Source organism: Nicotiana tabacum, chromosome 23 (assembly GCF_000715075.1).
Source record: "Nicotiana tabacum cultivar K326 chromosome 23, ASM71507v2, whole genome shotgun sequence".
Lineage (NCBI taxonomy): Eukaryota > Viridiplantae > Streptophyta > Magnoliopsida > Solanales > Solanaceae > Nicotiana > Nicotiana tabacum.
The window spans coordinates 105361778-105433866 of NC_134102.1; the positions used below are offsets into that span (position 1 = coordinate 105361778).

The 72089-nt window shown below is 35.3% G+C and overlaps 2 protein-coding genes across 2 annotated transcripts; one reads left to right on the forward strand and one right to left on the reverse strand.

Annotated features, from left to right (window-relative positions):
• The first annotated feature begins 4751 nt into the window (after positions 1-4751).
• On the forward strand, positions 4752-44529 carry LOC107781407 (myosin-15). Its single transcript, XM_075245259.1, has 38 exons — positions 4752-5117; positions 5217-5360; positions 7144-7289; positions 7378-7534; positions 11433-11491; positions 11783-11939; positions 12200-12349; positions 12453-12589; positions 13392-13538; positions 13631-13732; positions 16051-16108; positions 16261-16362; positions 17552-17589; positions 17682-17808; positions 17902-18075; positions 18905-19036; positions 19740-19849; positions 26538-26598; positions 26722-26899; positions 28125-28330; positions 28543-28662; positions 29955-30053; positions 30155-30376; positions 31901-32040; positions 32283-32394; positions 32498-32548; positions 32637-32726; positions 33086-33256; positions 34489-34638; positions 36508-36684; positions 40444-40581; positions 42620-42690; positions 42781-42880; positions 42967-43023; positions 43109-43165; positions 43248-43328; positions 43412-43494; positions 43930-44529. The coding sequence occupies exons 1-38, from the start codon at positions 4998-5000 to the stop codon at positions 44051-44053; spliced, it is 4548 nt and encodes a 1515-aa protein (XP_075101360.1). The 5' UTR covers positions 4752-4997; the 3' UTR covers positions 44054-44529.
• A 1394-nt stretch (positions 44530-45923) lies between these two features.
• Positions 45924-47997, reverse strand: LOC107781417 (uncharacterized). Its single transcript, XM_016602120.2, has 2 exons — positions 47368-47997; positions 45924-46594 (listed from the first exon to the last, which is right to left on the reverse strand). Exons 1-2 carry the CDS (start codon positions 47694-47696, stop codon positions 46012-46014), a joined length of 912 nt encoding a protein of 303 aa, XP_016457606.1. The 5' UTR covers positions 47697-47997; the 3' UTR covers positions 45924-46011.
• Positions 47998-72089: the final 24092 nt, after the last annotated feature.

Genomic DNA, 72089 nt, shown 5'->3' on the forward strand with positions numbered 1-72089 from the left:
TTTCGTTAAACAAGTGTTACTAACTTTCTGTTTTGTTTATATATTTCAGAAAGTTTAATAATTTAATTATTTATTACAACAATACAGTTAATAACAAAATAAATTCAGCCAAACAGTTTAAAGCTTTTTTTATTTTTAATTTGACAGACTTTAAAGAAATTGTCATCTTGGACCACGTAACATTTAATTGGAGTAGTAGAGAAGCAACCACATTTTCGTACTTACACTAAAGTACAAAAATAAAATATTTACGTACTTAAACAAAATATATTTGTATTCGGTCAATAAATTTTTCCCAAGCTCTCCCGAAAAGCACTTCTTCCTCTGGGGCGGCCGGCGAGTTTCGTGGCCTAAAGGTAAATTTTATGAGGAACCTTAATTTTTTTTTAAAAAAATTATTTATTTATTTGAAATTTATTTTTCTAGCCTTTCTTAGATACAAAGTTATTAATAATTTTTTATAATCAATAACTCCTAATAAGTCTTTCTTAACTGATAATATAGCTAATCTATTTAATCTTTCTTGAGACATTATTGATCTTAGATAAGATTTTATCAATTTAATTTTAAAAATTTATTTTTGCTGAAGCGGCGGTAACAAGAGTTATTAACATTATTCCATAAGTAATATAGGCATTGGAAAAAGAATTAAATCTTTTAGTTGACCGAGTGTATCAGTTAAACTGTTATCTTCTAATTGTACTATTTTTCTTAATAATTTTAATTTCAAAAATAAATCTAAATCATCAATATCGAATTGATTATTATGCTTTAGTGATCTTAATGTTTACCGCTAAATAGAAAACCAAAATAATTTTCATATGCTTCGAATTATTCAAATCTATTTTGAAGTGAAAAAAATAGTCTTGTCTACTATGTATAAAGTAATCGACTCCAAAGGACTCTTCGAAATATTTTGAGATTTTATTATCAACACGCTCATCAAATTGTTATTTTCTATATATCATACGTTTCTTACGAAATTCGGGTTCGATATTCATTTCAAGTATAATTTTCGTGACAGAAATCATAGCAGTTGCAAATCCTTCTTCTCTATACTTGTCAAAGAAAGAAATCAAAAAAATTTCACTTCACGGAACCTTTTTTAAACTTATACATAGCATGTTAGGTATAACAAAAAATGGGACTTAAAGTATTTGCTTTACTTGCTTTATGGAAGGATCACCCTTCCTTTGAGAAAAACGACTATTTTATTTCCTAAATGAAACAGCGCATTTCTTTTTCCCCTTAAATAACTGTTGTATTTTCTGAAAGAAGAAACCAAGGGCCTTTTTTTAGTACACGCAGAACCAGTTACTCAAAAGTCGTAACAGAATATCACCAATTTCTTTAAATGGAAATAAAAACAAACTAAACCAGTAGCAAACCACTGTACGAAGATAAGAAGATAATCGGAGCGAAATAGGCAACACATACTAATAGAATTTAAAAATAAAAAAAAATACAAGATAATAAGATAACAGGAGCGAAGAAGACAACATGTAGTAATAGAAAATAAGAATAAGAAAATATAAGAATAATACTAATATTATTGGTATGGACAAGAAATGCACTCGACTACCTACTAACCCTCAACCCTAATTCTCAACCATCACAATCTCCTATCATGGGTCATGTCCTTAGTAAGTTTGAGTTACAACATGTCCTTTCTAATTACCTCTCCCAAAACTTCTTTGGCCTACCTCTACCTTTACTTAGACCCGTATATCAAGGCCTACCTCTCACACCTCATTCTTCACATGTTAAACCCATCTTAGCCTCACTTCCCACACCTTATCATTCACGGGGGCCACTCCACCTTGTCCTGTATATCTTCGTTACTAATCTCATCTCTCTTGGTACGCCTACAAATCCATCCCAACACCCTAATTCATGCTACTTTCAGTTTTTGGACATGAAATTTCTTTACTAGCCAACACTCTATATATAACTTACCTTTGAGTTTTGGTGGACTATTCTTATCACACAAAATACCGAATGCGAGCCTCCGTTTGATCCATCATACTCCAATGCAATGTGCGACATATTCATCAATATCCTTATTACATTGGATTACTCACTCAAGATACTTAAAATTTCACCTCCTGGGGATGACTTGTGAATCAAGCCACATGTCTACGTGTGCTTCATTAGTCACGTCATTTATTGCAAATCAAATATTCTATTTTGTTCCTGCTTATCGTGGGATCTTTTGACTCCAGAGTCTATATCTGAATCTGCAATCTCGCGTTAATATCGTCTCGCGTCTTGTCAATCAGTACTATATCATTTATAAATAACATACACCATAAAACTTTCTTTAGATGTGTCGCATCAGAATGTCCATTGCCAAGATAAATAAAAATGAAGTACAAAAAAATAAAATAAGAAACATATATGATGAAATAGATGAAATATAAATTAACTATTATTAGTATAAATTTGCTTCGAGAAATTGTATAATGAGTTCTCTAAACAAACATATAGCCTGTTTGGCCAACTTTCTTCAAGTATAATTTTTTTTTTTTGAAAAGTTGAAGTGTTTTGCTAGTTTTTAGAAGGAAAAAAAATGCTTTTGAGTAAGAAACAAGTTTTGGAGAAGCTGAAAAAGTAGCTTTCTCTATAAGCACTTTTTTGAAAAACACTTAGAGAATTATACAATTTGAAGCACTTTTTTATAGTTTGATCAAACATTAATTGTTGTTTATAAGTGCTTTTCAAATTAATTAGCCAAACACAAATAATTTTTTTACTAAAAGTATTTTTGTTAAAAATATTTTTAATAAAAAAATAATTCTCGAAATAAGCTGATTTTGAAAAACTTAGCCAAATAGGGTAATAATCACATAGTGGAGTATATTTTTCGGGGGAAAAACATCTTCTAATTTCATTTGAAGGAAACGTCAAATTTGAACTAGTTTTAGTGTTCTACTAGTCATCCGACAAGGCGCTCTCGTCAAACGTCACAGCTGGCTCAGTAGAGCATCTTTTGGTCCAAGAGCCGCGCCTCCCTTTACGGCCCACGATGGCAGGCTCCGTAAATTTCACCTAACTTTACGTCCCTTTTCTTAACCCCAAAACTGTCCAAATTTTGAAACTTCACCTCTCTCGTTCCCTCTGAGTCCCATTTTGTAGTGAAGTGCAGAGTTTTGCTAAATTACAAAAGAAAGACAAAAATAGGTAACGTCTACTCCTAGTTTTTTGACACGTCATCAGTTTCTTAACAAGTAAGGTTTTCATTACACTTCTCTTATTAGTTGACGTGTCACACACGAAAATATATTCCTCCACCTAATTTTTTAGCATTAATTGATGTTGAACAAATTGTTTTTATAATTATAAACTAGGAGATTAATTATTCGTTTAAAACGAAAAGGAAGACTCGTTTTCTCACAAATTTTTAAATGGGGTGTGAAGATGATTGGGAATGTCTACAAAAATGTATTTTTTTCTTCATTCCAAGTAGCAAGTGATGCTCTCTACGTGCCATTTTGACCCTTAGTGATTAACAGAAATCAAATGCAAAGACACATAACACACTGCCATTGAGAAAATGAAATTATATCAGACGTAAAAATTATAATTATTTAGTTATTCAAGCAAATAACTCTTTGACATGCTATTGTTTAATCATCTAACTCGGCAAGCACATAAATAATTAATTAGTATGGAGGATTATATATTAGCAAAGATAATTTAATTAAAACACAATAATTGAAATCGAGTTATTCGGTTTCTTAAAACTTATAATATGTAATATATATTGCGAAAAAGGGCTGAATAAACTCTTGTACTATGAGAAAAGGCTTAAATATACTCTTCGTTATACGTTAAGTCCCAATATAACCTGCTGTTATATTATTGGTTCAAATATAACATTCTTCCGTTAAGTTTGTCCAAGGTAGATATCCAATTCTATGTGTCACTTATATTTGAAGAGGTGGCATGCCACCTCAGCGCCCCTAACCTATTTTACATCTTCCTTCTATTAATTTTTTCTCATCCACCACCATTGCTACCATGAACAATATTGTATTTAAAATTTTAATCTTTTATATATATTTGTTTCTCTACTCATCACTCGCATTTGATTCAATACAATTTGAAACTTCTCGAATTTCAGATAAAGTTCTCTTTCTCGAGAAACTAGATAATCTTTTTATCTACTGCTAGTGTGCTTGATATTGGGGTGATCAATTGAAGTATTTTTTTGCAGATCCAGGTGCTCAAATCATTTACAGATTGTCTAAGTTGGCTAGCTGAAAATTCAATATTGTTCATAGTGGCGGTTATAGTGGCAATGGTAGTGGAGGGAAAGAAAATTTTAGTGGTGGAAAAATAAATAGAGGGGAGGGGTAAAATGGGTTAGGGGCACTGAGGTGGCATGCCACGTGACATCCACCTCATTAAATGTCAGTGCCACATAAGATTGGATGTCTAACTTGGACAAATTTAATAAAAGAGTAGTATATTTGAACTAATAATATTAAGACAAAGATATATTTAGAACCAAAGTATTACGAAAGATATGATTAAACCTTTCCCGTATAGTTTGAGAGAGATTATTACAAAGAAGAAGCATCTAATTCTAACGGTTAACTATCAATTTTGTAGTAAATGGAACAAAATTAAAACTTGGAACAATTCCATCCAAATTAAGAAAGTTTTCAAAAATTCTACCTCAATTTGTCTATCACGAGCTCTAAGTTCCCCAGTTAGTAAATATACTCTTAAGAAAACCCCAAGGCAACAGAAGGCCAAAAATTTGGACTGTGTCAGATGCTCCATTTTTGGTTTTAGGGCGGGAAGCTGATAAAATCAATATTTTCTTCTCTCTTGACATCGTCCCTTTTTTTTTTTTTAAACTTTCTCTCTCTAGGGTTTTTCCAATTGCTGATGCTACTTCAAATTCCAAATCCAAAAAATCCCCAAATTTTCACACAGAATAGTTGATAGTTGATATTTTATGCCGCTTTAGCTAATCCAAAATCCAAAAAATGACACTGCGAAAGGGCTCTAAAGTATGGGTCGAAGACAAAACTTCCGCTTGGGTTGCAGCCGGAGTGACTGATTTTATCGGTAAACAAGTTCAAGTAGTTACTGATTCTGGCAAGAAAGTGAGAAAACACTTCCAACTTTTAAATTTTTCTCTGTTAATTTTGGACCAATTTGTTGGTCATATGGGTTGATTGCGAAATGTTAATTAATATTTGTAGTTATTGGCTTTACCGGAGAAGTTGTACCCAAGGGATGAAGAGGCAGACCATGGAGGAGTTGATGACATGACCAAATTGACTTATTTGAATGAACCTGGTGTTTTAGACAATCTTCAGAGAAGATATGCTCTTAATGAAATTTATGTTAGTTCTCAATTTTACATTTCTTGATAATTTCTCTTTATAAATTAAGGAAAAGCTTGAATCCTTCTATTGATAGAGCTTTCATGTATAGTGTTAGTGATGCCTCTTCTAGCTTTACCTACCAGTTAAAGAAAGATGCTTTGGGCGTGGAGCAGGGTTACAAGCTGATTGTATAGTGGTTGGTTGGAGGAGGAAGGAAAACATAATGCATCATAATTTAATTTTTGGATCTTTATCTTATTTCTTGAAGTAGTGTTATTCTTACTAGTGTCTATCTGGAGTACTAAGAAAAGTAAAATAAAGCTGCTAAAATGGTTCTGCATTCGATCCACTTAGGGTTTTAGGAATAAGTCAATGAAATTCCATTATCAACCTGGGCCATATTTGCTCAATTCTTTGCTTTACTTTGGTTCTGGTAGATAAATAGTATATCTACCTTGTTCTGGATGTTACTTTGTTATTCTACTCAAATGGGTCCTCTGGCTTAATTGATACACTTTATTGAGTTTATTCACTTGTAGCAGTTGATATTTTCCCCCAGACTGCTGCAATGTGTTTGCTATATTTGCTTAAAGTATATCCTTGAAAATATTTTGGTGAGGAACGAATTGAAGCTATATCTTGTGCGCGCCTTCTAGACAGGGATAGATCTAGGATTTCAAGAAGATTGGTGCACTATTACGAATAAATAGATCCCGGATTTAAATTTCATGGGTTCAACCTTTAGGTTCTTATTGTTGAATCCATTGCACTTTAAAACTATAGGTTAAATTTTTTTCTGGTGTCTTAATAATTTTTTTTTTTGATTTGCACCGGGTGTCCGAGTCTCTTTGAGCCCCGACTAATCCCGGGGGTGCACAAGCCCTCGGCAAGGAGTTTCCCGCAAGTGCACCACGGTTAATTTAGGTTTTACCCAGTTTGATGGCCCTCAGAAATTGTTTGCACCCAGTGGGTTTCGAACTTGAGACCTTGAAAGGGAATTTTTTTCATATATATATATATATATATATATATATATATATATATATATATATATATATATATATATATATATATATCTATCTATACTATATTCAAATGTTGTGATCAGTAAAACCCATTGACTATATACTATGTCCTCCACTGCTGCTAGTTTTAATATAGAAATTTGGTTTAATTAAACAAACTTTTATAGCGACAAATGGAGAATATGGATTTCAATGTGTTGGAATTTAAACTTTTGAAAGAATAAACCAAACAAAGAAAAAAAGAAGAAAAAAGTACTTAACTAAAATGAAGAAGGGATACCAGCCTTGCCATCCCCATGGGTGGGTCCAATTCTAGAAAAAAATAGAGGAAAAAAACAAGAAGACAAACATGTGATTTTATTCCCCAAACTCACTTATAAAGGTGCACCCCGTAATTGCACCATATGACTCTTTGAGTTTGGATGCATACACTTGTATTTAAGTAATTTTCAAGATGTAACATAGTCTAGGAAGAGGAGCATGGTGAATGTGAACCCATGCCCCTCCACATAGATCCACCACTGATTATAGAATGTCTCATTGATTTTGACATATGGTGTGCTAACCAAAATTTTGAACCAAAAGCTATTGGCATATAACAATGTGCTTAAAATCAGTAGCTTTAGTTAAGAATCGTTGTTCTTGCCTGGGGGGTTTCACTAGTTGCAGTTCTTGCCTATTTTAGGTTAAATAGCCATTTTTTCATATGCTCTAACACCGTCATCCTACTTGTGCATTGTGATATAATTGATTTTCCCCCTTTTTCCCTTTAATAGACGTACACAGGAAGCATCTTAATTGCTGTCAATCCATTTACTAAACTTCCTCATCTGTACAACGTGCACATGATGGAGCAATATAAGGGAGCTCCATTCGGTGAGCTTAGCCCGCATGTGTTTGCTGTGGCTGATGCATCATACAGGTTGGGTGACTGGTCATTTGAGGATCTAGTGAGGTTTGCCAAAAGTGGACCAAATGGTGATCTATTTTTGCTCAAATTTCTTTGTTAGGGCTATGATGTCTGAGAACCAAAGCCAATCTATATTGGTTAGTGGCGAAAGTGGAGCAGGGAAAACTGAGACAACAAAATTGATAATGCAATACCTTACCTATGTTGGTGGTCGTGCTGCTGATGATGACAGAACAGTTGAACAACAGGTTCTCGAGGTAACTTGCTGGCTGTTGCTTAATGGTTTTAGAGGCAAAACATCTCATGGTGGTTCTGTCCGTAACTTTAACGAATTTCCATTATTGGGTCTAGATTGTTATATTCTCAGAAGGGTGTCTTCTCTACTTTTTGTATACTTCTTGTATGCAGGAGCTTTTTTTCTCCCTTTTGATTAATACAATTTACCTTATCAAAAAAAAAATTCTCAGAAGGGTGTCATTTGTTTTCGGCATGTCGACATAGGAATAGCATCTCCCTGGATGGGACTGATTGCTTAGTGATCTATTAGCTTCATTAGAATGTATTTTTCAATTTCTTCAACTTTTTCTTTGTTGGTGAGAGCAACTTTCTTTTAATTAGTCAGGTACGGTTATTATTTACTGCAAGCACCAAGAAAGTGCAGCTTTAGATAGGATTTGAAGTACAGATAACATGCTTCCTTATGAGCTATGATGGAAGCTAGCTACAGTTTCTTCTCCCACTTCACAAATATGACATCTATTTTATAGTAAAATTCTCCTCTTCATCAGGTTATCCTGTGTGAGTAAATTCCATTGATTGCAATCCACCCAAAGCGTGCCACCTTAGGGGATGCCGCGGTTTCACAGATTGCATTCTAAAGTCACTCCTCCATTTTTGTTGAAAATAAAGTTTTATAGCTAGATTTTGGCAGTAAAAGTACCTCTACTGTCAGTTATCCACTCTTAACATGTCTTTGCATTCACTATTCTGTCCCTTCTCCTCCAAACAAGTCTCTTCTTAGTATTATATATACCATACTTTCTCAGATCTGCATGCGCTACAGTTTCATCCAGTAGCACCACCAAGTTATTTATATTGCGGTATTTCTCTCACCTTGAATCACTCGAAAAACTTGATTTATGCCAGTTTCCATCTGTGAATTTTGTGAAAGGCTTGAATTCTGGCTAAAGGCTTAATTTATAGTTACACAGAAACCATATTCATGGGGGGTTTGTGCCACTTAAGCACTTAAATTACCAAAAATCACATACTTTGCAAAGACCACTCCCCTCCAAAGAGCACCCATCTTCTCCATTACATCTCCAATGCCATTTATATAATAAGCTTCTACATCCCGAAAGCCACTTATATAATAAACTTCTACTGAAGAATCAGATTACTTAGTCCTAACCTCTAACTTACCATCTTTTTTAGTTCTAGACACTTCTCCCATTTCATAAGGCGGAATATCTTTTCTTGGCAGTTGTGTTCCCACAGGGAAAAATCTTCCTCAACATATGCAGCTGCTTTTCCATTTCTTTTAAAAATGTAATGAAAATTTTATTAAAGAGCACTAGAGAGTGCAATGGATAAGTAGTACAAACCCAGCAGTATGTATCTTACGACACTCGCTACGTGTGAAAAGAATTAAGGAAGTTAACCATCCTGTCTACTTACATTTGCATTTTTGCACCAAAAGGTTAAGAGAGTTAAACATCTATGCTTTAAGATACACAGATTTTCTTTTTTTCCTTTATAGTATCTTTGATTTCTCTCCGTCCACACACACAAAAAAAAACATATAGCCTCTAGTGTAGTGGTCCACAACTTTTTATCATCTTTTTGTAGTCTTCTTCTATTCCATCAAAGTAGTAGGTCTTTAGGAGATTTGCACCATTTAACTTAAGCAAATTCATAGACATGTGCCGGATCTGATTTGTGATTCAGCTGTGGATGAATAAGTGCTTTGCCTAGCCTTTTCCTTCCAAAAAAAAAATGGGGTGCTTTGTCTCTTCATAATTTTCTCCAGACATTACACATCTGTTGCAAAGAGTCATACCTCTTGCACCAGAGCCTCTCTAGCTACTAACCATGAAAAGCACTCTACTTTGTAGGCTGCTTTTCCACCTTCTTTGGAAGTGGAAACAGTGACATAGCATAAGTAGGTGAGATATCAAGTACACTATTTATTAGAGTTACCTTACCTCCAAAAGATAAATAATGCTGTTTCCAAAAATCTTATTTTTTCCTCAAACTTCTCAATAACCCCTTGCAACAGTGATAAAGCTTTGCTTCGCCCCTACGGGAAGACTCAGATAGGTCCGTGAGCAGAAGGCTAATTTGTAGCACGAAACCTCTGCTAGTTGCTGCACGCTTTCCACCTCATTCATGGGATATATGTAATTTATTTCCAGGATGATGCGCAACTCTAAAACAACTTCAAAGGCTATTAGGATTATTTTCAGAAAATTTAACTATATCACATCAGCATCACGAGAACCATTGTGTCATCTTCATACAAAATGTAAGAGATACTGCCTGGATCTGAGCTATTTGCATCCTGAAACCTTTTAGCCATCCTCTCCAGCTGTTGTATCTATCGTTCTGCTCAAGACTACCCTAACCAATATGAACAAGAAGGGAGATAGAGGTTTCCTCAATTGAGTCCTCTTTATGCTTGGAAAAATTGAGTTGGCTCCTCATATATATTAGAAATGATAATAGTGGAGATGCAATATTTTATCCATCCTTTTAAATACGTTAAGAATATGAAAATGAAGCAAGATACTATGCCTTGTAAATATGAAAAATCCCGAATCCCTATAACTGTGGAATTCAGAGATTTATGGGTTGCAATGACATGCTCTTCTTTTTCTTGGGATTACTTGTAAACTTGTAAACATTATCCGTCTTCATTGGCTTGCGGGAATAATAAGTTTCATTCTCAAAATCTTCTCTTTTCTTCTTCTTTACATCTTATCAGAGTCGAGTGTGAGTCCATCCTCTGGTTTCTCATTAAAGAAACAAAACAAAACAAAACACTGAAACAGAGCCAATATTTTGCGAAGAACAGATATTGGTTCTTCAATTCGCAACTTCCAGTCGAGGTCCACTATATCCTCTCAGTAATATCGAAAGCATGTAGACATCTACCTCAATTACAAGTGTTGACCTCAGAAGAGTCTCGTGTACCTCACATGTGGAACCAGAGCCCTTTCTTTAATTGTACATGCGCTGGCATGTGCAGCGATTTCAGTAGACCACTATCACTCCATCCAGTTTGCCCTTTCATGACGCTTGTTCCTAGCCTAACACCAGTGTCTGAATCTCACTCTATTGGGTTTAACTAACTCAGCAGTTCTTAAGGATATGATATTCACTTAAAAAACCATTCAGATGTTCAAGCTTCAGATCGAGCTGCGTGGACAAAATAGATGCACAAATTTTATAATCCATTTCTTTGTCAAGACTTCTATGCATCTTAACTGCACTGGAGGTGGCATCTCCATAAACTTATTGGATGGCTGTTCAGTCCAACAGTTTGCTAAATGCACCTAGGAAAGAAAAACTAATAAGGTCAAAACATTTCACATTGTGATGAGGGATGTCATACGAGAGGAACCTGTAAATCTGCATGCAACAATGAATGTTCCTGTCATGAAGCTAATGTGGCTCAGACTGGGAGGGATAGCATCCTTCCTTTTCCAGATGTAAAGGACTAATCATCTTATTCCATTACCTTACGAAGCATCAACATTCTTCTTGCACGTGAATTGACAGCATTCTTTCTCCATCAAATCAGCAAATGACACACTAAAGCTCAATAAATAAACTGTACTGTTCTTACTGTCATTCTCATGTCATTGGAACAGTTAGTTTCTAGCCTAGTGTTTTTTCATCATCTAAATCAAGATGTAGTGCCAATTTTGTTAAGATTGCTAATGCAATTCTAATTGCTTGGAGATCATCCTCTATGGTTCTTTATCTTTTCAGTGTTTTCTATTTACTGTAGTGAGATTCTTTTTCCCTTTTTTTTCTTCTTTTTGTTAGTCAGTGAAATTCTTTCATTGATGATTGAATTTGGTTGATTTTTTTTTTTTGCAGTTAAAAAGGTTCAGATTACTAACTCTTAATCCTTTTTCATTTTTGGTCTAGTCTAACCCGTTGCTGGAGGCCTTTGGCAATGCACGCACTATTAGGAACGACAATTCAAGGTGTGTTTTTGACTACTAATGTTGGCATTGCTCACATGTATCATTTGATGCAATCAGTGATTTTCAGCGGCGAAGCTGGTTTCTTTGTCTTCTGTAAAAGCATAGTTTTCTCCTTTATATGGAATCTTTCTTTGTCTTGTCTTTCACCATTTTACAATGAAATTTGTTATTTCAAATTTGTTGGAATTGTTGAACTTGTACTTATTCATTAAAGTGATAGCAGAACATGGGGCAACCATTCTTGAGGTCAATTGAATTATGATTAATACCTCTAATCCTTGTTTCTCGCAGTCGTTTTGGCAAGTTTGTTGAGATCCAATTTGATGCAAGTGGTAGAATATCTGGTGCTGCAATTAGGACTTATCTTCTGGAGAGATCTCGCGTTGTTCAGATAACAGATCCTGAGAGGAATTATCACTGCTTTTATCAATTATGTGCATCTGGAATGGTATTTTCTTCCCTCCATGTGCTTGGTTATGACGTTTAATTCATGAAATTCTTCATGTTTTCATTTTCAAAAAAAATTCTTCATGCCAAGTGAAATGTGTGTTCTGATATTCTTTTCCTTGTGTGTATATTAACTTCTATGTGGTGACAACATTGATGTGTATGCTGTAGTTTAGGTTGTTCTAAGTGGCTAGTTGATGCGATTTTACTATCACAGTAAAAGTTTAAGGTTATTTCTTTTTTATGTTCTTACTTCTTCAGGATGCTGAGAAGTACAAGCTGGGTCATCCGAGTGATTTTCACTACTTGAACCAGAGCAAAACCTATGAGCTAGATGGAGTTAGCAATGCTGAGGAGTATATCAAGACAAGGAGAGCTATGGATATTGTTGGAATCACTCAGGAGGAACAGGTTTTGCAGCTGTGGTTTATTATCCTAATCAATATTTCTGTGTTTAGTAGCATAATTATTCTACTTCATTAATTATTGCATTGCATTGTCCTTTCAATAACAGGAAGCAATATTTCGTACCTTGGCAGCAATTCTACACATAGGAAACATAGAATTCTCTCCGGGCAAAGAACATGACTCATCAGTTATAAAAGATGAAAAGTCCAGGTTTCATCTGCTGATGGCTGCTAAGCTTTTTACGTAAGTGTTTTTTTGAAGATCTTTCTTCTTCTTTTGTTTTTCTGATTGGTGGATGATTATCATGTCCTTTGCTCTGCATAAATCAACAAGAAAATTGAACTTTTGATCATCTACTTGTATGGCTTCTTCCTTCCACGCCCCCCTTCCCCCCCCCCCCCCCCCAAAAAAAAAGGTAGGAATACTGGTCCGTCGGCTTTTGGTTCGTACAATATGTAGTGGGGACTTCGTAGTTGTTGCTGTACACTCTATATGTCTTGCTGTAACATGTAGTTCACAATTCTTTATAATGGAATATCTCATCTACAAAAGTTATTGCAATAGTTCTTCATTTGTTTCTTGCTTTTCAATGTTCTGTCTTGGCATTTTTCCTGATTTTGGCATGAAGAAAAAAATTATTCAGGAAAGTATAGCAGTTTTCATGTCGTCATATAGGATAAGACTAATTCACGTTTGTTATTATACTTTTGCTTGACATAAAATTTTCAGTCAATTTTGGTTAAAAAAAAATGTAGCTTAAGGTTTACGTGTAAAATAAAACTCAAAACTCTCAAAAGAAGCAGAGATAACCAGTGTTTTGGGTTTAATGGTATTTGTATTGCCTTGAAGTATTGCTGACTTCTGTTTATCTTTACCTTCTTTATATTTCTTGTCTTGGGAGACTTCCCAGTATCCTTATTATTTGAAACAAAATAAAAAATTCAAGATCTGTCATATTTGCTTTATAAGGATTTAGGGTGGTAATTTACCTGTTTTATTTAGCGTCTTCACAGTCCAACTGATCCCCAATTACTCCTTTTTAAAGGTGTGATGACCAGCTGTTAGTGACCACACTTTGTACAAGATCAATTCAAACTCACGAAGGCATCATCATTAAGGCTCTTGATTGTAGTGCTGCTGTTGCAGGACGTGATACGTTAGCAAAGACTGTTTATGCCCAATTATTTGATTGGTTGGTAATCTAGAATTCGTTTACAGTATCCAATAGTCAATGTTCTATTAACATTAGTTGTTTCTGTAAGAGTATTGTACCATCGCTTTCAGGTTAGTTGAAAAGATTAATAGATCTGTTGGGCAAGATCCTGATTCCCAGATACAAATTGGAGTTTTGGATATATATGGATTTGAATGCTTTAAGCAGAACAGGTTAGTTACATGTTATCTTTTTTGCCTTTTATTTTCTTTCAAAAATCATGTAATATAAGGAAGATAATAGGTTGCTATGTTTACATAAATGTGGAAAATAAAGGTTATTGGAAGTCCTTCTAGAATCAGATTTGTAAATAATAGACACCCAGAAGCAGTTGATCAATTATTTTTGGCTCAAGTCTGAATTTTTGACATTGCATCCTCTTTACTGCAGTTGTAATGGAATTTCCAGCCTTCTGTAATTGTGCAACTTCAACTTAAAATTACTCATTTGGTAAAAAAAAAAAAAAAGAATTTAAAAACTCAAGATTGTAGGCATATGCTCCTACTGGTTTTGCTAGCTGGTAAAAGGTCATGCCCTTAATTTTGGAAAAAAATGTAATGAAATATGAAAGGCAGTCTTATGTTGAGCTTGGGTGATGTTTAGCACCTAAAAGCAATGGTCTATATTTTAGATGTGAGCTCACAAGCCTTTTATTTTTGTGCTATTCATGCTTTACTGAAAGCTTAATTGAAACTTAAGAAGTATATGCTTGCTGGCAATTATTGAAATTGTTTCACAAATAATGTTTTAGAGTGGTATGAGAGTTGGCTATGAAAAATTTGTTTAATTAGTCTAGTTTTACATAAGGAGTTTTAGCCTAAACTGGAGACAAAAGGTTGAGAAATTATTGGATGTTCATAAACGGTAAAGTCTTGGAGTTATTGTGGAAATAGCTTATTGCTTTAGCCTTTGGGTATTGTCTTCCCGTTTTGGTCCACAATATAGTGGGCTGTTTGTTAAGTTGGTTCTTTTCACGAGCTAGGAGTTTGAAACAAATATTAGCCTATCATGTGCAGGCAGTATGTGCTTAAAGTAGGAATATTTTTTGTATTTTGCCTTAAAACTCAGATGGGCAAGTCCTTCCCCTTCATCTTAGACTCTATGGACTAAATGTTTGATTGACCCAAAAAAAGAGGAGAAAAAACAAATTTCTGGTGTCCTTACTAGCTTGAAAAATTGTTGGTGAAAAATCAATGCTTTTGATTATTTATCAGTATTTTTAGAATCCACAAAATCATGGTCCTATTTGAAGAATCAAGGAACCAAAGGAGAATTTTGGCTAAATGGTGTTATGAATTTTTGAAGCTGAGGGGGGAAGCCTGGGAATAAGGAACTCAGAAATTTGAGCCATAGAGGTTGAAGCGTTGACTTACTATTTGTTCTCTCTTTCACTAAGGATGAGCTTTATCCTTGCTGAGGAGTGATGAACAAGACGAGTGGTTATGGTGGGCTTGAGTATCCCTGTCGAGCATCTTTACATACTTTATGTCATTGCTTCATGCACTGGCCAGTGCCAAAGGTAAATTTGAGAGTTATCACAGGAACTTTCTATTGGATTCAACAAACGAGGATAGGAAGTTTCACTTAGCTATGAGTTTGTTACATCTCCAAAGAGGTCAGAGTGTGAAATATCTCCAAGTTTTTGACAAGGCCTAATTAGGGAAATAGTTATGAAGATTCAAGATTAAGTAGCATGCTCTATGGAGGGAGGTGGTAGCGGAAAAGTATGGAATTGTTGAAGGGAGACCGAGGATTGACTCACTGAAATAGAATTGTTTTCTACCTTCTCATTAATAGAGCCTTCTTTATCACAGAAGAAGATATGTTTGGGCAATGCTCTATGACAGTTGTTCCAACTCCAGACACTGTTCTTACTGTTGTAAGATTTTTTTCTTTTGATAAAGTAAGTAATTTTGTTAAGAATGGGATAATCCCCCCTATACAAACAGTATACGAAGAAGTAGAGCATCTACAACATAATATGATCCTCTACAAACGACACTCATCACCCAATCTTCTCTGCTGTAAGATATCAAGCAGCAACATCAATTCTATTTTTTGACACCTGTATCAAATATCATATGAAGTTATTATGAACACTGTATGCACTTCCTGACCCTGGTTTGCTATATGAACTTTGAAACACATTGTATCCAGCTAGACTTCATAAACTTGGACTTGGTGAAGATATTCAGTTAACCTATGGCTACGCTGACGCAAGTTTCTGCTCTGTCATCTTGCCAACCCAGTTAGCAATAATATTCTGATTTTCTTGATGTTATTAACTGCATCTCGTAGGCAATTCATGTTAATGTTTGAAACTCAATTTTTTATATTCCTATGCTTTGTTAATATCTTTTGCTTGGAATTTCTGGGATGCTTCTCTTAGCTTCATTTTCGAGAGGGATCTTGGTTTCCAAACATTGCAATAACTCGAAATTGGTACCTGAACAATCCAATAATTGATTTCTCGGTACTACCCCTTGTACAGCTTTGAGCAATTCTGCATCAATTTTGCAAATGAAAAGCTTCAGCAACATTTTAATGAGGTAAGTTGTACTGCTCTAGGATAAATTACCCTTCTAATAAAAGAATTAAAGATTTTATGATTCTTAATAGAAGATTGCTGTTATGGCCTTTTGATTTCACCTTTTCTTCTTTCACCTTTTACTTATTTATTTCGGTCCTGTTAAATCTCTAGCATGTATTCAAGATGGAGCAAGAAGAATATCAGAAAGAGGAAATCAATTGGAGTTACATTGAATTTATAGACAACCAAGATGTTTTGGATCTGATAGAGAAGGTTCCACGCTATTCTCCTCATGATCTATTTTACATAAAGTTTCTCAGATGTGGTTTCTTACCTATACAGTAGACTTGACTGTTAATTAGGTGATGCAATGAATGAAACAAAGTATGCAATGTGGTTGGGATCTTCAAATTGATTTGTGTAAGCTTAAGGAGCAACCTTACTGCAAGGACAAAAGAATATCTGTATAAAGTTGTCAGCTGATATTACACATTAAGTGTTCTATAGCACATATTTCATGTAGGAAAAGATTGCAAACTTGGATATGCTAAATTTCTTGGTTTTGTTATGAATTTGTGCTTACTTGAATGTCATGGTGTATATTTGTTTTATCATTCACTGAAAATTGTAAGCTATATAAGATTTTTGAAGAGATACAATCATGATATTTGTGTTCGGATCTCTCATAATATGTCATTGGGCATTTGGCATGCTGCCTAGTTTGGATGGTGCACTTTAGACATTGTAGCTTGCCAGAACCACATGTATCAATTTCTAACTGATGTATGGGCATAATTTACTTCCAAAAGGGCATAATTTACTTCTGAAAACGTGTCTTCTGCCACTAGTGCAACTTTCTTACTTTATGTTTGATTCCGGAGACCTTATATAAAGCTACCACCATGCTTTTGTCGTTGGCCAGAGCTGTCGGTTCTTAACTATTAGTTAATCCAGATGCATCAAGGTTGTTACTGGAGATGTAAATTGGTTCACCGTTAGAAGCTTTTATGGTTTATTTCCTTTTGATTTTTCTTCTATCCTATTAAAAGCCATCACTTCGTCACTTCCAGTGATGGCGCAAAAAAAGCAAGGGGTTAACGCTCCATGGGTAAAGCCATTCTCTTTAGCGAAGTGTGGGCTTCAAAGTTCAAATAATGATGTTCTAAGTGATCTTAATGAGAACTAGTATGTTCATTGAATCTCAACTTTGAGAAGTTGGATTAATGACGACATTATTATATTTTTTTAATTGCAATTTGATTATTATAGTACTAAACTCACGTGTTCGGTAGTTTCTAATTTTTCATAAATTGTACGTTGCACTTCAAGCTTTGAACTTCAAGTCCCCTGGATGTAGTCGCGTTTTTGCACTTCTCATGTTTTGTGTTTTTGCACTTTTCGCTTTCTACTTTGAAACTGGGGTTTTGTTTTGGCTTACTCAAATGTCAAATGTGTTTTGCAGAAGCCTATTGGGGTAATTGCTCTTCTGGATGAAGCTTGGTATAAAATATGTGATGTGATTTGTTCAATTTATTCTCTTTTAGGAATTTTGGGTGTAACATCTCCTTATCTTGATGTATTCACCATTGCAGCATGTTCCCAAAGTCAACGCATCAAACTTTCTCAAATAAGTTGTTCCAGAATTTTCGGGTGCATCCACGATTAGAGAAGGAGAAATTTTATGAAACAGATTTTACCATCTCCCATTATGCTGGCAAGGCATGTCAGACTAATAGGAATTTGAAAGCTCAGTTTATGTTCATGAAGAGAATGATTGCTATTTTTACTCATGTTTTAGTGCTTATTTTGTAGGTCACATATAAGACAGAAACATTCTTAGATAAAAATCGTGATTATGTCGTGGTAGAACACCGTAATCTGTTATCTTCTTCGAAGTGTCCTTTTATTGCTGGTCTCTTTCCATCCCTTGGAGAAGAATCGTCTAGGTCATCATACAAGTTCTCTTCAGTAGCTTCTCGGTTTAAGGTATGAAGCTTACTCTAATGCGGCACTGTTTACTGCCACAGCATTTAACATCACAAGCTAAGTTTACAAATTTTCTTGTCATCATTTGGTGGAAATAACACGAATCAATTGCTTGCATAGATGCATGCGTTGGATATGTTATTAGCCTAAATATTCACAATTTCTACCCCAACATGGTTGATACACTCTGGTGTCAAGTATCTCTCTTTATTTAAAATTGAGAGTAAAATTATAGTGATAGGTCGGATGGTCAATGGTGTTTCTGTAAATTTCTGGTCAGTCAAATGCTTCAGGGAAGTTATATTTAAACCTTTTAGGATTAAGGAGAGCTGAAAAAAATTGAGCATGTGTTGCTAAAGCAGAGAAATATGAACATTGTGTTGACTCCTAGTAATATTTGATAAGAATGCCTATGTTAGTGCACGTGTCTGGGGGTATACATCTTGTATATGCTTGTATTGTTGTAAACATCTACAGAAAGTGGTATTTATTTCAGTTTTGTATTATTTATGAGAAGTTGAGAACACATGCATTTACTTGTAATGTTCAATGCATACTCTGCTTTATTTAAAAAAAATTAGGGTTTGAACTTTGTTTTCCACAATTCTTTTGGTTTTGGCCTTGCGATGTGCATTACTTTCTGGTGCATTGATATGTATTAATCTCCTGCTTAAAGTCAAAGACTAAATGATTGTGTGTCAAGGTTTCTCCTAAGTTGTGCGTAAGTACCATCCTAAAGAGCAGTTGCTGCAAAAGTTTGATTAGGTATATATTATATACTTATTAGATAATGTTGTTTTATGTTGTCCTTCACATCTTCTTTCTGTAGCAACAACTTCAAGCTCTCATGGAGACACTCAGCTCAACGGAACCGCACTATATTCGTTGTGTGAAGCCAAATTCTCTGAATCGGCCTCAAAAATTTGAGAATCTCAGCATCCTGCACCAACTGCGTTGTGGGGTCAGTTGATATATAATTTATTTATTGCCATATGTCAAGTGTTTTGGCTCTTCAGTCATATTACTGATAGATGTGACTTTTGATTTTTTAATGTAGTTGCTTCATGCTTGTTAACCTTGGTTTCTTGCATATGGTATACAGTGGAATGTATAGCATCCAAGGCTAGTCTTGTTTATGCCTGCTATATTTACCTCACATGCATAATTTTCTTTCATTGTTCTTCAAGATTCGCCTATTATTCTCTTGTCCTATTTTGGAATGATATCTCCCAGGTGGGTTGTTTTTTGTCACTTCGCTGCCTGTTTTCTTTTTACAAGGGTTCTTCTTTTAGTATTTTCTTGATCTTTTTCCGGTTTGGTTATCTTTTGTCATTTGACTCATTTCAATTCTTAAACTGTTGATTATAAGTGCAATTTGCTTTTGTTTTCTCTTTACACCTTACTAATTACACCTTCATTTGCTTTGCTCTAGAGTGCGATAGAGTGAATCAGGGATCTCTTTGTGTTATTGAATTCTCAAATCGGTTTTGCTTCTTCCATTGGGTTGCACAGTGATGTGTTGAACTTTGTGATACTGATGCTTTTTCCTGCAGCCTTTTGGCTCCAAATTCCTTTTTTCCTTTACCATTTGATAATAAAAAGGATATTCATGTGCATTCTCTTGGTGCAGTGTTCTCATTTAGCATTAATTTGATACATGGCAGGGTGTTCTGGAGGCTGTGCGCATAAGTTTGGCAGGTTATCCCACACGCAGAACTTACCATGAATTTATAGATCGATTTGGACTGATTGTTTTAGACATGTTGGATGGAAGGTGGGTTTGCTTCTAGTCCTGACTATTATAACTCTTTTTGGTGAAATTATTTGACCCTTCTTTTGTTTTTTTATTTTCTGTTCTCTTGCATTGGATTTGTAATGGGATGCTTGGAAGCATCCGATATGACCAGCAAACATTTCCATGCATATAATCCATAGGTTGGTTCAGCAGAGCTACCAACATAGTGTTTTTGCTAGTTAGATCTGTGAAAATGTTAAAATTCTGATTAAAATGACAGTTGTTCATCCAAAGTGTGATTTGCGATGACCAGCTTATGCAGGAAGGAATTTCTGTGCGGCTTGCTCTTAAAAGTTTAGGATTAAGAAGTTTCATGGGTTGAAATCATTTGAATATACCTGAAAGTGCTTAATACCAAAATTCTCTTACACTTTGTTTAACAGCAGAATTAAAGTAAACACTAAGTAATTATAGCTTTAAGATTGGTAACATTGCTGTTATGAATCATCTGAAAAATGAAAGGGAAGCTGAACTTTTTTGAGTTTGGTTTATATGGCGTATCCCAACCAAAAATGAAGAGAAGGCATACTTGCCCTTGTACAAAGTGGAAGTAGGTAGCTGATGATGCTTGGATTAATATGTCAGCGAGTGACTCTGCATTTTGTGTAGAGCTTGTGTTAGCTGAGTGCGTGCATTTCTATCCTTTTTGCTGCTGTTTAGGATGACTATATAGGTGATGAACTTATCTAGGTGTAGGCCTATAGGGTACTGGCTTTGTCCCCTGCTCTACTGAACCCTAGTTGCTTCTGTTATGAAGTTGTGTCCCACAATCCTTGTCCAGTCAACAACAACAACAAACAACAACAAACCCAGTGTAATCTCACAAGTGGGGTCTGGGGAGGGTAGCGTGTACGCAGACTTTACCCCTACCCTGGGAAGGTAGACAATCCTTGTCCAGTCAAACAATTGAAATTCTCTGCTTTGGCAGGTTAACTTTTTTATGATTAGTATTCCCTTAGTGCCAAATCATGTCTGCCTCTTTTTTATTTTTGTACGTCACTAATAGTGTTATTCTTTACATGTATCTGAAGGATTCAAACTCATTTAACTAGTAAAATACACTTTGATGTTATGATTTACCTATTATATTATCTTTTGAAGTTTCATTTAACCAAAATAAAAAATATTTGCTACTTTCTGTTAACAGGTAAGTTGCGCGGACACTAGTGCGGTTCTAGAGGTCGGATCCTTCGAAATGTTAATTCTAAGATTCGGGATACGGATCCTAGTACGGGATCTGGCTAAAAATAATTCAAAAATAAAATAAAATATAAAAATATCTCTAAATTTGGAAAAAATTTGTGGGCTACTTACGTATAATTTGTAAAGTGTGGATTTCTTTCCCAAGTTGTAGATAAGTAAAAGATTGATTTTCTAGATAGGGTATGCTATTTTCTTTAAATTTACCCTAGTTTTTTGATTTCGGGAATCACATTGTATTTCGTCTCGAATTTTTCCTTCCGTCGTGGTCGAAGTATCCAAAATTGTTTGACCAGATCCCTCACAGATCTTATACCCACACCCATACTAGTGTCATGTCGACACGGATGCGGCACCTAAACTGCCGTATCGGAGCAACTTAGGTTAACAAAATGGACCCTGCTTGGATTCTTTTATAGACTGGTATAAGGCATGAACGTGATTTGATTAATAGTAACCAGGATAATATTCTATGTTGCGCGGGGTCTTTAAATCAGCTGCCGCACCCGTCTCGGATTCTCCAAAAATGAACTACTTTTGGAAGATCCGACATGTACCCATCGACATTTTCGGAGAGTCCGACAACATAGGTAATATTAGAGTTTGTAAAAATAAAGTTGTATGATGAGATTAGTTCTGTACCTTGGGCCTAACTCAACCCCAAAAGCTAGCTCAAGAGTTGAGGATTGCCCAACTCCATATAAGGAAACCACCCATCCCCTTCATTGTCGATGTGGGACTTAACACCCCCTCTCACTCTCAGGACTAAACATCTGGAGCGCGGATAGTTATGAAGGCCAACATCGGAAAAATTGGGATGAGTCCTGCTCTGATACCATGATAAATGGACCTTGGGCTTAACTCAACCCCAAAAGCTAGCTCAAGAGGTGAGGGTTGCCCAAGGAGACCACCCATCCCCTATATTGTCGATGTGGGACTCAACATTTATATAGAGAACTACTCTTTTTTCCGTATTCAGCCCTTTCCGACAAGATGTTTCGGTGTGATAGCCTCGATTTTTGAAGATCTTTAGAGGTAGTGAGAAGGCACGGGAGAAAATATGTTATTGATATTGGATGATAAATACAATACAAGAGGTCCCTATACATATCTGTAAACTAACACTCCCCCTCAAGCCGGTGCATACACATCATATGTACCGAGCTTGTTACACTTACACATGTAACTAATACAAGAACCAGTAAGAGACTTAGTGAAAATATCTGCTAGTTGATCATTCGACTTTACAAACTTTGTAACAATATCTCCTGGAAGTATTTTTTCTCTGACAAAGTGACAGTCGATCTCAATGTGTTTAGTCCTCTCATGGAACACCGGATTTGACGCAATATGAAGAGCAACTTGGTTATCACACACTAGTTCCATCTTGCTGATTTCTCCGAACTTTAACTCCTTGACCCAAACTAACTCACACGTCGCCATAGCCATGGCCCGATATTCGGCTTCGGCGCTAGATCGTTCAACTACATTCTGTTTCTTGCTCTTCCACGAGACCAAATTACCTCCTACTTGAACACAATATCCAGACGTAGAACGTCTATCAAAAGGTAATCCTGCCCAATCAGCATTTGTGTACCCAACAATCTGCTCGTGGCCTCGATCCTCGAATAGTAATCCTTTGCCTGGAGCTGACTTTATATACCGAAGAATGCGAACAACTGCATCCCAGTGACTATCACAGGGAGAATCCATAAACTGACTTACAACACTCACCGGAAAAGAAATGTCAGGTCTAGTCACTGTGAGGTAATTCAATTTGCCAACCAACCTCCTATATCTCGTAGGGTCTCTAAGAGGCTCCCCCTGTCCAGGCAGAAGCTTAGCATTCGGATCCATAGGAGAGTCAATAGGTCTGCAACCCATCATTCCAGTCTCCTCAAGAATGTCTAAGGCATACTTCCGCTGTGAAATAACAATACCTGAGCTAGACTGAGCGACCTCAATACGTAGAAAATACTTCAATCTGCCCAGATCCTTAGTCTGGAAGTGCTGAAAGAGATGTTGCTTCAGATTAGTAATACCAACCTGATCATTACCAGTAATAACAATATCATCAACATAAACCACTAGATAAATACACAGATTAGGAGTAGAATGCCGATAAAACACAGAGTGATCATCCTCACTACGAGTCATGCCGAACTCCTGAATAATTGTGCTGAACTTACCAAACCAAGCTCGAGGAGACTGTTTCAAACCATATAGTGACCTGCGCAATTTGCACACACAACCATTAAACTCCCCCTGAGCAACAAAACCAGGTGGTTGTTCCATATAAACTTCTTTCTCAAGATCATCGTAGAGAAAAGCATTCTTAATGTCTAACTGATAAAGAGGCCGATGACGTAGAACGGCCATGGACAAAAAGAGACGAACAGATGCTACTTTAGCCACGGGAGAGAAAGTATCACTATAATCAAGCCCAAAAATCTGAGTATATCCTTTTGCAACAAGACGAGTCTTAAGCCGATCAACCTGGCCATCCGGGCCGACTTTGACTGCATAAACCCAACGACAACCAACAATAGACTTATCTGCAGGAAGAGGAACAAGCTCCCAAGTGCCACTCGCATGTAAAGCAGACATCTCGTCAATCATAGCATGTCGCCATCCTGGATGAGATAGTGCCTCACCTGTAGACTTAGGGATAGAAACAGTGGACAAAGAAGATATAAAAGCATAATGAGGTGACGACAGACGATGATAACTTAAACCGACATAGTGGGGATTAGGATTAAGTGTGGATCGTACACCTTTGCGGAGTGCAATTGGTTGACTAAGAGGAGACAAGTCCGCAGTAGGTGCAGAATCTGATGCGGGGCGTGAATCACCTGGGCCTGATGCTGGATGTGGACGACGATGATAAGTCAAGAGTGGTGGAGATGCAGAAGGTTGAACTGGATTATGCGGAGGAACTGGAGCTATAGGTGGTGGAGCTACAACCGGAGCTGTAGGTGGTGGAACTGGAGCTATAGGTGGTGGAGCTACAACTGGAGCTGTAGGTGGTGGAGCTGGAGTGACTGAATCTCCAAAAGATGAAACTGGTAGTACCTCAGAAATATCTAAGTGATGACCTGGACCTGTGAAGTATGATTGGGTTTCAAAGAAGGTAACATCATCGGACATAAGGTACTGCTGGAGGTCAGGAGAGTAGCATCGATGCCCCTTTTGTGTTCTCGAGAAACCCAGAAATATGCACTTAAGAGCACGAGAAGCTAACTTATTTGTTTCTGGAGTAAGGTTATGGACAAAACAAGTGCTTCCAAAGATACGGGGTGGAAGAGAGAACAAAGGTAAGTGGGGAAACATGACAGAGAATGGGACTTGGTTCTGGATAGCTGGAGATGGCATACGATTAATAAGATAGCAAGATGTAAGAACTGCATCCCCCAAAAACGCAACGGAGCATGAGATTGTATGAGTAGGGTACGAGCAGTTTCAATAAGATGTCTATTCTTTCTTTCAGCTACCCCATTTTGTTGAGATGTGTACGGACAAGATGTTTGATGAATAATCCCATGAGATTTCATAAACTGCTGAAATGGGGAAGACAAATACTCTCGGGCATTATCACTATGAAATGTGCGAATAGAAACCCCAAATTGATTTTGAATTTCAGCGTGGAAGGTCTGGAAAATAGAAAACAACTCAGATCGATTTTTATCAAAAATATCCAAGTGCACCTGGAATAATCATCAATGAAACTGACAAAGTAGCGGAATCCCAAGGTGGAACTGTCCCGACTAGGACCCCAAACATCTGAATGGACTAAAGTAAAAGGTGACTCTGCTCGATTATCAAGACGCCGAGGGAAATGGGAGCGGGTATGCTTACCGAGCTGACATGACTCACACTCTAGAGCTGACAAGTGAGATAAATCAGATACCATTTTTTGAAGTTTTGACAAATTGGGATGTCCCAACCGTTTATGTAATAAATCTGGTGAATCGGTAACAGGACAAGTTGTAGAAGGAAGACAAGATGTGAGTCCATGTGATTTAGCAAGGATAAGGTAATAAAGTCCGTTTGATTCACGCCCGGTACCAATGATCCGCCCCGTACTGCGTTCCTGTATAAAAACATGGTCATCAAGAAATAAAACAGCGCATTTAAGTGATTTGGCTAAGCGACTAACAGCTATGAGATTAAAAGGACTATTGGGAACATAAAGGACTGAATCTAAAGGTAAGGAAGGAAGTGGGCTTGCTTGGCCTATTGCAGTTGCCATGGTTTGAGATCCATTGGCCATTGTGACTTTTGGAAGAGATTGAGAATATGAAATAGTAGTGAAAAGAGATTTGTTACCAGAAATATGATCTGATGCACCTGAATCAATGACCCAAGACTCAGAGGATGAAGATTGGGAGAAACAAGTCACGCTATTACCTGTTTGAACAACAGAAGCTATCTCAGAAGATCTCTGCTTACATGCTTTGTACTGAAGGAATTCAATATAATCTGCTAAAGAAACCATCCGACTATTCAAAGCATCGGTTCCCATGTCGCTACAATTTGTATTAGTAGGGTTAACTTGAAATAGTGGAAATAAGTAACTCCTGTGAGAAAACTAAAGAGATGGCTTGAAAAACACTGTTTACAACAGGAAAACAGAACACCGTTCTGCGCCAGAAACACTGTTCACGCCGGAAACATTGTAGCTCGCCGGAAAATTCCAAAGTTGTCGGAATTTGTCGTAACCAGGATGAATAGACTCGGAATTCCTTTGCGAGCAAGCTGTCCTTAAGAAGCTTTGCGAAAAAATGGCCGGAACCCTCGCCGGAAAAGTTGCTGTTGCCGGCGCGTGGAGGAGCGTGACGGCTTTTCTGCCGGATAAAATTTCAGGGGTTGGTCATCGGAGGGTGATCTACCTCGTGGTGGTGTTGGTTTTAGCACAACACCGACAAAAAGTGACTTTCACTTAGACATGCCTTAGGTCACCGGAAAAATTGCACGATGACTAAGTTCTTTCTTCCCGGTTAACGCTGGAATGACGCACAACGATCTTTTCTCACTAATGCTCTGATACCATGTGAGAAGGCACGGGAGAAAATATGTTATTGATATTAGATGATAAATACAATATAAGAGGTCCCTATTTATAGCTATACACTACAAGGAGATATTACTCCTCTTCCAATGTGGGACAAGACTACACTATACATGTCTGTAAACTAACAGAGGTGACATTATATATTTGTCTTAATCGCCGCTGTTAAAAGAAGGAAATATTTCATTGTTGTGATTATGCTGGATTATGTTGTTTTTTTAAAGTAAAACTAAAGTTAAAGCATGCAGGAGAATGTTAGCTGAATGTTTTAGTTACAATATCCTTCATTATTAAACAACAATGTTGTTTTGGTCCCTTCCTGTTCCTGCACTGTATGTAAATTTTGAATCTTAGTCCACTTTGTTTGATCTTTAATTTGCTTTTTTCCTATGCGTCCAGTAATGATGAAAAAACCATCACAGAGAAAATACTGCAGAAAGTCAAGCTCGGGAATTATCAGGTTGCTGTAATAAGCTTTTGCACTAACTTTTTGAAGTTTGATGCTCTAGCAATTGCAAATTTTAAGTTTGTTAATTCGTGCTGTGAGTTTCTTGAAGTAATGTTGTCGTTCTCATTTCTGCAGTTGGGAAAGACAAAAGTGTTCCTTAGGGCTGGCCAGATTGGTGTTTTAGACTCACGTCGTGCTGAGATTTTGGACTCTTCTGCGAAGCAAATACAAAGTCGGCTACGTACATTTCTTGCACGCAAGGACTTCATCTCAAACCGATTGGCTGCAATTCATCTACAGTCTTTCTGCAGAGGTCCTTTCTCTTAGTATAATGTCTTGCTGCTAAACTATACTTCGTCCAGAATAGTGCATGACTGTCTGATCTCCACAAAATGATATTCATGTGCTTATTACTACCGCAAAAGTTTGCTTTGGTTATCCCTTTCTGCGCGAATCTTTAGATGAGAAGGGAATGATGTTACCTTCTGCCTATTCCTAGTTTAAATTTATTATTTTTGATGAAATACAATGTAATATACTGTTTGTTTCTAGCCTAGTAGAAATAAGTTGTGGTTTTGGTTCCCCTTATCCACTACTTTTTGGTTCTTGTTTTGTTGGGGAACAAAACTTTGTTTAGAAGGAACCTTTGATGTTTTTATGATGAGTTTGATATTCATCTAGTTTGATTTGTGGTTAGGCTTTGCCACCTCTTAGGATTCTCCTAACGTTTCTGGTTTAACTGCTTTTCATTAATGGGACCAATAAATAATAAAATGCGGTGTAAATCATAAAGATTTTGCTTGATGCCAGTATATCTGAAAAATTAGAAGCAGGAAATTCAAATATTCATTTTGTTCTCACAGAAATTTAATTAGGCTGTTAAACCAGTCAATTTCATTTTGTTCAGGTCTCTCTGCCTTTTTAAAGGCAGGGGTAAGGTCTGCGTACACTCTACCCTCCCCATACCCCACTTGTGGGACTACACTGGGTTTGTTGTTGTTGTAAACAAGAGTCAATTTCCTAGGTGATATAATTAGGCTGCAGAGGTCTTTTCTCTCAGGCAGATTTCTAGGATTGAACAGTTTGTTAAGTTGGAAACTGACGGTATCCTTATGATCATAGAGTAAAACAAAGCCACATATGCAACAATTAATGGCATATTTCCTCCTGGATAAAGATTAAGTGATGTGCTCTCATATATTTAATTGAAGCAGCTTTATTTACAAAATAATAGATGTCATGTTTTTGCTTTGCATCGTGAGTTTTTGTAGTTGTTGGTCTAATATACAACTCTTGCTAGTAATTATTTCTGAAAAAACAATATATCCAACTTATCATATCTAGAAAAAAGATGAAGTCTCCAGTCTGGCTGTAACAGTATGTGATCTGACTTGTGTGCATTTCCTTACTTGCTTGTATTTGTCCGTTTTATGTGTTTTAATTAATTAATGCTAATGTCAGGTTGCTTTTCCTGCATCAGCATTTTTTTTTTGGTCTTAGCAGTAAATGAGGCTTGAAAGCATTGTCGACTTTTGCAGGTTATCTTGCTCGTAATTTATATGCTGCACTGCAGGAAGCATCAGCTGCGATCATAATTCAGAAATATGTGCGGAAGTGGATCTTGAGGAATGCTTATGTGCAATTTTATGCTTCTTCTCTGCTGATACAGTCTTGCGTTCGTGGTTTTGCTGCTCGACAGAAGTTCTTATACAGGAAGGAGAATAAGGCTGCTACTATCATTCAGGTGAATAGATATTCCCTTTCCCACCATGTACGGCTTTTACATTTTATAAAATTGAGTTTTTAAATTAAACAAGAACTATTTAGGTGAGATGAAAAGTTGTGGTTGTTGTGTGTTTGGACACCCCCCCAACCCCAACCCCAACAAGAAAAAGAAGAAAGGAAAATGGGAATTGTTCTAAGCTAATGTTCGATATTCTTTCTGCTACTGCATAGGCACATTGGAGAATGTGCAAGTTTCGATCAGCGTTTCGTCATCGGCAGTCCAATATTATTTCTATACAATGTCTTTGGAGGCGAAAAATGGCAAGAAGAGAGTTCAGAAGGCTCAAACAGGTAAGAAGGATGGTACTTCTGTTTTCAATGTCTAGTTTGGTATTTGCCGACAAGCTCTACTTGAAATTTCTTCATGTGATGGAGATATCCTCATTTTTATGAGGGACAAAAATTGTGATAAAAGTAGTTAGGAAGGATGAGAAATGTTGTAGCTGGATGGTACAATATTTTTACGGAATAAATTATTGCTCTAGCTGACTGTGTGCTGCTTTTAGTCAAAAGAAGCTTATGATTGCATCTGCTGAAAATGCTATGCTGTAATACGAAAACTTGACAAAGATTAGCCTGCCTTCATTAGTAACCATGTCATTTAGTCTGTTCATGAAATTTTGAAGCCCAGAGTATGTTACCCAACTTTGTGCTTGCATAAGGCATAAGAAAAATACCAGAATATGTGTAGCCATAGCCTTTTAGGACGCACATTTCCAGTGCTTTAGAAATTAGATGTGAGTTACAAAGTTCTTAGAGTCAGGGGTAAGTGATAAACATTATGCTTTAGCAGCCAAGTTAGAAACACTGCCATTTGTTCCCTTTTTATGCTTGGCTGGGGTCTATGACTGTTCGCATTTATATCAGTACTGTAGTTCTCATTTTCAGATCTGCTTTATTTTGTTGCGTAATTTTATTTAATATCATAAATTACATTTATGCTAAATCTAGGCTCCGCATGAAAATAAATGTACATTTTTGCGTAAATATATTACAATTTGTATCTTGTTCTTGTTTACTGTAAATTTGCGAAATTGATGCTCTTGCTTTTGCTGGTTGTGCTTGAAATTCTATATATTTGTCTTGCCCCCATCAAAAAAGAGTTGATAGATTTTACAGAGAACTCATAGGCTACTCTGTCGCCTAGTGGACAATGAAGTGGGTGGAGAACCTGAGGTCTCAGGTTCATTAGTTATTTCTTCCCATCCGTCTACGCTTAAGTGGACATAGTTACCCGGTACCTGTGCAGGTGGGAGGTAGCAGGTACCCAGTAAAATTAGTCGAGGTGTATGCAAGCTGGCCCCAACACCACCAATATTAAAAAGAAAAAAAGAACAATGTTACAGAATGGAATGTTAGTCAGAAATTCAAGATAATTCTTTTTATATGCTTTAGTTGGCTGTTGCCGCTATAGAATCTTTTCAATTTTGATTTAATCTTGTGGATTGCTGCCATACCTCACAGATATTATGAAAGTTGGTGTGCCAGGTTTTCCGTGGATGAAATTCTATTCCCCTAATTTTCCAAAAGTTCAGCTATTATTTCTCTTTAAAGAGTTGACACTTAGTTTTTCTCTTGTACAGGAAGCTAATGAAGCTGGTGCCCTTCGTATAGCAAAAACCAAGCTTGAAAAGCAGTTGGAGGATCTCACTTGGAGGTTGCAATTAGAAAAAAAATTGCGGGTACTAGTCCATTTGTTAACTTACATGTGAATGATTTATTGATGCGGTACCATATTTTGCTCTCTAATTGAACAAAATGTCCTTTAAACATTGTGATGCAGCTATCTAATGATGAGGCTAAATTAGTGGAAATTTCAAAACTTCACAAGACTGTAGAATCTTTAAGCCTTGAGTTAGATGCAGCAAAGTTGGCTGCAGTCAATGAGGTCAACAAGAATGCTGTGCTCCAAAGACAACTGGATTTATCCATGAAGGAGAAAGCTGCTTTGGAAAGAGAAGTTTTTTCAGTGACTGAGCTGAGAAATGAAAATACATTTCTGAAGGTCATATAACTGATTTTCTGTTTGCATTCAACTCTGATTGCACTCATATTGAAATTGGATGATTGATTCCCTTTGTGGAAATTTAGTTCTAGATGTTGTGAGCATCTTTTAAGCATCTCTCGTTGTTGGAATTTATAATGCATCTTGGCCTGGTAGTGTCACTCTCTAGAATGGAAAGACTTTTGTTATACCCAATGGATCTTGATCAGCCAGAAAGTTTATAAGCTTAAGAGGATGAGCAGCAACAACTACTTCTCAATCCCAAGCTGGTTTGGGTTGGCTATATAAATCCTCACAATCTATGTCGGTCCATTTAGACCCGTCTCAATTTAATATTTAACTATTTAGACTCTCTAGCACTAGAAGTTCTCTACATTTTCTACTAGGATACAATCTTTAACAAGACTAAAAGATTTCTAGCAAACACTAAACCTAAAATAAACATACCAGCAAGCCCCTGGGCTTTGGTCTACTTTTAAGAGTACATCTTGTGATGTGTGGGTTAGGTGCACATCATGGGTTTGTACCCGGCCGTAGACAGAAGCTTGGTATTTAAGTGGAGGGTAGTGGAGCGGGCCCATTTTCCACCGAGTTTCTAACCGTGCGCCACTGGCCCTAAAGGGATTTGTCGGTTATCAAAAAAAAAAAAACTTACATGATTGAACCTTAATCTCAACTAATTGGCATCACCTTTGTGTCTATTTAATCCATTGTGCTAGATTTTCACTAAATCTGCATAGATTTTAAGAGATTAAGAGCTTAGAACAATATGATGTAGAATTTATCTGATGATGGTAAGAATGTTTGTTTGCTAACATGTTGCTTATAAGAGCTCTGAAGGTTATGCATTTTTTTCTAAATGTCAATGAAGGACTTGTATATGCCTTTCTTCTGGCCCCTAGGGCTTCGATCTAGTGGTAAGAGCTTAGCGTGTGATGTGTGAGTTAGGCGCACGGCATAGGTTCAAACTATGTTGCAAGCAAAAGCCTGGTATTTTAACTGGAGACGGGTAGAGGGGTGGCCCCTAATCCATGAGTTTCGAGCCGTGCGCCATTTGCCCTCGGGATTTCTTGGTTATCCGTTATCAAAAGAAAATCTATTGTTGTCTTCTTTCTTCTTCTTCTTCTTCTTCTTACTGTACAGTTAGTTTCTTTTGTGGTGTGTTGGGGGGGAGGGGGTTGCTGGATGTCTTTAAGGCTTCTATAACCACAAGAAATTAAGCTGTAACTACTGGATGAAATATTTATATTTATCATGATTAACTGACATTGGAATTATTTGCATTTAATCACTGATTAATATATAAGTTGCAAGATACTACTTCTAGATGACTTGCTTGTTCTTGTAGACAATGACTTTAAAGAGAGTCCTCCTAGTTGCTTTTGCTTTAGAGCAGAAAGGGCCTGATGTGCATGCCTTACTGCAACTCGGATAGCCAGTTCACATGCTCTATAACAACTCTAACCCTATAAGAATAGCCGAAGACTTGACACTGTGGATACTTATTATTTGGTGTCTTTGCAGAGTTCATTAAACGCCTTGGAGGAAAAGAACTCAGCATTGGAGCATGAGCTACTAAAGGCTAAAGAAGAGTCTACTGACACAATTTCCAAGTTGACAGCAGTTGAAGAAACATGTTCACAACTCCAACAAAACTTAAAAAGGTAATTTTAATAAACCAAAGAGAAGTTGTTTGGGGCAATCTCACAGCATAGTTAGTCTTCTGCTTCTTGTTAATGGTAAAACGTATACATATATAAGGAAATGGAATGATATCTGCTCAAGTTTGTTAAAAATGTTGAATTTTGTCTCTATCTACACACATTTTTGGTGCTGCAACCATATAGTTTTTCATAACTGGTTGATTTCCAGATGTTTTAAAACTTATGTATCTTTTCTATATCAGTATGCAAGAGAAGCTCTCAAATTTAGAGGATGAAAATCATATCCTCCGACAGAAAGCACTGGGTGCAACTCCAAGGAGCAATCGTGCTGGTTTTGCCAAGCCTTTTATCGATGTAAGCTGTAATATGTTAACTTATGATGTATAAACCATGGTGGAGAATTCTTCCTTGCATGCTATAGCTCTAGATCCAATAAACTTTTGTCCCCTTTGTGCAGAAATTTTCTGGTGCACTCGCTTTGCCCTCTGCTGATCGTAAATCTTCATTTGTATGTATCCTTTTTTGCAGTCTCAGTTTAAGTACGTAGTTCTGTTTCTTTATTTCTTGATCTCTAACGGTTGTGTTATGTTCGTTAGGAATCTCCCACACCAACAAAAATGATACCACCTCTTGCTCAAGGATTTTCTGATTCGCGTAGAGCTAAGTTGACCAGTGAAAAGCAGCAGGTTTCTTTCTGTTTCAAAACTAGTGATGATTTATGTTTTTCTTTGCCATGATGGCCTGGTTATCACTGTTTGGGAGGGTGGGTGCGAAGTTTAAGAAAACCAAGGGACAGGAGTGATGAAGGGTACTAGGCATTCAGGTAGTAGAAGAGGATTATAGAGGATTGAATCTCATTTACTTCCCTTGTTGTAAAACAACGCGTGAAAGAACTAATTTCCCTTGTGAGAGAAAAGTGATGAGTCTCCGCTACTCTAGTTACCCTCTGTCCCAATTGTAATTTTAGTAGATAACTAGTGTAAAAGGTCTAAGTAAAGGTGGCTTTGTTGATGTATGCTTCTTTAAAGTGAAGTCTCTGTTGCAGGAGAACTCTGAAATTCTTTCACGGTGTATCAAAGAGAATTTGGGATTTAAGGATGGAAAGCCAGTTGCTGCTTGTGTCATCTACAGGTGCCTCCTTCACTGGCATGCCTTTGAGTCAGAGAGGACTGCTATTTTTGACTTTATCATTGCGGGTATCAATGAAGTTTTGAAGGTAATCTCTTTGATGTCCTTGGTTGTAAATGATTTCTTAATTTTTAAATTCTGTTTGGCTTTGTCAAACTACTTGATGCTTCATTATGTAGTTCTTAACCAGGTTATGCGTAAGTGCATCTTTTCAGATTGTAGCCGATTCAAGGTTACATTTATATTAATTGTTTGTTTTTGTGCTTTTGGTTACCATGTTATGAGTAAATCCCTCGACCAACTTTTCTCTTTCTGTGGACATTATCTTTGATATTCTCCAAATTAACACGCTGTGGTGCAATCTTGAGCAAGTCAAAATGCTAATGGCTTCTTTGGATTGATGTGTTTGTCAGATGTGACTACTGTGAGATTAAGCAACATATATGGAACTTTTTGAAGGGACTACCAAGAAGTTGGAGTTGTGGTCCTAGTCCTAAATCCATTGAGTTGCAGATCTAAAAACAATAGAAGTGTTCCTTAACAAAATAAGCTTTTAGATGAGGTGGTTCATACACTTTAAAGGTCCTGGATTCGGTTCATAACCTTTAAAAGATCCTGGATTCAACTCTGTCGGCTGCTTATCAACAAATATTTCATATGCTTGACCTGTGAAAAAGAATTGGCCTGCAAATAAATGTGCTTTATCTTAAATATTTGGATGTAGTGGTCTATGCATTTTTTTTTTTTGATGTGATAAACCCACCCATCTTTACCCCACCCAAGAGCCCAACAATGGCTCTTTTCCTAGTCCCTACTTCATTACCTGTGTGACCCCGGACCTTAACCTTATGTTTGGAGGTGGCAGGTCCTTACCGCTAGGCTATACCTTCCTTGTCAGAGGCGGCTATACAATTCAATACAAAGTTTCAAATCTTTTTGCAGACAAGCCTATAATTACTTGCTTACCATGATATGCAGCTGCATATCTGGGTTGGCTTGCTAACCTAGTTGTGAACCACCTTGCTAAGTATTGAACCGAACTCATTGTATAGACAGAGCCTCTAATAAGTTGGTTACCATGATATGTAGCTGTACATCCAGGTGGCTTCCTAACCTAGTGTGTGATCACCTTGCTAGCTATTATACCAAATGTGATCGTTGAACAAATGACAGTTTTATTCTAAATGAAAGGACACCTTTTCCTTTTTGAATAAATGCAATTTTCAAAAAGATTCTGGTAGTTTTAAACTAGCTAATGTCTTTAGTTTCATTCATCTTTAACCAGGTTTTCTTCTTTCTTCTATTTTCTTGGGGTGTCAGGTCGGAGATGAGGCTGTTACATTGCCTTATTGGTTATCGAATGCATCTGCACTTCTCTGTCTGCTGCAAAGAAATTTGAGGGCGAATGGATTCTTTAGTACTTCTCAGCGTTCTGGAGGCGGTTCTGCACTAAATGGGAGGGTCGCACAAGTAAGTTGTGTATCTCTTGATAAGTAAAAATTCTGGTGTTTGTAATAGTGTAATCATGTTCCGTTGTTACTAATATCCAATAGTATTTGATCATGATTGTAATTGGAAATTTTTTGATAAAGTAGCAAGTGACAAAATTAACACAAACCCCTCTATTTTTAGCTGTAAAATATTATTTGTATTTCTATGTAGTTAATACAAAATTGTGTCTGCATACTCATAAATTGGATGAGTTGACTGTATCGCGAACCTTGCCATTCTTTTTGGGTGGTTAAAATTTCTTTTATGCATAACCGAAAATCCTCGAGGGCCAGTGATTCATGATTCAAAATTCGGTAGATATGAGCTCGCCCATCTACCCTTCTCCACTTAAATACCAAGTTGTTTGTCTTCGACAGGGTTCAAACTCATGAGTCATGACGGCTAATTCACACATCACGCACTGCGCTCTAACCACTGAGCAAATCACCGGAACGCGGTATCAACCTAGTGTTATCCTATCCTGTATAGATCTCATCGTCTTCACGTCTTCTTTCCCACAACTTTATGCTAGAAATCCTTTGATGCCTTTTTCTTCTTCTCTTGTTGGGAAAGCTATATCTATGTGGCCAACGAGGTAAGTTGCTCGGACTCTTCACTTTTGGTTCCGCACCCGTGTCGACACGACGGTGGTGTGGGTGTGGGATCCGTACCGTATATGGTCAACCGATTTTGGGTACTTTGACTAAAATCGAGAGAAAATTTCGGGATATATATAATAATTATTGAAATCAAAACAAAAGCTAGGGTGAATTTGAAGTCCATCAGCCATCTTCTACTACACTGCCCAGTTGCAGTCGAACTTTGGAACTTCTTCCTCTTTGTTTTTGGCCCGAGTTGGGTACAACCTCAGTCAATAAAAGATGCTTATGAATGTTGGAGTTTTTGCGGAGTTGATAAAGCCATCAAATAAGTCTGGAGGATGATCCCAGCTACTATCTTTTGGTGTTTATGGAATGAAAAGAACCACAGATGTTTTGATGGAATCTCAACCCCAACACACACTTTGAAGGCTATCTGTTTAACCAACCTATACAGCTGGTGTACTCTTACCCCTGTAAACTGTCCAATTAATTTTTTGGATTTTGTTAGCTCCTTAAACTTAGCTTAGCAGCCATTGTACTGGAGCTAACACAACTTTTGCTTTTGTAATTCTGCATCTACTTGATGCCTATCAATGATATCTCTCTTACTTCATCAAAAAAAAAAAAAAAGCTAGGGTGAAATTGAAGAAAATGGAATACCTTGTATTTTGAAATTTCTATGTCAGTCCTTTTCCTTTTTTCTCCTTCTCGGATTCTCCTCTTGATCAATATTTTCTCCTCCTCGGAATACCTTGTAAGTTTTCCACATAATATCTCTTAATTACACATATTTTTATGACTCTATTTTAGATATTTGAATTATTTTTAGCCTATCCTGGCACATTTACCATACCTGGATCCGTACCCCGAATCTTAAGATTTAGATCATGAAGGATCCGACATCTAGATCGGCAACTGTATCGGACATTTGCACCCGAGTCCGAGCAACTTAGTCAACGAGTCATGTTACTGTCGTCTATGGCCTCGGTGCCTGATTTGTGTGTCCTCTTCGATAAGTCTTCTTTAAATCCTCCGGGCTCTATCTCTTTCATTTCCCCTTTACCCTTGGATCCCCGAGGAAGGGGAAAGGCTATCTATGTGTGTGTGTATTTATTGTTCAATGCGTTGTGCTTTATCCTTATCAAATCTGCTATGATTGTCGTTAGCTTTTTTGCATTTATCATCATTCAAATTGCTGGATTACGTTAAGAGACCTAACAGGTTTTTGTGTTTTCACCTTCTTCAGAGTTTAAAGTCGCCCTTGAAATTTATTGGATCAGAGGATGGAATGTCACATATGGAAGCAAGATATCCAGCTTTACTGTTTAAACAACAATTAACCGCATGTGTAGAGAAGATATTTGGTCTGATTCGTGATAATTTGAAGAAGGAAATATCCCCATTGCTGGGTCTGTGCATTCAGGTGCGCTATTCCTGCCTCCCAAATAATTTTCCTGTGCATGAGCATGTCATCAGATTCAGCTGTTGAACACCGTCTTTCAGTACTTAATGCCTTTTATTGAACTGATTTTCCAAGTCAGCATTATTTTCTTGTCGAATCTACTGATTCTAGTTAGGTCATGACAAGCCCTACCTACTGCTTTACGTCCTTTCCCTTTTTTTTTTTTTTTTGTGCGTGTGTGTGGAGGTGTTTATGAAGAACTGAGTAATGATAATTGAGTGAGAGGTTGGAAGAAGAATTCGTGATGCTTTTGTCTTTTGGCGTCATATGCTCGACCTGTTTCAGACACTTTTGTTGTAACTCGGGGCTGAACTTACTCAAAAGCATTATTTCAAAATAAGGAATGTGTACGATAAGATAACTAAGTACAATATCAGTTTTCTGTCTCGCTTTTTGAAAACTACGCTAGCCTTCCAAGCAAGCTGTAGTACCCTCGAGAAGCTTTTCAACATAGTCAGGAATACTTGAAAATCCCTTTCTTTCTTTGTGTTTATTGACTCTATGGAGTCAAGATGTTAAAAGTTCAATGCATCATACGGAGATAGCATTTTGTTAAAATTAGGTTATTTAAAAAAAAGATATTAATAAGTTTAATATAATACTCCGTCCATTTACAAATTGCTTGACCCCATTTGACTTACTCAAACAAGCACTACAACTAATAAGCATTAATTTAAAATAATATAAAAAATATAAAAAATTGGGAATTTGACCAAAGAGACAAACCGTGGTCGAAAATGTGAAATATCTTTAACTATAATCATTAGAGAATAGAGATGGATACGTATGTTATTTTGGACACATTAACGCGACACATTCAAGGGGAGGTGCGATGGTGTATGTTATTTGCAGATGATGTAGTTCTGATTGACGAGACGCGAGGTGGTGTTAACGAGAGACTGGAGGTTTGGAGACAAACTCTTGAGTCTAAAGGTTTCAAGCTAAGCAAGACCAAGATGGAGGACTTGGAGTGCAAGTTAAGCGACGTTACTCAGGAAGCAGACATAGATGTGAGGAAGTTTCAAGTACCTTGGGTCAATAATACAAGGTGATGGAGAGATTGATGAGGATATCACGCATCGCATAGGGTGGATGAAGTTGAGGCTCGCTTCCGGTGTTTTGTGTGATAAGAATGTGCCGTTGAAATTTAAAGGTAAGTGGTTAGACCAACTATGTTGTATGGGGCAGAGTGTTGGCTGGTCAAGAACTCTCGTGTCCAGAAGATGAAAGTAGCTGGGATGGATGTGTGGACATACTAGGTTAGATAAGATTAGGAATGAAGTTATTCGGGATAAGGTGGGCGTGACCCCCGTGGAGGATAAGATGCGAGAGGCGAGGTTGAGATGGTTCGAGTATGTTAAGAGGAGAAGCATAGAAGCCCCAATTAGAAGGTGTGAGAGGTTAACCTTGGTGGGTACGAGCAGGATAGAGGTAGGCCAAAGAAGTTTTGGGGAGAGGTGATTAGGCGGGGCATGGCCCTTGATAGGAGGGTGTGGAGGTTGAGGATTAGGGTAGAAGGTTAGTACGTAGTCGAGCGTTTTCCCTTTGTCTTCCTCAGTTTGATAGCATTAGGTTAGTATGTATCTTTTTATTCTTAGATTGGTATTACTACCTAGCGTGTAATTGCTATCTTGCCTTCGGTTTTCTCTTTTTATCTTCTTGTTGTTACTAATTAGTGCCGTTACTTCTCTTCATCCTTTCTTTAGCCGAGAGTCTATCGGAAACAACCTTTCTGCCCTTCCAAGGCAGGGGTAAGGCTGCGTACATCTTACCCTCCCAGGACCCCACTTGTAAGAATTCATCAGGTTTTTTATTGTTGTTTGTTGTTATGTATATATTACCATTAAGAAAATAATAAACTAAAAGGAAATTAATTGGAAATTGAAAATGGAAGTAGCTGAAGTGAAAGGTTAGACATAAAAGTTGGTATTCCCTTTGTTACATTTTGTATATCACTCTTTCCTTTTTTGTCTATTCCAAAAAGAATAACACCTGTCTGTATTTGAGAACTCTTAACTTTAAACTTCTCGTTTTACCTGTAGTGACATGCTGTTATAGTCATAGAAATGTCATGGCGTGTTTCAAACCATAAGTTCTAAGGGTACTTATAATATGTGCCAACAATCTTCCTTCTTTCTTTCTTAAACATCGTGTCCAGTCAAATATCACCATATAAAATGGAAGTAAAGGAGTAAAAGGGCTTCTCGGAGGATGAGCATTTGGGTTGCTTGGTGTTATTATGAGGTAAACATCCCATTTTAGTGGAAAAAATCATTTTCTTTAGGACGGAATACAAAGGAAGTTGGTGAATGCTGATGGAGGGAGACTGAGTCCTTTATGCGATTTAGTTATTATCTTTATCTTTTTTCCTTTTTTGGATTATCATTATGATTGAAAGTCCTGCAAGGGGGTGGGTAGGTGTAACATGATATAAAGGGATTTTGTCTCAAAAACTAAATCTCTTGGGATCAATACACATTCAATTAAGAGCAGGAAACAATAGAAGCAAAGGATCCATATAGGTGGTACCAACTACCTCTTGTTACATTTGGTTTCACGCTTATGGTGGCTTGTTCTGGATTGGTTCGAGGTGTGGTGGGTGATGCTGGATGAGCTACATAGAAGGAGAACTAGAAACAGAAGAAAAGACACAGGGCATCAGAATTTGCCCCGCTAGCCATCTTGTGGGTCTTATGGAAAGAGAAATATAAGAGCTTTTAAGGGATTAAAAAATGAATTTGTACATTTGGGGAAGGATCTCTTATTCTTAATTAGTATTTGTTGCACCCATGATATTCCTGTATAGAAGATTGAGTGACATCGGTAGAGAACCATATTATTGTGTAGGTTCTCTACTTTTTGTTATACAACTTGTATGCGAGAGTATTTTCCCACATTAATAAATTAATTTGCTTATAAAAAAAGGTGATACCAACTAAATTGGCATTAAGGCTTAGTTGTTACACTTATATTAGATGGATGCTTATCAACAATATCATTGATTTATCTAAATACTTGTATATTAGTATGGATAAGTATGGAATTTGGAGAACTTCTAGTTATAAAAACAGTGTAGGGATAAGTATGGAATTCGGAGAACTTCGAGTTATAAAAACGCCGAATATGTATTCAAAAGTTTTACTCCCTTTGACCCAATTTATGTGATGCACTTTGCTTTTTAGTCTGTCTAAAAAAGAATGATACCTTTTTATGTTTGAAAACAATTTAACTTTAAACTTGTTTTACCCTGAGATGATTTATAGCCACACAAATATCTATACCTCATTTTAGACCACTAGTTTCAAAATTCTTTCAGTCTTTATTTCTTAAATTGCGTGCCATTCAAAGTGCGTCACATAAATTGGGATGGAGGGAGTATTATTACTATTAGAATGTAAATGGACCCGAAAAATGTGAAACTGATATAGAGTCATCTAGTCAATCCCAACTTGTTTGGGATTGAGGTGGTGTTGGCTGATATTTGATTGCCATATGATAACTCCGTTGAATTTTAAATAAGTAACTACTACTAAATTGGGGGATTTTTTTGAAACTCTAAATTGGGGGATTTTTAACAACAAAAAAACTAAATTGGGGAATTTTGTTGATTGTTTCATGCTCTTCCTGTAGTTAAGCATGATATATACATCACCTGATAGGCTACCTTTTTTTCCTAAGACTGTAATTTTAATTTTCTGTATCACGTGTTCATGTGTGAAGGCACCAAAAATCCAACGGGTGCATGGAGGCAAATCAACTAGATCACCTGGTGGTATCCCTCAACAGGCACCAAGCAGTCAGTGGGATAGCATCATCAAATTTCTGGATTCTTTCTTGAGCCGCTTACGCGGAAATCATGTATGCATATTGTTCTCATCCTCTCATTTAGCTGTATTTTTTCTCACTCTTCATTTGAGGTTGCAGTATTGCGTTGATGAAGAATTTCTTTGATGCAATTTTCATATGTCATGTTTGTAGTTGCATTTTAATGTTGCAAAGTCCTTACAATTGCTATTCCATTTATGTTTACCGTTACTAGACTTAGAATAAACAGCTTATCCTTATTTCTATTGCAACAACTGTTTTTTATTCCCTCTATTTCAAGTTGAACGTGTTGTTTGACTCTTGCTTTTAAAACAACAATTTTGGTTATGAATAGTGATAAAGGAGGGATAGCGTAATGAAAAGAGTTCTCAACCTCAACCATGAAGTTGGTGATTCGAGTTACTGAGGAAGCAAAGTGGGTATAGCTACTTTTTGAGGGGCTTTGGGCTTTGCCATTTCTCGAGGAAAAAAAAATCTTGTCCTGAATAGTCTGGTTAGTTGGAGTTTAAAGTATGTGATTTACATTATTGTGGTGGTCCGAAGTGTAGGATAGTGGTTAATTTTTGGGATTTAAGATTATGGGTTGTCTAAGACCATTAAACCTTTTATGTGTACTTTTCAGTTGCAATGCGTTAGTTCTCTTTTGTGTGGACACAGAAGTTAAGATGAGAGTTGAGTTTCATTCTTAATAGAAGTCATTCCAGAACCTAGTTTTTTTTGTTTTTTTTGTTTTGGTTGGGACAATTAGAACTTTTTCTAGCACAGCCTGGTCTTTCTGAATGATAGTTAAAATATTGAAGAGTGCAAGGGAAAGTTGCCCTGTAAATAATTTAAAACTAGAACAGTCTATTTGTAGGTCAAATAGAGTATATATTTTTGGGAAATGCTATTTTGGCACTGCCAGATGGATAACATGCCATTCAATTTAAAAATGGGTTAGTAGGGATTCTGCGACGCAGTGCAATTTAAAAATATATATTATGCCTTACAAATCACGTGCTACACAATTGGACCTTTGTAAAGAGGAGAAGATGACGCAAGGCTGGGCATGAGATGTAGCCTTATTAGCTCTCATGTGGGTTCTTTGGGAGATGAATATGAGAGCTTTGGAATATAATTTTGTATATATGTGGAATAACCTCCAAAATTTTATTAGTTTTGGTGCATCCATGAGTGTTCCTGTTTATATGGATCGTTGGTGTTTCCCATAGAGAACCACATTTTTGTGTAGGTTCTATACTCGTTTTATACTGCTTGTATATGAGACTTTGTCCCAAATCAATAAATTTGTTACTTCATCCCAAAAAAAAATTATGCTGCACAAAATGTAAATGGTGAGATTTCAGAGTTTTCGCCAAGGCCGGATAAAGTCGCTAGAAAATCTGTTCACAGCCAACAATGAGGGTATGCATAAGTTCCTTTTTGTTTGTTTTTTCCCTTGGATATGGTAAATCTATCCCCAAAACCTCTACCCAAAGGAGGCCATTTTCCACTTTGCTTTCTTGGTGTTGGAGGGGGGTCTTTTTCACTATGCTATTCCTCCCTTCTAAAAAAAAGCCACCATCCCAAGTTTAAGCTTTGCATTTGACCAGGATTTTGAGATGTTTTAGAATATAAATATTTTCTTTGGAGAACATTAAGAGGATAGTTGAAGTCTCATATAAAATAGATACAAAAGCCACCTCAAGTCCCCAAGTTTGTGTCGGGATATCTGTGGTCAGGTTATTTAGTTCGCAATGTGCACATGCCTTAGTTCAGCTTGCTTCTACGTCTATTTCAGTGCTCCCCGAGGATTCCTGATCACCTTAATGATATATTACACCTTGATGATTTATCAATTACTCCTTAATTTTCCTTTTCTTCTATTTTGTATAGCTCAATAACCTCCAAAGCATCCAAATGATATTTTTTTTGGGTATTGCTTCAAAAAAGCTTGTATTCTGTTTTTGTGCACTGCAAAAGATTAGTCTGGGGTGATAGGAGGGTGTCTGCTTTTTCTAACTCGTTACTTCAAAACTTGCAATTTCGTTCTCGATGTCAATTTACTGCCTACAAATGGATGTATTTCCAGGTGCCTTCGTTTTTCATCCGCAAGCTGACAACCCAGGTTTTCTCGTTCATCAACATATCACTTTTTAACAGGTATTATTAACTTACAAGTATCTTCTTTTAATCCTTATCCTTTTTCTTTTGTGAAAATAAAGCTTATGATTGTCTTTGCTTTTATGCAAGTCTTTTACTCCGACGAGAGTGTTGCACATTTTCAAATGGAGAATATGTGAAGTCCGGTTTGGCAGAACTAGAAAAATGGATAGTCAATGCAAAAGAAGAGGTATTAAGAAAGACATTCTTTTTCTCCTGTGCATTCTCCAATGTAGATGTTGAACTGACAAAGAAGTACGTGGATGCTGAATGTAGTTTGCAGGTACATCTTGGCATGAACTTAATTATATCAGACAAGCTGTTGGATTTCTGGTAAATGCCATACCTTGCTAAATAGCTCTTTAATATCTGAACGTTTCATTCTGAACTTTAAATTTTATTCGCCGTGACTATCTAGGTAATTCATCAGAAGAGGAAGAAATCACTGGAAGAGATAAGACAGGACCTTTGCCCGGTAAGAGATAATAGCACAACATGTCATTGTGATCTCAATCTTGTTTGCAGACTGAATATCCGAAGTATTTCATCTTGAACAGGCATTGACAATCAGACAAATATATCGAATTAGTACCATGTATTGGGATGACAAGTATGGAACTCAAAGTGTGTCAAATGAGGTAAGTGTTTCAATGCATTTCTCCTAAGTCTTTTTGCCGGGAATGTTTTGGCTCATAGGCTTATGACTTTGTGTACTCTGTAGGTTGTCGCACAGATGAGGGAGATTTTAAACAAGGATTCTCAGAATCTAACATCTAACTCATTTTTGTTGGATGATGATCTGAGGTACGGTTTACTGATATATACTGCTATTCCAGCATTTTTTTCCTTTTGAGGTATGCCTATCCTAAAACTACTTGTTAATTGTTCTCTGTCAAAGTTGGATATAAATTAGTTTACTGTTCAGTTCTGATGGATATCGTTGATGATTAACAATATCTTAATCATTAGAAGTGATTTTCTAACTAGCAGCTTGTCCAGGTTACACAAATGCTCAATAACATTTAGTTTAGCACACCAAATATTTAAGGATAGCATAAAGAACCAGTTCATAGATCACATCAATATTGCAAATGCCATTCGGTTTGACGTTAATCAAGCCTTTTGCTTAATGAAATATGAGCCCATAAGGTGCAAGCTTCATATCAGTTGCTTGGTGTATGGAGAATTCATTTGATCATTTCCCCGTTGCCTTCTTTAATTATTTGTTGCTGCTTGCAGTATTCCGTTCTTAACAGAAGACATTTATATGGCACTTCCTGAGTTAGATCCTTCACTTATGGAGCTGCCAAAATTCCTATCTGAATATCCATCGGCGTTGCTTATGATACAGCATGCAAAGTAAATTTTCTTTTGGCACGTTCAGAGCTTTTCTTTCTTGTACAACTCCCAGCATTGTCCATTCGCGACATTGCACATAGTGCAACGTCACCAATTCTTGCCTGGGGAAAACTGCATCTGAGGTTGGGAACTGATTCCTGGAGATGCTGGACAAGTTGTCATCCAAAAAGAAAACGCCATCAGATTGTTTACACGGCAGTCTAGGTCTAGAGTAGGATCTGTACAGGCATTAGGTGCAATTACTCAAAAGGCTTCCTATTTTTTCGGAATGCCTCATCTTTTGAGCTCTGTATATCTGTCATGTTGGTTACTTCATTGTTGTATCTTCCTGCCTTTGAAGTTTTCAAGGCACTTGCCCATTTTAGAGATGTAGCCATATTTCCTTTACCTCACTAACCATCTCCGTTCCCTGTACAAATGATAGGCTTGTATTTGTTGATGTACATTTAATGTGAATACCCTTTTGTTTTTGTTTTTTAATGTTATGGAAAATATCGAAATCGGTCATGTAACAAATGCAACCATTCAAGTTCTCCTACATTTGTTCCACTCCTCAAGTGTAAATAGCGAGCCAAAGTCTCATACTTCGGCAAGTGTGCTCTTTCTTGCACCTGGTTCCAAGGATTGATGAGTTGCATACTTCATTATGTGATTTGTATAATTGTGCTTCAGTTATTTTAGCCCTAACAGTAGCTTTCTGTATTTATTAACATATTTCATTTGTATACTTATCCATAGGGTCTATTTTAGCTGAAAGATTTCGATAGTCTTAGTACCCATTTAGAAAATGGTTTGTCAATTTAAGATAAAAAATATTGTTTGAAAGGTGGGGTATTTACTTACTATTTGGTTCTCTTTTAATTTTCCTTCCCTTTCATGCGTTGGATTGGACTCAAAGTTACTTTAATGAAGGATCTGTACCAGTATTCCCTTTACTGCAAAATCCTGTTTAGGCATTCTTCTTTCAACACAGCTTGAAATAAATGATGTAACGATTTCTACTTATCTAAGAACAGGCGTAAGGGGCAAACGGTCAACTTTTTGAAAGATTTATTGTCAACCTCTTCGCTACACTGATTCTTAAGATAATCTTACCTCTCATTTTATGTGCTGATGTAACTTAGCGATTAAATAATGATTTTCTTCAATTTCTTGTTTGTGGTAAAAATGTATGTTTTAATCTTTTATTTAGTTTCTTATTATGTTAAATTCATAAAAGTTTAAGAATCGTTTGAACTTTGAAGTCACACTGAAAATCAGAATACTCAACTTTTTATACTTCCTATTTTGGTGGGACAAATAATGTCCTTTAATAGTGACATTTAGTCTTTTGCTTCACGCGAAAAAAATGGTTTTTCCTATCTCCACATCAGGAAAAACAGTGGGGATAAGTTATCTGTTGGCTTTGAGGATTGTCACTTTTAATGTGGGGGTCATTTGTCCAATAAGAAAACTATAAAGCAATATGGGCTCTACATGAGATAAAAAGAAGCAAAGTTAAATCAACTATATCCATTAAGGCATTGTTTTTTTTTTTGCTAATGCATTGTTGTTGCTATAGGCATGATAGATGTTAGACAGGCTACCAGTAATTTCACCTCATAAAATGTTAATTTAAGGGAACATTCATACCCTCATTTCTCATGTTACTCCCCAAATTTCTCATTCATTCGTTCGTTCATTCATTCTTTTTCACATCTCCCAACATGAAGTGATCAATGAGTTGCAGCGTTAAGTGCGCATATCTACTAAAATATGTAGATGGTTAACTAATTGACATGCTGCGGGAGTGAACAATACCTATGTTATCCAAAGGATGTTAGATGCTTCTATTAACGATGGGCCTTGAGACTTGCTAGCTAAAAGGACAAGAATTCTTGAATCCTCTTGCTAAATAAACCGAACAAGAAATTCTGTTTATACTAGTACGGAAATTCTTGGACAAGAAATTATTCTATATGCTCAAGTTGGCTCATTTTCCACTTTGGTATTACAACCAGCAGCAGCAGCAGCAGCAACAGCAACAGTAGTTTCTAATGTAGGACTTGTTGTAACAGAAACAAACTCGCAGTGCTGCAAATCAGCCAAGGAGAATGATCTCCAACCCGAGAAATTCCCACGAGCTAATGGCGATAAACAAAGAGGAGGATTCGATCCATTACAATGGTTGTGGTTGTGGTTGAGGTTGTACTCTTTGAAATGAGGATTAAAGCGCGACACGAAAGGAGCAGATGATCTTGAGGACATTGTGTTAGAATTTGTTGTGTTTTCACTAATGCTGCTAAGTCCTGAACCTGATGATGAACAACAATTCATAGCTGCTGCTAATGCTAGTGTCGTTCTACTTGAATTTGTTACTCTTTTTGAGATTCCACCTCTGTTTTTGTTAGTATCCCAAGCTAAACCACAAGCCAATAAGTTTCTTCTTTTCCTAATATATGCATTTTCTGCCTTTGCCAAGTCTTTTGTTGAGGATGTAGTTGAAGCTTCTCTTAAACTTGTGAATGATTTTGACTTTCCATTATAGAACCTTGAGATACCCTTTCTGCAAAAATCACACATATGTTAATTGGAAATCTAGAGGTAATATTGTTTTCCTTATAACAACCTACTAAAAGAGATGAAAATTACTCCACAAATAATAGCTCATTGAAATCCAGATCTATACAAAATTAGAGCACATAAAGAAAAATTAATTTTCTAGGCATGGATTCCTACTAGAAAGGGTAAATCATGAGAATCATTTTCATAGAGCCTTGAAAACATATTTTTTTGGAAAAAAATAATACTGATTCTTGATTTCTCTCATTCAAGTGTTGGAAGATTCTCACTTTCTCAGGACAAAAATTAGGAGACTATAATATTGGTGAATATGCTAAAGAATCTGGATTTCCTAAATAGTATCGTTGAGTTCCAGCTAATTAGCAACCCCACTATGTTCTTAATCTAATAAAATGATTAATAAACTAAGCTAATTAGCAACGCCACTATGTTCTTAATCTAAAAAGATGATTAATAAACTAAGGAAAAAGGTGGCTTTGTCAAACAAATCAAAAGCTTTGATTTCTCCTAAAACAACACAGGCAATCTAGAAGAGATCATTTAAAAAAAAAAGGCAGAACATGAAAATTTTGAAAAAAAAGCCACAATAAATTTAAAAGAAAAACTTCATCAGCAGCTTAGAAAAACAGAAACATACCATTGCAATTTTGTTTTTTCTTTGAGTGAAAAAGAATGCAAATTTTTCATCTAAAATATAAGGGAAAATAGGAACAAAATAAAAATAAACAAATGGAAGAAAAAGCTGTAAAAAAATACCTCATTGGTAGAACTTCTTCTAGAGTTTCCATAGAATTCAGAGGACCTTTATAAGAACTCTGAACTTCCTCAGAATCATCTGTTTTTTCCATTGATCCTTCTGAAATATCACTATTTTTTCCAATAGAAGATGAAGAACTACATGAATTCAATGACTTTTCTTCATTAATTTTCCCTTCATAAAAAACCATCTTTTTATTATTACCACAAAAAAATCTCTGATCTTCTTTAAATTTCTCTTTTTGATCAACACAAACAGATGATAATGCATGCATATATCCAGAAGAACCTTCAACTTCCCTTTTCTTCATTATCATACTCACAGACATTTCTATTTAATTTTCCTCAGCTTAGATCACATAAAAAAAAGAATATTATAAGCCAAAACTAAGAAATATTGGAAACTATAAAAATGGGATTTTAAAGAAAAGGTTGGTGATGGTATTTGTAAATAGAGAAAAAGAAATTTTTAACATTGAAAAAGCTTAGATCTTTGAGACAAGAAGGAGAAGAAGAGCAGAACAGATGAGACATATCTTGTTTATATAATATTGAGATGATAAGTTATCATTGGAAAAAATGAAAAAGAAAAAACTTTGTTTAGAAAATAATTAAGAAACCTTAAAGATAAGTAAATAGAATAATGGGGCTGGGGTATATATATAAAAAAATATGAGTCTAAGTCTAAGTCTACGTGTAAGAGATATTCATATGATCAGATCACTTATTTTATAATTTCATATAATTGTTAGTTATTAATTTGTAATCTCACAAAAATAATAACTGACCTAATATTATAAATTAAAATTTATTAATAAGTATAAAAGAAAATTACATTGTCAATGTTTATGAAATTCAGAAATAAATAGATAGTAAATGAAGAAAAAAGAAGGGGTAGGTCTATCCTGAATCCTAATCCTCTGGTTGTCCTTGTTAGAATTTTTTTAAAAAAAGAAGAAGGTACAAATTGAATAAATATTCAAATCAAGAATAAAAGATAAGCCAGTGGCAATGTCATTATGAGATGTAAATCCATTGGTTTACGTTAAATAGTATAAATCCAAGAAAGGATATGGTTTACTATGTATCTAGTCAGCTTTACAGCTATTATTGTTAAGGATAAACCTAATCTCTATCAATCTTGTGGAGATGCTATATTTCAATAAATAATTTCATTACCATATTAAATAGAGTTTGACTTCGGGTGCAAGAAATATTTATGTAATAATGTTTCTTAAAAAGTAATTACTACAAGGGAATTTTTATTTAATAAATATTAATTAATATTACAGAATAAATAGTAAGTAATTATGTTATAACACATTAAATATTCTAGCGGTGCAAAATTCTTTGACGTTGTTGATGTATTATTAGTTTGATCTTTTTTAACTATTGACCTTTTTCCCTAATTTAAAATACTAATGGCATTTCACCAAAAAACAAATTGTAATTGTGTCATCAGTAACTTTCTATTCGTGCCTATTGGATTGTAGTCCTACTATTGTTTCAAACTTGTGTTGGTATTATGATTAGTTGTCAAATTTAGATGGGAGTGGCTTCCGTGGTGGACAAGACGAGGGAACCGAGTCTTGAGATGGTTCAGGCATGTGAAAGATAAGATGTGCAGATGTCTTAATGAGGAGGTGCGGGAGATTGGCAATGGCAAGTCTAAGGAGAGGTAGAGGTAGAGGTAGACCGAAAAAGTATTTGGGAGAAGTGATTATACAGTATTACACACTTTCATCTTATAAAGGACATGACCCTAAATAGAAAGATGTGAATGTTCATAATTAGTATAAAATGTTAGAAGGTAATAAAGTGTTTTCTCTCTTTTATGTGGGATAGCATGGCTTACTTTGGAGTACCTTTTTCTGCTCCCTTTGCGCCTTATCTGTAGTATTACTATTATGCTCGTATTGTTTTATTCTCCATTTCTATAACTATCTGATGATGTTGTTTCTTAGGCTTATCTTTGCTGTTGATATTTTTTTTCGACAGTATTTTCGACATACTCCTTTACTATTGTATTTCTTTTACTAGTACTGCCATATTATTTTTTTGCTATTCTTTTACTTGTACTATCATATTATTTTTGCTAGTATTTTTGGCGTAGTTTTTTTTCTTCTTTCTTCAAATCTGTTTTGGAATTGTTTTCGTTGACTCGAGGGCTATCAGGAAAAAACTTCTCTACCTCCACAAGATAGGAAAAGGTCTGCGTACACTCTATCCTCCCAGATTTCACTTGTGAGATTTTTCCGAATATATTATTATTATTGTTATTAGTATCAAATTTATTAATTTGTATTTTGATAAAAATGATGCTCATTGAACAAAGTGAGGATTTGAGGGGTTTTAGTTGAATATGACTGTTTCTCTTTTGACTTGTAGTTGCACAAACTAGTTTAAAATGGAGAGAACACCCAGAGAAGAAAATGGTTATCTATTTACTTTAGTTTTAGTACTACTCAAAAGTTGTAACTTTTCGCTCTTCAAAAATCAAAATTGAGTGATTATTAGAAGCCGTTTGGCCATGAATTTTATTCACTTTTTTTCTTCAGAATAATTTTTCACTTTATTTCAAAATTAGTGTTTGGTTATAAAATTTTCAAATTCGTTTCCATTGTAATATGGCCAAATTTTCATGACATTTGCCATGACATAATATCTATTATAACAAATTTGTGGTTCATGACATTTGCCATGACATAATATCCATTATAACAAATTTGTGGTTCATGACATTTGCCATGACATAATATCCATTATTAGGCCAATGATTTCTTGCTATGAATAGAGGAGTTTCTCCTCATTTGTAAACACACTAACAAGACTTGTCTTCAATTCTTGTTTCTTCCTTTCTTCCTTTATTAAGAGTGTTTTGTATGAGAGTTAAGTATTGTGAAGCACTTGTGTGAACCCTTTCTTTGGAGTGATCTTGTGAGGTTATTCTCTTAGGGTATTTGGGATTAATTAGAGTGTTTACTCTAATTTTGTACTCTCTTTTGTACACTTATTGTTATAGTAAATTGCTCCTCTCCGCTTGTGGACGTAGGTCACTTTGACCGAACCATGTTAAATTTGTGTCTTCTTTATCTACTTTAATTGTCGTTATTATCAACTTCCATTGTCTTTGTTATTGTCATTATACCGTTGTTTGGCTATATTCCGCACTACCCGGGTTCCCGATCCTAACAAATTGATATCAGAGCCGGATCAAACCGGGTATGTTTCAGTAGCCAATATGACTCTAACAAAGACCTATGTTGAAAAATTTGACCGAAGTGCAAACTTCGGAATGTGCCAATTAAAGATGGAAGCTATCCTAATTCAGGATGGCTTAGACTTGGCATTGCAAGGAAAAGAGAAGAAGCCGGATAAAATGATGGATGAGGAGTTTGCCATCATAGATAAAAAGGCAAAAGCAGGTATTATTTTAAATCTCTCAAATGAGGTTTTACGTGAAGTTTCTATAGAAACCACAGTTAAAGGCATGTGAAAAAAATTGAAAACCTTATATATGAAGAGGACGGTGGAAAATAGACTTTACCTGAAGCAGAAGCTTTATACAATTCGTATGGGTGAAGGTGCCTCTATTCTCTCTCATCTTGACACATTTGATTCCATTCTTATGGATTTGAGTAATATAGATGCTGAAATTAAAGATGAGGATCAAGCCGTGTTACTGCTTTGTTCTCTACCCCCATCTTTTAAGCATATAAGAGATACTATGCTTTATGCAAAGGATAATATCTCTTATAAGGATATTAAATCTATCTTAAAATCAAAGGAACAGATAGATAGTGATATTACTGGGGAAGCTAGTGGAACTCAAACGGAAGTTGGCTTGTTTGTTAGGGGCAAATCCGACTCCATATCCAGATACAATAATTTACAGTGTCGCTATTGTCATAAAAAAGGTCACATTATCTCCGAATGCTATAAGCTGAAAAATAAAGAAAAGCATAAAGAAAGAAAAAATGAGCACAAAAATACTGACACCGCCGAAGCTAGTGTAGCAACTGATGAGATTGAGGGAACTATATTTTTAGCAACTGAAACTAGTTTCAGATTAGACAATGAGTGAATTTTAGATTCCGGTTGTTCATATCATATGTGTCCTAGAAGGGACTTGTTTTCTACATATGATTCAGTTGCAGGTGGAGTTGTCCAATTGGGTAACAATGTTACTTGTAACGTTATTGGCAAAGGTACAATTTGGGTCAGAATGTACGATGATGTGGTGAGAACTCTCACCGATGTTAGATATGTTCCTGAGTTGAAGAAAAATCTCATATCTTTGGGCACTTTAGAATCTCTTGGGTGCAAATTCACTGGTGAAGGTGGAGTTCTGAAAATTTTTCAAGGTGCTCGTGTGATCATGAAAGCACACAGATCTGGTTCGTTGTATACTTTATTGGGCTCCACTGTTATAGGCCCTACTACAGTTTCGGTATCAGACAATTTATCTGATTTTGATAGTATTAAATTTTGACATATGCCCATTGAGGCTTTTGCGGAGAAGGTGGAGCAAATTTACTATATCATCCAAAATTAGGCGAAGGTGGAGATTTGTAATATGGTCAAATTTTCATGACATTTGCCATGACATAATATCCATTATAATAAATTTGTGGTTCATGATATTTGCCATGACATAATATCCATTATAATAAATTTGTGGATCATGCCATTTGCCATGACATAATATCCATTATTAGGCCAAGGATTTCTTGCTATAAATAGAGGAGTTTCTCCTCATTTGCAAACACACTAACAAGACTTGTCTTCAATTCTTGTTTCTTCCTTTCTTCCTTTATTAAGAGTGTTTCGTATGAGAGTTAAGTATTGGGAAGCACTTGTGTGAACCCTTTCTTTGGAGTGATCTTGTAAGGTTATTCTCTTAGGGTATTTGGGATTAATTAGAGTGTTTACTCTAATTTTTTACTCTTATTGTTATAGTAAATTAATCCTCTCCGGTTGTGGACGTAGGTCACTTTGACCGAACCACGTTAAATTTGTGTCTTCTTTATCTACTTTAATTGTCGTTGTTATCAACTTCCATTGTCTTTGTTATTGTCATTATACCGTTGTTTGGCTATATTTCGCACTACCCGGGTTCCCGATCCTAACAAATTGGTATCAGAGCCGGATCAAACCGGGTTTATTTCAGTAGCCAATATGACTTTAACAAAGACCTATGTTGAGAAATTTGACCGAAGTGCAAACTTCGGAATGTGCCAATTAAAGATGGAAGCTATCCTAATTCAGGATGGCTTAGACTTGGCATTGCAAGGAAAAGAGAAGAAGCCGGATAAAATGACGGATGAGGAGTTTGCCATCATAGACAAAAAGGCAAAAGCAGGTATTATTTTAAATCTTTCAAATGAGGTTTTACGTGAAGTTTCTATAGAAACCACAGCTAAAGGCATGTGGGAAAAATTGAAAACCTTATATATGAAGAGGACGGTGGAAAATAGACTTTACCTGAAGCAGAAGCTTTATACAATTCGTATGGGTGAATGTGCCTCTATTCTCTCTCATCTTGACACATTTGATTTCATTTTTATGGATTTGAGTAATATAGATGCTGAAATTAAAGATGAGGATCAAGCCGTGTTACTGCTTTGTTCTCTACCCCCATCTTTTAAGCATATAAGAGATACTATGCTTTATGCAAAGAATAATATCTCTTATAAGGATATTAAATCTATCTTAAAATCAAAGGAACAGATAGATAGTGATATTACTGGGGAAGCTAGTGGAACTCAAGCGGAAGTTGGCTTGTTTGTTAGGGGCAAATCCGACTCCATATCCAGATACAATAATTTACAGTGTTGCTATTGTCATAAAAAAGGTTACATTATCTCCGAATGCTATAAGCTGAAAAATAAAGAAAAGCATAAGGAAATAAAAACTGAGCACAAAAATACTGACACCGCCGAAGCTAGTGTAGCAACTGATGAGATTGAGGGAACTATATTTTTAGCAACTGAAACTAGTTTCAGATTAGACAATGAGTGGATTTTAGATTCCGGTTGTTCATATCATATGTGTCCTAGAAGGGACTTGTTTTCTACATATGATTCAGTTGCAGGTGGAGTTGTCCAATTGGGTAACAATGTTACTTGTAACGTTATTGGCAAAGGTACAATTCGGGTCAGAATGCACGATGATGTGGTGAGAACTCTCACCGATGTTAGATATGTTCCTGAGTTGAAGAAAAATCTCATATCTTTGGGCACTTTAGAATCTCTTGGGTGCAAATTCACTGGTGAAGGTGGAGTTCTGAAAATTTTTCAAGGTGCTCGTGTGATCATGAAAGCACACAGATCTGGTTCGTTGTATACTTTATTGGGCTCCACTGTTATAGGCCCTACTACAGTTTCGGTATCAGACAATTTGTCTGATTTTGATGGCATTAAATTTTGACATATGCCCATTGGGACTTTTGCGGTGAAGGTGGAGCAAATTTACTATATCATCCAAAATTAGGCGAAGGTGGAGATTTGTAATATGGCCAAATTTTCATGACATTTGTCATGACATAATATCCATTATAACAAATTTGTGGTTCATGACATTTGTCATGACATATTATCCATTATAACAAATTTGTGGATCATGCCATTTGCCATGACATAATATCCATTATTAGGCCAAGGATTTCTTGCTATAAATAGAGGAGTTTCTCCTCATTTGCAAACACACTAACAAGACTTGTCTTCAATTCTTGTTTCTTCCTTTCTTCCTTTATTAAGAGTGTTTTGTATGAGAGTTAAGTATTGGGAAGCACTTGTGTGAACCCTTTCTTTGGAGTGATCTTGTGAGGTTATTCTCTTAGGGTATTTGGGATTAATTAGAGTGTTTACTCTAATTTTGTACTCTCTTTTGTACTCTTATTGTTATAGTAAATTGCTCCTCTCCGCTTGTGGACGTAGGTCACTTTGACCGAACCACGTTAAATTTGTGTCTTCTTTATCTACTTTAATTGTCGTTGTTATCAACTTCCATTGTCTTTGTTATTGCCATTATACCGTTGTTTGGCTATATTCTGCACTACCCGGATTCCCGATCCTAACAACTATGGTAAGCAATGACATAATTAATGGTAAGAAAATTAAAATCGTGTAGGAAGAAAACCGACTGGTTATATCATAGGAAACATTAGATTGGATGGATAGTGATTGAATAATACATGTACGGGCCTTAAGAAATGTTGATAAAATTGCATTATTATGACTTATGAGATATTGAAGAAGAATTGTGAGGGATTGCCCCTAAAGGAGACATCATAAATACCAATTGGACAAAATAATAAAAATGTGGCTACTTTTGGTTGGTTCTTATCCAACCAATTCTTTATCCTCCTAATTTCCTTATTGTACTAACAAACAATTGAGTTTTTTATTGGACTTCTCCAATTAAGAGAAGAGCTAGTGATATCTTTATCCTCCTTATATATAGAGTAATAACCGGGGGGGTGGGGGTGTTTGGGGGGGGGGCGAGAGCAACTTTGCCATCTGTTAATCATTGATTAAATTTTTGGTCTAATCTATTAACTAATGAGAAATTTTTTTATTTTTTCCCTTAACACTTGATGATATTTTAACATGAGAGTAATTTTTAAATCATATTCAAAAATTGGAGGGCAAAAATAAGGTATAATTACTTTTAGCTCACGTCAGAAACTATTTATATTTGGTAACCGAAAAAATATATAAAATTTATATAATTTTTGTATATAACATACATAATATATATATATATATTAAAAATATATATTTTTCGACTATTATTTTAAAAGTAACTATAAATATCATTATCCTGCATAAAAATTATACTACTATTTTTTGAACACACGATAGTGTTTCGCTAATGACAAGTACATATGCAAGACGATTTGTGAACTACAAAGGCATCAAAAGTGTAATGGATGACAAAATTAAATAATTATATATAGTTAGGTAAATTTGGACCTGTTAAAAAAAACATAATTTTTAGTTAATATTGTTATTAGAAAATGATTTAGTTTTTTTTTGTATTATTTCTCATTAAATAATTCATCTTTTCCTGGAACAATATGTGAGTAATTTTCTCGCTTATAGTTTATATTAATAGATAATTCAAATGTTTACCTCCTTTGCTTTAAAAAAGGAAACAGGAAAACGCAGTACAAATATTGATGTGATGGTGACTAAGGACCAGCTAGCCACAGTAGGCTTATCCAAATCTTCCTAACAATGTAATAAAAAGTCTAAAGCTTCAATTTTGGCCGTTGTGGGTCCCAATACTCATTAGTATCTTCTTAAGATAAGATTTGATTAGATCTTTGTCCTAACTTCCCTCTCTCCTCCATAATTTACTCTTAACCATCTTCTTGTGTTTCTAAATGTCACCTCAACCTCGTACGTTTTGCATTTATTAGGGGAAACTCATTATCTAGAAACTAGTGAAAATCATTTTCTTCTACATTAATTTGTATATAATTATTAAATAAATACAAGAAACAATTTGTTTACAATATAAGAACAAAATAATTTAAAGAAAGTTTTTTTTTTTTTTAATAAGAGAGAAAACCTCCCATCGCTATAATCTCGGTCACAACTTCTGCCCTTCGGATAAGTATTTTGTGGTGAACACTTTGTGCTCAATATGTAAAGGAAGTTTCTCGGTGTATAATAATTTGTCTTTTTCAATAGTAAGAAAACATCCTGCATAAAGCTCCAATGATGGAATTTATAAATAGTTACATAAAAAGGCTTAATTAAGAGACGAAAAGTATACATCACACTATATATTACTTTCCAGTATCATTTTATATGATATGTTTTTGTTTTAAGTTTGTTTCAAAAATAATGTCATAATTATTATATTTATAACTATTTAATCTTATCATTTCATATAGAGATCAGCATGTAGCACTAGTATATTCTCGTATTTTCATTTGTTAGATTTATAATATTACTTGTTGTTTCTTTTGTTTCAATCATCTTTTTTTTTTAACCGTTTTGAGGGTGAAATTCAAAAATAGTCAGATTTACAAGTGTTAATTAAAAAATAGCCACAATTTAAAAAATAATTAAAATTTAGCTACTTTTCATGTAAAAATAAATGTGAACGAAAATACTGTTCAAAATTCGAAAAATATTCCAGCATAATATACTGGAGTTCAAATTTTTTATATGTGAACTTCTAACATAATATACTGGAGTTCCAGCATAATATGTTGTAAGTTCATACACATGTGCTCCAATCTCAAGTATATTATACTGGAACTTTCCGTGTTGCAGCAAAATATTAGCTATTTTTCAATGACTTTACAAACGCTGGCTATTTTTCAATTACCAGTCCAAAAACAGGCTAGCCCATGCTATTTTCACCTGATTTGAGGGTCTATCAGAATCAGTCTCTCCACCTTCTCAAAATAGAGTAAAGTCTTTATATACGGAATCCTTCTCAAATCCTACTTATAAAAATATACGGGGTATGCTATTATTATTGTTGTACTTCATATAAAAATCTAATCTATTTATGAAAAGAGAAAAATACGAACAGACTTGTGAAACTCTTAAAAATGCTCATCTAATTAATAATAGTAGCGGTAATTTTTGGTAGTACTATTTTATGAGACAGCAGGAATAGTTTTTAAGGTCAACCCGAGAAGATTGAGAGTTTTGAAAGTTGAATTGTCCAACAGAAACTTGGGAAAGCATCAAACGGCCACGTATTCCCTATAAAAAGAGGTTAAGGATTTGGTTTACCTTTCAATCACGTGGATATGACTCACCATTTCTTGGGATAATCCATTTCTAATCTCTTCTTTGCTTTCTTCTTTCTTTTTTCCTTTATAAAAATATTTTTCTTGGATCAACCTAATCATAGAAACTTCAAGCCCCACAAATTCATTTTCAATCCGCACAAACTTTTAATTATTGTATTAGTGCTATTGTTATTAACTCCGTCTATGCGCTTCGACTAATGTGAAAAAATTTGTAAGGGTGTGAATGCAAAATTTACACATTTGTTATGAAATATAGTTCAGAGTAACAATATAGAACAACAAAAAACAAGTTAAGAGATATAGATAGATATATATGAGAGATTCTTATTTGTTCTTTAATTGTGTTGATCTTTCAATCTATTACAAGACTTTTATATAGACATAAAAAATGAAGAAATATGTCATTAAGCATTTGAGATCATGGAGGAAGATCATGGGGAGGTTATGGAGTTACAGTCATAACTCCATAAGTATTTTAGTAGTGAAAGTTATGGAGATAATGGAGAAGAGTAATGAGCAATACTCCTTTGGTGGTTATGGACATCCACCATAATTCAAGATTTTATAACACTCCCCCTTGGATGTCCATAGATAATGTGCCTCGTTAAAACCTTATGGAAAAAAAATCTTAGTGAAGGAAAAATAGTACACATATCATGTAATACGCATTGCTTGCTGACTCATTAAAAATCTTGCAAGAAAAACCCAGTGAGATAAAATCGTAGCTAAGGAAAAAAGAGTACAACGCGTATTTACCTCCCCCTGATAAAAATATCAATTTATTTCACCAATATGATGTGTTCCGATCCTGTATACCAACTTCTCAAATGTTGAGGTTGATCATGCTTCGTTGAATAGAATCACCAAATTATCAAGCGAACAAATTTATTGAACATCTATTTCACCGTTCGATGAAGATTGTGTCTGATAAAGAATTTTGATGAAATATATGATTTATTTTGTCTCCATCAATATATCATTCTTTCAATTGAGATAAGCAAACATCATCGTCTTCACTGTTATTGGAGTCTTCTCTTCAAAGAAAAGTCACACATCGGTTCTGTGTTGAGTTACTTGATTTATCAGTTGCTAGTATATTGACATGACTTGAATAAATATCAACAATTGATTGCCGTGTGCAATAATAATATGGCAGTACCCTCATATACAAATAGATTATTTGAAGAACGAACTTCGGAAAATGCCTGCATTTGCGTAACCAACAAAACTTTGGCAATATTTGTTAGAATAAATAAATCTATATCAAGGATTCCTTTTGCAATATAATCCCAATAGTTTTCCAATATCTTCATATAGGAATAAAACTATATCTTGCTAGTATATTGTTATACTCATAGTTCTAGCAAGATACATTAGTGCACCAATTGCACTACACACAAAACAAATCATGTACGCCATGATCGTTCTAATTCACATAAGAATTTGCTGAAGCTTTATTTAATAAATTTCTTGGGAACCTTAATATGCTTCAGAACAATTTAAATCCTTTAATGATTTCCATTATACGCATATTAAGTTTTTCTTGTATCGCCAGATTAAAACCTGAAATGACTACATCCACCACAAGAGAACATGTCTCTATATAATTAATGCCAGGATACTTACAAACCTTTTTGTGTCACAAGTCATCTTTATGCCTATCAACTTGACCTTTTTCGCACAAGAACACATTTATACCACTGCTAGCTTTATACTTTCAGGTGTTGGGACTATCTGTCCAACTTTACATTTTTTAGGTGAAGTCAATTTTTATTGCGTATTTTTCATTTGGTCAATCATTTATCTGTCCAAATTTCACGACAGATTTAAGTTCAAGATCCTCATCAGTATTAATAATATTGAGCGCTACATTATATTAACAATATTGTCGATCATCATTTTATATCGGTTCCATCGTTACACAAATAAGACATAATTTATTGAGCTATGTTTATCTCATTACTTTCAGGTATCTAAGTGTAATGACCCGGCCGGTCGTTTTGAATATTATAATCCAATTTTCCCATTTACTGCTTAATTTATGCCTTGCTATTGATTTATGACTTATCGAGTTAGTTGGTTCGGGTCCGGAAGGAATTCGGAGTGAAATGAGACACTTAGTCTCATAATTAAAAAGAATTAAGTTAGAAAAGTGGACCGGATATGGACCTATATGTAAACGACCTCAGATTCGAATTCTGATAATTCCAATAGCTCTGTATGATGATTTCAGACTTGGGAGCGTATCCGGAAGAATTTTTGGAGGTCCGTAGAGGAATTAGACTTGAAATGCCGAAAGTTGAATTTTTGGGACGTTTGACCGAGGGGTTGACTTTTTGATATCGGGGTCGAAATCCGATTCTGAAAATTTTAATAGGTATGTTATGTCATTTATGACTTGTGTGCAAAATTTGAGGTCAATCAGACGTGATTTGATAGGTTTCGGCGTTATTTGTAGAAATTAGAAATTTCAAAGTTCAATAGGCTTGAATTGAGGCGTAATTCATGGTTTTAGCGTTGTTTGAGGTGATTTGAGGATTCGACTAAGTTCGTATGATGTTTTAGGACTTATTGGTATATTTAGTTGAGGTCCCGAGGGTCTCGGGTGAGCTTTGGATGGTTAACGGATCAAAAATTGAACTACAACAGCTGCTGCAATTTCCTTATGTTGGAAATTTCTTCTGCCAGATTCGAGCCCAGAAATCTCTCAGAATCGAGCCCAGATGTAAGCCCAGATCGAGCCCAGGGTCGAGGTCCACGATCGAAGCTATGATCGAGCCCAGGTTCGAGGGTCACGGTCGAAGGCAGGGTCGAAGACATGATCGAAGGCCAGGGTCGAGGGCCATGATCGAGGATCAGGATCAAAGCCACGATCGAGGCCTAGGATCGAGGGCCAGGATCGAGGACCAGGATCGAGGGCCAGGATCGAGGCCCAGGATCGAGGCCTAGGATCGAGGACCTCGATCGAAGGCCAAGATCGAAGGCCAAGATCGAGGCAAAACCGAGATTGTCTGGGCAGAATTATAAAAATAGGGACTTCGTCCCATTCGCCATTTTTGACAAATTGGAGCTTGAGGAGAGGCGATTTTTGATATATTTTCAAGGAAAACTTGAGGTAAGTCCCTTGTGATCATTTTTACTCCATAATATTTAATTATCATCGAATAATCCGACTAGATTACATGATTTTGAGGTGTAAATTAGAGATTGGAACTTAGAAATTTGAAAATTAGATTTGTAGATTTGAGGGTCGAGTTGAGGTCGGATTTTGGTCAAATTGGTATTGGTAGAATCATGGTTGAATGAGCTTTCGGATTTTATAACTTTTGTCGGGTTCCGAGACGTGGGCCCCACAGGCGATTTTTGAGCTAAATTTTAGATTTTTATGAAAAATTAGTATTTTCTTATGGAATTAATTCCAATAAATTTTATTGACTGAAACAAATTATTTGTGACTAGATTCGGGTCATTCGGAGGCCGATTTGCGAGGCAAAGACATAGCAGAGTAAAGAGTTTCACGTTTTAAGGTAAGTAACAGTTTTAAATATGATCTTGAGGGTATTAAACCCCCGAATTTTGGTATCATGTGATTATTTTGGAGGTGATGCACATGCTAGGTGACGGGCGTGTGGGCGTGCACCGAGGGGATTGTTACTTGGTCCGTCCCGGAAAACTGTAAAGTTGAATAATTTATTGTTAGCTATATGCTCTCTATGTGTTGATAAAATTTGACTGTAAATCATGTTAGAAATCATGCTTAGGATATGTGATAGTACTGTTGGGACCCACAGAGATCGCGTACTTGTTGAATTGCCATATGTACTCAGTCTCAGCTTTTACTTGCACATTTTATCTCAGTCTTTGTTATTATTATTGATACATCATATCATTGTTGTTTGGACTGATTTCATGATTATTAAGAGCCCGAGAGACTGGAGAGATTTATGACTGAGTGAGGCTGAGGGCCTGATTGTGAGATATTGATGCTATAGCATGTGAGTTATCCGTGCAGCACGTGAGTTGGCCGTGCAGATCCTTATATTATACTATAACATGTGAGTTGACCGTGCAGTACGTGAGTTGGCCATGCGGATCCTTATATTATACTATAGCATGTGAGTTGGCCGTACGGATTCAGATATTTATATTATGGCACGTGAGTTGTCCGTGCAGCACGTGAGTTATCCGTGCAGTTTATAGCGCTTGGGCTGTAGGAGCCCCTCCGGAGTCTGTACATCCCCAGTGAGCGCGGGTACCCATTGAGAGTGAGTGATGAGGGCTGGGAGCCCAGGGAATGATGAGGGCTGGGAGCCTAGTGAGTGATTGTTGTCCTAAGATGTTGTACTTGATTTTCATTTGTTGTTGCACTTAGTTGCTATCTGTCATTATTGTGAAATCTCTGAAAGATTGTTGATATACGGATTATATGAACAAGAACTATATAAAAATTAATTTGACATTAAACTGCCAGATTTGATAGCATGTCTATTCTTTGCTGGAATTACTGAAAATGAACCATAACTATGTAGCTCGATACTATCTTCAGTTCCTTATTTATTATTGTTACTTGCTGAGTTGGTTGTACTCATACTATACCCTGCACTACGTGTGCAGATCCAGGTATTTCCGGATATAGCGGGTATTGATCCTTTCGCGCGATTGATTTTCAGGAGATTTTGAGGTAGCTGCCGTGTTCCGCAGACCTTGTCTCTCCTTCTCTATCTCTTTGTTTACTGTATTTGGTCTCAGACTATTATAGACTATATTTTTCAGACTTGTTTTCATATTAGATGCTCATGTACTCAGTGACATCAGGTTTTGGAGAGTGTTTGTATTGTATTTAAATATTATATTTTCAACCTTAAAGAGAAGTTTTGGTTTATTGAGATTATCTTCTTGCCTAGTATCGAGATAGGTGCCATCACGACAGGTTGGAATTTTAGGTCGTGACACTGAGCCTCTCCCATGAGGTCTTATAAAGTGTTATGCCGTGGTGCTCTTATAGAGCACTTGCCTCCTTAGTATGACCATCTTTATCATTTGCTCCTCTCCTTCTTCAAGGAAGTTTATCTTTGGAACCGATTGGTTTGTTACGCTTCTTGCGTGCCATAGACTCTGTCCCTCATAAATTTTATTCTATTTGTAGCATTAGCAGTTGAAATATGACATTTAGCTTTGGGTCAACAGTAATTTGAAAATGAATTATCACTTGAACTTCAAGTTCAGATTTTCTTGTACGGGGATCTATATGTATTCATAATAATTCATTTTACGTATCACTTTCCCAGCTGCCCATTTTCTCCCCCTAATGTTATGATTACTAACACATTTCCCAACCTTCTTTGGGAACCCATCTTTGTGCATTGTGGTGGCATAATTAAATTATATAGCACATCCATATTTCTAGATGAAAATTATTTGGTTCCTGATCCTGAATCGATTATGATAGGGAGAAATTTTCGTAACTTGGCTAGATGCGTACAAGCGCTGCTGTATATTAAATAATACATCTCATACCAAATTTAGTTTTGAGAGTTTTATTCTTATAACCATTGGTTTAACTATAATTGGAGGCATACAATTTATACTAAACTAACATTATCACCATAATTTATATTCTGGAACTGCGCTCTAATAGTTTGAGCAAGCAACCTTGCGAAAGTCAAACTGCAAGTTGATAACAAATGCACATATGACCATACAATAGATGCATCTATTAAAATCATATAATAGTAAACGGTCCACATGGCAGGTGACTGGGACCATATATTTATCATTTTTTATTCGTTCTAAAAATCAAGGGATTTAATCCCAACCTTAACTGGTATATCATGAGAATAAGCAACACAAGAGAATTCTTGAAGAATCTTCTATTTTTTCAATATACGTGAATTCTCAATTAATTTTCACATCATAATTGAACCAGGATGGCCAACCGGTTATGCCAACTAATATTTATTTCAGTAAACATCTAGTTTACTTGTGGCATATGATTCCATCATCATGCTTATACTTGTGTAGTACAAATAAAAAAAAAATCGGGTGACCTTTTATATTTACCCGATATGATTATAGTAATTTGGAGATATTCAATCTTCCTTTTATTTATAGTCTCAATATGTCAACCACTTTGACTAATATATTTGAAACTCAAAAAGTTTCTTTTGAGACTTACTACAATATCAATATCATGAACAATTTCACGCATATGGGTAGTAACAAATTAGCACTTTCAGAACTTTTAATTGATTTTGTACTGCAAGATCTTTTGTCACACCATCCATATGTTGAATGTCTCCTTCACGGATAAAATCATATCATAATGATTGTCATGGTCAAAATCATCATAAGCGAAATCATTTCTTGCTTTAATTTTGCCTTTAATAACCTTTTATAAGACATGGAAAAATATTTTCGGCATACCACATGTACGCGACCAATAACATATTCATGTAACTACACAGTAATGTTCATTATCTGTCTTTCTCTCAAACCTCCCGTAGAGGTGAGTTGTAGTATTTATTCAACCATGCATAAATACATTCTTATGCATAATTTGTATCACATATATATATTTTCACATTCACTTTCAGGAATGGATCTGCATTTACAATGCTTATCACATGTCACATTTTCAAAGAATGGACCATAATCATCTGAATGTGCCTCATATTTACATACCACATTAATGAAAAATATTTCCTTCACCTTATGAAGGATTATTTTATGACCACTCTTATTGTTCTCCATTTTATAATTACCAGAATGATGACTATTATTATTTTGGTCTTTGGCACGCCGTTCATTGGTCAACCACTTGTCTTTATTTAGACTTATTATGCACTGCTATCACATTCATTTCAAGAATGGAGCAAATCAAGTGGGACAATCTTCATGTCTTTTCATGAAAAATATATTATTTTGCTTTAGTCATCATTATATCATCAATATGATATATTGGGACTCAAACCCAATATCTTACCAATATAAAGGCATGTTAGGCCATAATAAGTTGGGACTCAAATCCAACTCTTATAATCAAGGTGCACAGGGACTCGAACCCGATGTCTTACCATTGTGGTGCGTTGGGACTTGAACCCACCGACCCACCATCTTATCCTCAATTAATGGCATAATAAGCCAAAGTGCATGTACTAGGACTTGCCTTCGATCATTTAAAAATATTACATCACTTTGGCAACCATATATGTCGTGTAACTAAGTTATAGTTCAATGATATTTTCTAATGTAAGGCATTCAACTTAAATAACTATTACATGATAAATCCTTCAAGATAGATGATAAACCACAGATATTTTATTATTTCATAAAATAATTTAGTACTGTAAGTAATAATAAACCATCTAGATAGATATGCATGACTATGAACCATCCAATATGAATGAAATAAATATTTGAGTTGTAGCTATATGGAAAACGTTGCTCAAGTATGATACGTATATGACCAGAAGATATTTATATTCCCATATATTAACCCTTCCAATTGGTATTTAAGTAAACAGAAAAATTATTTACTTAGGAGCATACCTTGGAATGATGAACCACTTACCAAAAAAAATATAATCCATAGAACATTTGTCTCACTGTCTATACAAAATCGATAGGTTTATGCATTGGAAGCTACAGTGTTACTTCGCTATGGTAATACAAAAGCAGATCAACTTTGTTGCGACACATTTCCTAAAAGTTGAGAAGGACGCAGAGAACAATCGTGTTGATAACGTGTTATGAAATATAGCTCAAAGTAACAATATATAATAAGGAAAAACAAGCTAAGAGATATAGAGAGAAAGAGAGGAGAGATTCATATTTCTTCTTCAATTATGTTGATCTTTCAATCTATTACAAGGTCTTTATATAGACATGAAAAGTGAAAAAATATGTCATTGAATATGTCATTAAGCATTTGAGATCATGGAGGAAGATCATGGGGAGGTTATGGAGTTACAATCATAACTCCATATATATTTTAGTAGTGAAAGTTATGGAGATAATGGAGAAGAGTAGTGAACATTACTCCTTTGGTGGTTATGAAAATCCACCATACTTCAAGATTTTATAACAACATTCAATTTTTCGGTTAGTTTGTTGTTCATAACAAATTACACTTTTTCTATAAAATAAAAGGTAGCTACTCTATCTTAAATATGCACTAAATATTTGAATTACCAATCACTTATTTTTTGATTATTGGTAACGATAACAATCGATCTCTCGCGACCCTAATATTATATTGAACTATGATACTTAGGGTGTGTTTGGTAAAATATTTTCTAGAAAAATGAGTAATTTTATCATTTATTTTTTCTTGTTTGGTTGATATGTGAAAGAATTTTCTGATTTTTTTTAGTGTTTGGTTAGAGAGTAAAAAATATTTTTTAGGAAAATACTTTTGTATGCTACTTCCCTCACCCCCCCTTCCCCAAATGCCCATGTTTCCTATGCTCTTCTCCCCTCCTTCCTCCAAAATACTCAATATTTTCGGGATTCTATTTTTTAAAAAAATTTAATTATTCTTTTAAAAATTTACACAATCCCAAAGAAATTAATGTGTTGCTTTATTTTTTCACGAAAAAATAATTTTAAAATTTGTGCGCCATAACTAATAAGAAAATACTATTTTTTGGTTGAAAAAGAAAGTACTCTTTCTACAACATGAAAAGAAAGTACTTATTTTGTTAAAATAAAAACAAAATACTTTTTCTACATCATGAAAAGAAAATACTCATTTTGTTGAAATGAAAGAAAAACTCTCTATAAAAAAAAAATACTTTTTTTACATCATAAAAAAAAACTCATTTTATTGAAATGAAATTAAAACTTTCTTTACATCGTGAAAAAAGTACTTTTTATATTGTAATGAAAAAAAATACTTTTTTTACATCATGAAAAATAAAATTCATTTTGTTGAAATAAAAAATAAAGTACTCTATCTACGACATGAAAAGAAAGTAATATTTCTATTTAGGGTAGAGGGTGGGACAAGGTGGGGATGGGGTGTGGTTGGGAGTGGAGGGTGGGGGTAGGGGTGGGGTGGGGTGGGTGGGGTGTGGGATTGGTGGGAATGGCAAATAAGGTGGGGAAAGTAGATAAAGAGTTTTGGAAAATATTTTCCTCCAATTGAGGTAAATGAGTTCATGAGGAAAATATTTAAGTTAACCAACCATGAGAAAATTGAAAAATATTTTCCTTCATACCAAACACACCCTTAAAATGGTAAAATTTACTTCCTCCAGTCCATTTGCAATGTTTTAGGGGGCGATGTGCACAGATAGCCAGTAATAACACATGTATTTACTTTTAAGCCACTGTTTTAAATGTCTTTAGTCTTTAGCTACTGTTTTAATAAACTTTTGCCAGCCCAGACGAAAATACCCTTCTGCTATAAGGATTTTGCTGATACCTATGTTCCTTATTTACGATCAGTAACAGCTCAAACTTACGGGCAGAGAATTGTTGTGATCGTCCAAAATTGCAGAAGCTTCTCTTCCGATTTCAAACTAGAGAATTCAACTTTCTCATCCAAAATTCACCATAAAATTACAGTAAGTTCTAAAGTTTCAGATATCTCTATATGCTTTTGTGTGTTTGTGTGGATTTTTATTTCGTTACTGAAGAATAAGATGCTAGGAATTTGATTTTTTTTTCTTTTCTGTATTGATAACGTTAAGGACATCGCGTCCTTAACTCTGTGATTGTTTTGTAAATATTGAGGACATAATGTTAAGAATTTGATGTCCTTAACATGACTGTTGTTCTAAAAAATATTAAGGACAAAGTGTCCTGTGTTTTGCAACTTGTATTAATAACGTTAAGGACACGATGTCCTTAACTTCATGACTGTTATTCTAAATATTAAGGACATAGTGTCTTGTATTTAAAAATTGTATTGATAAAGTTAAGGACACGATGTCCTTAACTTCATGACTGTTGTTCTAAATATTAAGGACATAATGTCCTGTATTTGCAAATTATATTGATAAAGTTTAGGACATGATGTCCTTAACTTCATAACTACTGTGTAAATATTAAGGATATAACATCTTGTATTTGCAACTTGTATTGATAAAGTTTAGGACATGATGTCCTTAACTTCATGACTACTGTGTAAAAATTAACAACATAGTGTCCTATTTTTGCAATTTGTACTGATAAAGTTTAGGACATGATGTCCTTAACTTCATGACTACTGTGTAAATATTAAGGACATAGTGTCCTATATTTGCAACTTGTATTGATAAAGTTTAGGACATAATGTCCTTAACTTCATGACTATTTTTCTAAATATTAAGGACATAGTTTCCTGTGTTTTGCAACTTGTATTGATAATGTTTAGGACATCGTGTCCTTAACTTCACGATTGCTGTATAAATATGTCCTGAATTTCCCATTTTCTTGACTTGCAGGATGGATACAATATGTATTATAGTTGCTTTTAATGGTAGATGGACTGTAAACTATAAGTATCTTGATCATCAAACAAAGCTTGTTCTAGTACCTGAGGCAATTCGATTTGAAGATTTCATTAACCAGGTCTTTGAAGTTATTGAATTGGATAGAGAAAAGTTTGAAGCAACGATATGGTTTGATATCAAGCAAGGGAATGCTTGTATCCAAAGATTTAGATCTTCACACATGTATAGAGTTACTAAAAAGTCATTCACTCTTCAAGGGCTGTCGTTTCATTGTTGATGTTTCGGAAAGAGTTTTTGGTTCTACAAGCACCTTTGAACATGTCAATACAGAAGCTCAACAAGACAATCAAGACAAATGCCAACAGATGATGGAAATAGATGTGGTTGAAGCTCAACCAATAACTGAAGAGGTGCTTCAAACATTTGATTCTATTCAAGTGGAAGGACAAAGCATTATAGAGATTGACAACGAACAAGCTTTGGGTATTCAAGTCTTAGAGAGTGCAGCGGTAATAGAAGAAGTTGCTGAAAAAACCTCTACTCAACTAACTAGACGAAGCTTAAATTCGAAACAAAAAGAATCCTCAACTACGATATTAAGAGAAAATGCTTCGTTAGATGAAATAAAAGTGGGATCAATATTTGACAAAAAAAAGAGTATAATTAACTATTTTTCGAATATAGTAATTAAAGGACATTTTGAATTTAAGGCTGTTAGATCAAGCTCAACAAGATATTCGTTGAAATACAATGATGATAGGTGTGGGTGGTGTGTGAGCGCTTTCAGAATTAAAGATTCAACACTATTCAAGATAGTAAAGATTGAAAAAAATCATGACTGCTCAGTTAACACTATGAAAACTGATCAAAGGCATGCAACTTCAAAGTTGATTAGTGTTTACATTATTGAAAATCTTCGAGACCCAAGGTTTGAAGTTACACCAGCCTTTGTCATGGCAGAAATGCAAAAATTGCATGGACTAGACATTGGTTATCACAAGGCGTGGCGTGCTATTCAACGTGCTTCAGGTTTAATAAGAGGAACTCCAGAAGAGAATTATGAATTATTGTCTTCATACTTGTATATGATGAAAAGTAAAAACCCGGGCACATACACTAACATAAAGATAGACGACAACAACGGGTAAATAATCAAAAAGAGTTTATTAGTCTATTTTATAAACTTTAGGACATGGTGTCCTTAACTTCGATGTCTGCAGTGAAAATATTAAGGACATGGTGTCCTTAACTTTGATGTGTGCAGTGAAAAAGCTAAGGACATGGTGTCCTTTACTTTGATATGTGCATTGTAAAAGTTAAGGACATGGTGTCCTTAACTTTGATGTATGCAGTGAAAATGTTAAGGACATAGTATCCTTAATTTTGATGTGTGCAGTGAAAATGTTAAGGACTTTGATGTGTGCAGTGAAAATGTTAAGGACGTCCTTAACTTGGATGTGTGCAGTGAAAAAGTTAAGGACATGGTGTCCTTAACTTTGATGTGTGCATTGTAAAAGTTAAGGACATGGTATCCTTAACTTTGATGTGTGCATTGTAAAAGTTAAGGACAAGTTGTCCTTAACTTTGATGTGTGCAGTGAAAATGTTAAGGATAAGCTGTCCTTAACTTTGATGTGTGCAGTGTAAATGTTAAGGATTTGGTGTCCTGTATTTTTAACCTTATGTTAAACTGTATTTTCAGGTTTCTTTATATGTTTTATGCATATGGATCATCAATAGATGGTTGGAATCATTGTAGACCAGTGATTGTTGTTGATGCAACATTTTTGAAGTCAAAATATCGTGGTGTTTTAATGATTTCAGTTTCAAAGGATGCAAATAACCAAATATTTTCACTAGCCTTTGGAATTGCAGAATCTGAAAATAACAATTCCTATGAGTGGTACTTTAGTGAGCTTCGCAATGCAATTGGAAATCGTGACAATTTAATTTTTTTATCGGACAGGCATCAATCTATTGCACATGGCATCGCAAAGGTATCTCCTGAAAGCCACCATGGGATTTGTATCTATCATTTGGAGCATAACCTAAAGCGAAGGAAAGTGAAAAGTGAGGTCATAAAACTTTTCCAAAGTGCTTCAAGAGTATACATGCGCAAAGAATTTGATCTATACATGTTAGATATAGGAAAAGTTAATAAGAAGACTTTTGACTAATTGAAGAACCACCGGAAAGGTGGGCACGTTCTTGTAGTCCATGGTGAAGATATGACATGCTCACAACAAACATAGTTGAGTCAATGAATTCTGTGCTATTAGAAGCAAGGGAGCTTCCTATATTAAGAATGATGGATTTCATTCAAGTGAAGCTACAACGTTGATTTTATGAAAGAAGAAATGAAACAGAAGAAACTTTTTATGACGTTTCTTGTTGGGTAGAAGAGGAATTGAAGAAAAAGATAGATTTAGCTTTTACTTTAAATGTAAGTATTATATTCTTACTTTAGCTTATTATTTTAATGATAATTTAATATAATGTACTAACTTACAATTTTTCAACTTTGAAGGTCTTCCCTGTTGATTCATGGCGTTCTAGAGTTGAGGAAGAAGGAATTACTTTCTTGGTGGACTTAAACAAAAGAACATGTAATTATTTTCAGTTTCAATTTGATGAATTACCATGTATATATGCAATTGCAGCTATCGAGAAGAGAAACATCAAGAAGTCCAATTTCTACTCGGACTGGTACTTAAAGGAATCTTGGCTGAAAACATATGAAAGACAAATACATCGTGCGGGACATACGGATTCTTGGATTGTACCAGAGAGTGTTAAGTCATAAATTATTAAACCTCCAGATTTCAAAGTCCCGCCAGGTAGAAGGTAGAAGAAAAGGCATATTCCAGCTACCGAATCATCAAAAATAACATTCAAATGTGGTCGTTGCAGAAGAATTGGTCATAATAGAACATCTTGTATATATTCTTCGGCAGTCCATCCATTTTCAAGGAAGCATAGAGAATAATAGGTATATCCACTTATGTTTATCTACTCTTTTAAGTTTTTGCTATAAATTGAATTCATTTAGATTGTTTTTATTTGAGCAAGTAAACATTAGCAAATGGTTATATAAAAGATGTCATTAATTTTCAAAGTTTCTTTGCGCTTACGTGCTCTTTGTTTCTTTTTCTTTTTCTGGGAGTTCAATTTACCTTTGTCGGACCAATTATTATTTATGGAATTTTACTCTTGCCGTAAGTAAACAAGAAAGTCCTTTTCTTTATATAATTTGACGCCTACAGCTTGCTACATCTTTATTTTTAAAATCAGATTGGTACAAGTAAAACTTAAGGACATAATTTTTTAAAAGTCATGAAAATTTCAAGTATGAATCTAATATTAAGGACATAAATTTCTAAAATGTCCTTAACTTCTGAAAATCTCAGATTATTGTCTAGATTTACAAAAGTTCAGGATATTTTAGAAAAATATGTCCTGAATATTATTTTCATCCTTCAACAAATCAGGATGTTTATGAACATTATGTCCTGAAGTTCTACAACAATCAATGTATCTTTTGCTATATCTCTATAGATTTAATAAAAGACTGACAATTTAAAATGGACAAATCAATAGTTATAAAACTTGACATCTGCAACTTGCTAAACACATCTTGCTACATCTTATTTTTAAAATGAGATTGGTACAAGTAGACTTCAGGACATAATTTTTTGAAACGTCCTGAACATTTGAAGTATGAATCTAATATATAGGACATAAATTTCTAAAATGTCCTTAACTTCTAGAAATATCAGTTTATTGTCTATATTTCCAGAAGTTTAGGACATTTTAAAAAATATGTCCTGAATATTATTTTCATCCTTCTACAAATCAGGATGTAGTTAATAGATCCTGAAATTCTACAACAATCAATGTGTGTTGCTTTGAATTTCTAAAAACTTCAAGACAATTTAATCAAAGATTGGCCCTTTAAAACTGTGAAAAAATGGACAAATCAATAGTTAACAGAAAGAAAGAAATTAATAACACGATGCCTTCATATTACTGCTGAAACTGTAATTTGGCATAACTGTGACCAAAAAATTATGATATGCAAACAAAATAAAGTGCCTTGTGAACAATTTACAGGATATTTTAGAATTCATATGGATTCTTTATAGAAATTTTATATCAATTCCACTACAACTGACTTTCTTTACAACTACACTACAACTCCTTTGGGCAAGAAGTTTCATTTTCACTATCATAGTCGTCGCCGGTATTTTCTGGTGGTGTATCATAACCAGAATTTCTTTTCCACTCTCCATGTGCCCAAAGATTTGCTGCAAGATCTTTTCTAAAGTTTGATATGTCCTCAGGTTGGAATTTCTCCACATCCTTTCCCATCATCAACAACTCCACATACTTGATTAGGAATGCACCACAATCAGTCCTCAGAAAAATGTAAGATATGGAGTCAATTAAATAATATCTTTAATAAAATAAATATAAAGTACATATAAATTATATAGCAAATGACAATAC

Coding starts and splice junctions, on each gene's coding strand:
- LOC107781417 (XM_016602120.2), bottom strand. CDS start 47,696: ATGTCTGTGAGTATGATAATGAAGAAAAGGGAAGTTGAAGGTTCTTCT. Junction 46,595..47,367: donor GAAGAAGTTCTACCAATGAG/GTATTTTTTTAC, acceptor TGATTTTTGCAG/AAAGGGTATCTCAAGGTTCT.
- LOC107781407 (XM_075245259.1), top strand. CDS start 4,998: ATGACACTGCGAAAGGGCTCTAAAGTATGGGTCGAAGACAAAACTTCC. Junction 5,118..5,216: donor TTACTGATTCTGGCAAGAAA/GTGAGAAAACAC, acceptor TAATATTTGTAG/TTATTGGCTTTACCGGAGAA. Junction 12,350..12,452: donor GAATCACTCAGGAGGAACAG/GTTTTGCAGCTG, acceptor TTTCAATAACAG/GAAGCAATATTTCGTACCTT.